At 43.1% G+C, this 60948-nt stretch overlaps 1 protein-coding gene across 1 annotated transcript; it reads right to left on the reverse strand.

Moving 5' to 3' along the window:
• Positions 1–37199: 37199 nt before the first annotated feature.
• Positions 37200–57916, reverse strand: GALR1 (galanin receptor 1). Its single transcript, XM_072818973.1, has 3 exons — positions 56528–57916; positions 52095–52160; positions 37200–45521 (listed from the first exon to the last, which is right to left on the reverse strand). The coding sequence occupies exons 1-3, from the start codon at positions 57197–57199 to the stop codon at positions 45204–45206; spliced, it is 1056 nt and encodes a 351-aa protein (XP_072675074.1). The 5' UTR covers positions 57200–57916; the 3' UTR covers positions 37200–45203.
• Between the last annotated feature and the right edge of the window lie 3032 nt (positions 57917–60948).

Below are 60948 nucleotides of genomic sequence, written 5' to 3' on the forward strand. Positions count from 1 at the left end.
ATATCTTCAAAATCTCTCACTCATCAGATAACCAGTAACTAAGTTGACCCTGGTTTAGTAAAGCGATCACTGTCTCAGCAACAGGCTGTAATCTCCAGAAATCTGATGTGAAGAAATCACATGGAAAGAACACACTTGCATTGTTCCCTGAGAAATTGAAGTAAAACACAGCAGCTGCTATTGGAGTGGAAGATAGCTGCCCCTCGATCCTTTCTGCCACTGTAACTTCACTGGGAAGTACCCTACAAAGGGCAGAGTCTATATAGGCCAGAGTGTTGTCTCCTCCACAGGGAGAGCTATGGGGCTCAGTGGCTCCTGTCAGGCAGACTTTCCAGTGATGCACTTCATCAACAGTTCCGTGTGCTGTGTCTGCTGACACACTCTTTGCCTTCAAAAACCTGGAAAAACCAATGAACTCAACCAATAACATTCAGGTTCCGCGTGAGATTCATGGCCACCTTTAAAGATGAGGTACATGGTGTTCTCTCTCTCTTGAATGAATGAGAAATGGAGCCTCTGAACGCTTGGTGGTCCCATTGTCTGAACCAAATAATAACTCATATTTCCAACTCCAAATTCAAAATTCCTTCCACTATCACCTCATAAAGAAAATGATATATGGGTATGTAATAAAATTTAAGCCAGTTGAATTGCTATTGACCTATGGAAATGGGAATATAGCCTGGACCCAAGTAAAACATAAATCACTGGTAGATGTGAGCTTCAACACAGAATAATTACTGCTTAGAATCCAGGAGTGTCATGATTTAGCAAATGTTACAGCTTCTTTATTTAGAAATGAATGATACCCTCAAACTAGTGTTTCCCTAGAGTTTCTCAGAGCTTGCAATGGTCAGCTGAAAGTCTGCTTTCTAAAGGTCAGCATTCTAGAGCCACCTTCAACAAGAAAATTTCCCGAGGACATGATTCTAAAAAAAAAAAAATTAATAAATGTTACATAAGAAAAGAAATTCCTGCAAATATGTTTGAAAAATGCCAAATTACTCCCCTTGAAATGAGGTTCTTAATGATGCAATCGTTCAAGGTTGTTAATATTCTAATTTGTTAAGCAGGAAATATAATCAGCACTCCTTTCAAAATCTATTGAACACAGAGCACTTTTTTGTTAAGCATGTGAGGGTTTAGGCCCACAGAATCCACTTGAGAAGCAAGCATCCAGATGACAGGTGAAATTTATATCCCGGAGAGGAGGGGCCGAGATGGATGTTTCCTTTCTGCAGACCAGACTAGAATTTCCAGGGTGAAGAATAAGCTCTAAATCACCACGTGGACTGTTGGTTCTGTGGGTGTCTGAGGTGGGAATGGGCATGGGGGTGTTCTGCTGGGTCATCCTGGAAATGCATATGGAAAAGAGTGGATGGGGTAGGACTGAGCCGCTGCAGCCAGGCACTCGGCAGGTCCCCTGGCAGCTCCAGAGCAAGGTACCTGCAGAGTCACTGTGTGTCCAGGCAAAGATGTATAACCAGGGGTGAGACAGGATCCCTTCTCTTTAAGGACATAGGGGGTGCCGTGAGTGGGGAATGTGGGCACCACACCCTACAACCCACCTCAGCAGGCCTTCTCCCCCACTCTGCTGACAAACACCCGTCCAAGTGGAGAAGAACCCAAAACCAAAGAAGATGTGCCCCTCTGCCAACATTTGCACACACACACACAGCAAAACATATGGGTGACAGGAAAGCCTCTTAAACATGCCAAGAAGAGGCCACCTGTTTGCCAGCTCATTATCCACACCTCCTCACACTTTACTTAAGCAAATAACTATTTCAAGTAGAGCCATGCTATTTAAAAGGGAAAAACCAATAGAAAAGTTGCTCATGGAACACACATATAGTATCAGCAACAGCTACCATGACACACACACACACACACACACACACACACACACACAAATTCCACAAAATGCACTTACACAATGTCCACAGAATTAATTCATTAATTCATTAGTTATTAATCAGCTTTTTAAAAGTTCATCATTTGATTGATGAAATAGACCATGTCCCAATTAGGGTATAACTAAGGATATGAGTCTTGAATTACTCTCTCTCTCTGACTAAATCAAAAAAAATGAAAAGACCTCCCATAGCAGTAAAACACTCGAGCCCATCCCTCCATCAAGCAACCGAAATGAGGATTTTCACTAGGGGTCAGCACACCTCGGCCCACGGGCCTGCCTGCCATTGACATGAGTGCAGAGCAGAGGCACGCTGTCCTCTCTGTGCTGCCTTCATGTGGCAACAGCAAAGCTGCCTGGTTGACACAGATACTTACAGTCTGGCCCTATCTGTAAACCATTTACCAACTTCAGTTTATGTTTATTGTCAGATTTAATACATGTACAGACAGCGTTTGACTTGCTTTCCTAGAAACCATTCATCAGGCCATGGCAGAAAATCTCAACAAATTCCAAAAAAGAGATTGTACAGGCCATTTTTCTAGCCACAGTCACAAGTCTAAAATTTTGTAACACACACACCAAGGGAAAAATCTCAACAATTGGAATTTCTTTAGGATGTTATATATCTATTTATAAGAGAAACAGAGAGAGAGGCAGAGACATAGGTAGAGGGAGAAGCAGGCTTTCCACAGGGAGCCCGATGCTGTACTCAATCCCAGGACTCTAGGATCAGGACTTGAGCCGAAGGCAGGCACTCAACAGACACTCAACCACTGAGCCACCTAGGTGCCCCAACAATTGGAATTTCTAAAAACTTTTCTTAAAACATCAGTCAAAAATACAGATTGCTGCTTTGATGTTACCATAGTTAATATCAACAAAGAAGGAAATGTAAAAAAAGAAAATAAGAAAAAATATATTAAAATTAAAATGTGCATAAATGTGTATAAGCAGGCACATTACTTCTATCTTTATCCTAAGATAAAAGGTAAAATGGGATCGGAAATGTCATTGTCCTGCAGTTCACTATAGTTTTGTTTACAAAAGAAAAGAAATCTAGATATAAAACAATTGGTTGCATGAATTATGGTAAGACGGCATAAAGAAACGCTATTGCATGCATCCATTAATGGTACAATATGATCACAATTTTCTGTCAACTAGAAAAGCAGGCTGTAAGAAAATGATAATGTAATTAGGGATAGTTTCTCATTGTCCTGTGTGTTTCTACCTATACTTGTCTTACCTCTATAATTATGTGAAAATGTGAAAGCCATCCATATATTTTATCAAGGCAGCAGAAATAGTCACAGGAGACAATATTATGATTTAATTCTCCACAAATGAAATAGAATGAACTCTATTTGAATAGCATATTGTCAACAGGTGAAATCTTTGACGTGACTCACTGCCATGGAATGCTGTTTCGATGTACTACAATGTCCATTTCCCAATATAGTCTGGATGTTAAAAATGTTCCCAGCCATAGGGAAAGCAACGCTGCAGCTAATATGAATGTGACGATCTTCTTTAGACCTCAGAGAAATCCGACCCTCAACAGGAATAGGCTGAGCTCAGTGAAAAGTGTCAGATGCCCATGGCCTTGCTGGGAGCCAGTTCCCCAAAATGGTGAGACCTGCATGTGTCGGGCTGGGAGGGGGTTCTTTGGTCGGATCATTGGAGAGGCTGAGTGCCACGGCGTCTCTGAATCATCACAGAGAACAGATGTGATGTGTCCCAGAGATGCTATAGATTCAAAGTGTATGGAAAGCTTTCAGATTTTGCTTGGTTTTGGTTTTTGCTTTTACTTCTGATCTTGGACGGTGACTCACGATTGGTACGCTGGCAGACACGCTTCGGCAAACCCAGCACTAAACAAACAATTTAGGCTTCTGGAAATGGAAAAGGATTCCCTGCAAATCGACACCAATAATAAATGCCTTTCTGGGTTGGATGAGCCCAGAGAGCCCAGCCTCTGATAGTTCCATGGACCATTCCAGACACTAAGGACAGGAAAGAACTCAGAGCAAACAGCAAACAGAACTACGACAGGTTCCGTCCCAGGGACCAGAGGCTGGCAAGCTTTGAGAGGAAGCCAGGTGATGCCTGACCGTGACCCAGAGACCTGGCTTTGACTCGGACACACCCAATTCCTGCCCCCCCCCCCCCCCCCCCCCCCGCAAGGTACTGCCCTGCTGGGGGAGCCAGGGCCCAGCCCGCAGGCACATCTGTACCAAGGCCTTTCCTCAGGGATAACCTGGTGCTTCCGCTTTTATGGAGACCGGTGGACACCAGAGTCAGCAAACTTTTTCCGTAAAGAGCCAGATATTAAACATTTTAGGCATTGTGGCTCGAGGGGCTCTGTCAGGCTGGTCTGCTCTGCCTTGCAGCGCCAGAGCACCAACAGAAGTTGCTCAAGGCCGTGCTCTGCTGACATTTAGGCGCACTAGAGATTTGAATTTCATATCATCTTTATGCATCACAAAATATTCTTCTTTTTTATTTTTTTTTCAACCACTTGAAAATGCAAAAACCCTACGGGTTACACAAACCAGGCAGAGGGCTACATGGCCCATGGGCCATGGTTTACCAATCTCCCGTGTGTACGTCTGATGCTGCTCGAAGGCGTCACCTGTGGCACATTCTGGTCTCTGATAATAACTTTCCTGCTATCGGCTGTGTGTCACTAAGGATACAACTTGAAGTATTATTAGTTACTTCTGAGATATTATTCACTGCACCTTCTTTGTATCTTTAATTGCTAGTCTGACCCACGAATAACTGTTTTCATGCAAATTGTTCTGCATCCCCTGCCTGTTTAAAACTCAGTGTTTATTAAGGAAAAGTGTAATTTTCATCCATCCATCTTATAGTCTCTACAGACAGCCTGAAGAAACTCTGACGGGACATTTGTACGTAAAGAGATAGGAGAACTGTGAGTGAAAAAAACTATAAAACAAACAAGGGATAGTGGAAGGGGAGGTGGGCACGGGGATGGGGTGACTGGATGACAGGCACTGAGGGGGGCACTTGATGGGATGAGCACTGGGTGTTATACTATATGTCGGCAAATTTAACTCCAATAAAAAATATACAAAAAAAAGAAAAAATATAAAACAAGAAACAAAATGAAATAAGTTTTCTGGCAGTGGTGCTGCTTTCTTGTCTTTTGTTGGCTTTAATGGCTAAGTGTTCAGGGCAGGAGATTAGAAAACAGTTCTCCTGGGTGCTGTTGGACTTAGCAAAATGCCTTCTGAGATCACACAGTTCACATTAATATACTTTAACTAGGGACATGAGATCATTACCTGCTGGATGCAATTAGCGAACTCCCAACCCATAGAGTGTTTCCTGACTACCCGAACCTTTTCAAAGGACAATTTGCTTGTTATAATAAGCAATTTTCTAAATAAGCCCTGCTTTCCTATGTTCATAAAATGCTCCCTCGGGACAGACATACACCTTTATGCACTTTTGTTTCTGCTGTCAGTCACACGTGAGTATCCACCTGTCTGTGAGTGCTGGGGCTGGGCACACATCATCAGGACACAGCTTTGCTGAAGCGTGCCCTTTGCTGGATATTTGGGGAGGTTTCCACCATGAATATATCTGCTGCTTGAGATTTATTATCTAAACTCAAACTTCAAGTGAAGAAGTCTCAGTGGTGTTGTTTCGTCTGTATAACCACATAGTGTTAAACGGACCCAGTGGATCACTCATGTGGCCGTGCTAAGGGCTTCACACAAGCCTCAGCAACCGTCCTGTACTCTCGCTGCATGAATGGCATGAACAGCAACATTTTCTGACTCCGTATCTTCTAATTTAGCACAACTTCTTTTCAGGCACTGACTTTCTGTTTATTTACTCATATCATCTCTGATTTCATCAAAGTTCCCAGCAATTGGTGGGACGGCAGAAAATATACACAAATACTTCTGAGTTTTTCTTTCGAAAATATATCTTCCAGGGCTTGGGATTTGGGAATGGTCACTCTCTCTTCCTGCAGCTAGCGAGAATTCCATGTATTTCCATGTAAATCCCCATTCCTCCCACCCCCCCACAACCTGCCCAGTGAGCTGACCATCAGAGCTACCCACACCCATGGGGTAGCAGCCCAACTCCCTGGGTGGCCCACAAGCTGTGAGACTCAGCCCTCTGGCTCCATCCAGCCCAGACGGCGCCATTCTCAACTGCAGGGTTTGCCCTTAGCTGTCCTCTGCCCATCACCCAGAGAGATGCTACAGACTGGCTCCATGAGGAGCCCGTCCCACCCTCCGGCCCTTTCCTGGACTTGTCTAAATGTTCGTCCTCCGCTCTCTCATATGTAGTGAATGCGGCTGTCCTCTCCCAGTGGGGGCTGTGTTCCTAGTCCTCAATAGCCCTTCTGCAGAGTACATTTGGCCTCAGAGTGGAATACACAGCTACTCTTGAAAGCACTGGAGTGATGAAAGGCAGGTAAAAACTGGGGGGAGCTTCCCCTTGAAAAACAGAGTTCAGAGTAGGTTTACCTTTGCGTGGCTTTCACCTGCAGGTGCTCCTCAGAGCCACTGTGAAAGTCAGCCAGGACTAGAGTGCAGACCTCCAGCCCAGGGGGGCCAGAACTTGGGGGCAGACTTGGGCTGCTAGAAAGTGGGGAGCAGCTCAGAAAGAATGGAACCACAGCATGCACGGGGAGCTAAAAAATCTATGCGTGTGCATACACACTCATATATATACACAACACACATATATGAGTTTGTGCATATGTATTATCCATATATTCTAAGTGTGCATAGAAATACACATGTATATACACATTAAAATATGTTCAATATATGTATCATTAAATATTAATAAATGTATATCAATACTTAATATATTAAAAATTCATGCACTAAATGTACTTAATATATTACACCAATATGTAATAAACTGATGTGCTAAATATTTGTATTTAATATATGTGTTATCATAATGTGTATTTGATATGCAGTGCATACTTACTATACTAAATATATACTTAAACTTGTATTAAATATAAATATATTGTTTTTTAATGTTTAAAGATTGGGCAAATAGATTTTCATAAGGTTCCCTTGAAATGACTCCAAAGAGCTTTCTACAGGACTTCAAAATCTTACAGCTGAAATTATGTCACACTGTTCTGGTTTTTTCAAGTTTCCCTCAGCACCTCCTTGGTCACAGATTCTAGCTCCTACGAGAGCTTTCTAGCGCAGATTTAACAGCAGTGGAAACATAAGTGTGTGTCTCGGGGACTTGTAGAAACGAGACAGCCAGAGTGGAAAAGGGTTTCACACCTGGGGCTCCTAACACCGAGTGCTGGGGGAACAGGTACCTACCAGTTGCTTCAGTTACCTAAGAATCCCAGGTCTGTGCCATCCCAAGGCATCTCCAAATGCTTGTTTTCTTGCTAATGTCTGCATTCTTTCAAGTCAGGCTGGTGCACTTATTAATCTCACAAGGACCAGAATATCTGTAGTGCAGTGCATGGGAGGCAGATCCATTCCAGGTTCTGGAATAGGTTCCATGTTTTGCTTTGTGCTAGCTGTTTGTGGAGCTGGCCAGAAAGAATGTTCACAACCTCCATGGTCTATAAAGGTTTTAATTCTCTTTTTCATTCAACATGCATAGCTCCACGTATTCTCTATCTCATACCAAGAAATAAAATTCTTTAGGTAATTAAGTGACAGAAACAGTTTTAAAATTTTTTTAATCTTTTTTTTTTTAATCTTTAAATCTCCATACCCAACATGGGGCTCAAATGCACAACCCTGAGATCAGGAGTTACATGCTCCACTGATGAGCCAGCTGGTCACCCCGAGGGACACACATTTAAGGAAACACAATTCTGGTTAAAGTTTTCTGCAAGAATACAGGGGAGGAGGAGGTGATATGGGAAAAAGAGAAAGCGATGAATAAACGTGAATCCTAACCCTTTGTTGTGCTTCTTCATCCCCTGTGGAGGACCACACATCTGTGTGGCCTGAGGAGCTGGTCCTGCCTCTGCTGGGAGAGCTGAAACCTGAGTGTGTCCTACAGACAGAGATGTGGAGGGAAAAGACTCCCGGTAAAACACACATGGTTCAAAACCATCCAGAGAAAATTAAAACCCTCTAAAAATCTACCAGGGACAAACTGACACTTCATAAAGGTATTTGTATCACCTGAGTTATCGTATTATTGTGCACAAAATAGAGCTAATATATTACAATATGCAAAATTCTGAGAAATCTCAGACACAGAAAAGTAATGTTCACCCAAAGCAACAGCAAAACCTAACATATAAAAATATTGGTAAAATATATTAGAATTTTACAATTATGCAAACTAACATATCCAAGGGGATCTGGCCATGGTTTATTTGCATTTTAATTTTGTTTTTATTCATAAAGTAATCAGATAGGTATATGCCTTATGGGTATAAGAAAAAAGTTCTTAAATGAATAAGGATATAATAAAAATACAGATAACAGGGACTGCTATCAAATTTTTAAAAATCTAATAATGCTGAGTGCTATGGGGAGGCAATTTAGGAGCCCAGTTATGGCTTGTTCCTTCGGGAGAAACCAGGTCTCTCTCGGTGTCTTGGACCTTCAAATAATGATTACATGTTAACAGAGCAAATTTAATGTTAAAGTACAATTGTCAGAAAATGAATAATATAATAAAGCAATATTTAGGGAACTCTTCTGAGAATTTTACTCATATTTCAGAAAAAATAAATAAATAAAACTTTCCAATGTTAAGCTGGAGAGAATATAGGAATAGCCTCCTTAGTTTTCAACTGAGGTGAAGCCCAAAAGATGTGGTGGGACTGACCCACGTCACATGTGGTGTCACTCTCCATTCAGACACTTCTGACTTTTCCTGTAGCTCCCCAGGAAGCACAGGAGGAGAGTTGCCTACAGAGGGTATGACTTTCCTAGGTCCTCTCTGACAAGGGGAGAACCTCTGGTCTCAGCCTGGTCAAATGTCCCCCAGGAACTCCATCACAGAGCAGCTTTCCTATTGTACATCATGAGGCTGCAACCTCAGAAGCTCTTATGAATGGTCCTTCCGTCCACGTCAGAGCAGGACACTTGGTGAAGGAATAGAATTCCATGCAATGCAACCTAGACAATGAACTTCCAGGACAAGCTGCTTTGTTAAATTAGTGGAATTAAAAGTAGATTGTAAAGAATGACCCTGCAGTAATTCTAAGCTTCTCGACACTCTATGTTCCCACTCTTCACCATGCAGGCTAACTGTGAATCCACATGACATACATGTACCTGCTGCCCAAAGTGAGCTAGGAAACCGGGGAGTGGGAACCTGTCTAAGGTCCAAGTCCCAGCAGATCTTGTACTCTACCTTGGATCATTCCAAGAATTCAATACAAAGTCAAAAAAGTTTCAAAATACAAGTGCTGTGAAAAGTTGTCAAAAGCAGGTAAGGGAGTGCCTTGGAGCTCAGCCACCTTGAAAAGACAATCATGCTTTTAGAGACTTGGAAGGTTTCCCAACTGTCACTCCAACCTCAGTGTGTTTTTCCAAACCTATCAAACTTCCTGGTTTCTGGACATTCAAATATTTTAAGAAAATGAATCATTTATCTTCCAAGGAAAAGTACCTGCATTAGTTAATTAATTAATTATTAATTAATATTAAGGGGTAGCAAATCCTATCTGCATTTGAGAAAGAACCTCTGTAAGGAAAAAGGTCTCATACCTCCTTGACAAAGGGATTGAGCCCCCCACATTGGGCTCCATGTTGGGCATGGAATCTGCATGAGAGGGAAGCCCTGGTGGCGCAGCGGTTTAGTGCTGCCTGCAGCCTGGGGTGCGATCCTGGAGACCTGGGATTGGGTCCCACATTGGGCTCCCTGCATGGAGCCTGCTTCTCCCTCTGCCTGTGTCTCTGCCTCTGTGTGTGTGTGTGTGTGTGTGTGTGTGTGTGTGTGTGTGTCTCATGAATAAATAAATAAAATCTTTTAAAAAAAGGAATCTGCATGAGATTCTCTCTCCCTCTCCCTCTGCCCCTCCCCCTTGAGTTCATGTGTACTCTCTCTTTCTCTCAAAGTAAACAGATAAAATCTTTAAAACACTGAAATAAAGTATCTTAAGCACTAGAATGGAAACATGTTTGGGAGCCAAATAGAGAGCACCGAAGGCAGGCAGCCAGACAGCGATGCTGAAAATCTCCTTTAAGATGTTGGTATTGGCCTGTCCCACCCAACCTACTTTAAATTAAAAATGTCCCCACAAAATCACAGTGAAGTCACCCATCACTTACCAGCTGTGCAACTGAGACATATTACTTCACCATTTCTGAAGCCTTCTGGGCACCTTCTCTGGGCATCTACCCTCTATGGCTGCTGTGAGGCTTACATAAGAGAAGGCATATAAATTCACCTGCATAGTCCCAGCACAGTCATGGGGAGCCATACATCCTCACCCCAGAAAAATCTGGGCAAAACCAGTGACTGGTTATGGAGACACACAGAGGAGGGACAAGGCACAGAGAGAAGAGCCTCGAGAACCTCCCCTTCCCTCCTGGTCTGTAGCCAGATGACCAGCAGCAGAAGGATGGACTTGGATGGCTTATGTCACATTACTGTCCAAGACTTGGCACTCTGCCAGGGACCAAACCCCAATACTGTGTTGAAAACCTCAATGGCTAAAGTTGGAGGAGAGCAATTTACACCAGCAACCGATGCTTCAGATTTTCTAGTTGTGGGGGCTCCACACAGCCCTTACTGACAACTCATTCCTTTACATAGGGTGGAGTATTTTGATGGCTCCTTTAGCAATACAGGGTAAACAAAGAGTGTATCTTGGCACAAAGAGGTTAAAGTCATGAGGAGTAACAACAACGAAATGCCCCCAGATACCTACTAGAGCAACCCAAATCAGGAACACTGACAATGCCCAGTGCTGGCAAGGATGTGGAGTTGCTCAGTGCTGCTGGGAATGCAGATGGTGCCACCAATGTGGAACACAGTTCGGTGGTTTCTTACAAAAATAAGCATATTCCTACTGTACGATCCAGCAATCCCACTTCTTAGCATTTACCCAAATGCACTAAAAACATGTCCACACAAAAACCTGTATGTGAGTGCTTATAGCAGCTTTATTCATAATCACCAAAACTTGGAAACAAATAAGATGTCCTTCAGTAGGTGATGGATAAATAAACTGTGGTCCATCCAGACCATGGAATATTATTCAGCACTAAAAAGAAATGAGCTGTGAAGCCATGGAAAGATATAAAAGAACCTTAATTGAATATCTCTAATTGAAAGAAGCAATTCTGGGAAGACTACATATTTTATTATTCCAAGTCTATGACATTCTAGAAAAAGCAAAACCAGAGACAGTAAAAGGATGAGTGGTGGTCAGGATTTAGGGAGAGGGAGGGATGAATAGGCATATGATAGAGGACTTTTAGCATGGAAAACTACTCGGCATGATGCTGTAATTGTTGACACGTGGCATTGTACATTTGTCTAAACCCATCGAAGGTTCACCAGCAAGAGGGACCCCTGACATCAAGTACGGACTGTGGGTAATAATGATGTGTCCATGGAGGTCCCTCATAGTCATGGGCACAACCCGGTGGGAGGTTGATGATGGGGGAGGGTGTGCGTGTGTGTTTAGGGGCATGTTGGAAATCTCTACCTTCCACTCAATTTTGTTGTGAACCTGAAACCACTCTAAGAATGAAGTAGATTTTGAAAAGGTCATAAGGTGCTGAACTGTGTAGACAACTAGATAGATGGCCATCTGCATTGCAAGGGACATTACATCACTATGGATTAGCTTCCACTAGAGGAGGTATTACTTGGTTTCCTCTTAGTGCATCTTAACTCCAAGTACTGGGTACTGTGAGCAGTGCTAGAGCTCATGGTCAAGGAACAGGATCACATGGTCCCCCAGTTCTACATACCCTCTGGTGTATGCTCTTCACATCCTGCCCTGCACTCTTTCCACATACCCGGTCTTTAGTCAAACTCCACTAAGTGGTACAGGCTGGGAGTGATGTGCTCCAACATCAGGAGAACAGGAGTCTCTGTGCCTTCTCTGGGTGAGACTCTGGACTAGATGGAGGGCAGGAGGAGAGGGACCAGGTGGGCAGGCGGAGTCTGGTCAAAGACAGACGCATCCATGTCAGCTGCCTGAGCTGATACCCTGTAACAAAGGCAGATTTGTGGGAGCATTTAAGACTCTTGATGGATGCCTGGGTGACTCAGTGGTTCAGCATCTGCCTTTGGATCAGGGGGTGATCCAGCAGTCCCAGGATCCAGTCCTGCATCGGGCTTCCTGCAGGGAACCTGCTTCTCCTTCTGCCTATGTCTCTGCCTCTCTCTCTGGGTCTCTCATGAATAAATAAATAATTTTTTTTAAAAACACAAAGACTCTTTTGAGAAAATTCCCAGAATTACTTCATGAAAGAAATATAGTTAGGACAGAAAAGGAGGGAAGGGGGGAAGAGAAGAAGGCAGGCAGGGAGGGATCTGGACATCCCAGGATCCAGCGGGAAAGGTTTCAGTGTATTATAATTTGCCCACTAAAGGGACATATGGTATCTTTATGCTAAAGAAGCTTGAAGCATCTGGGTTACACAGCAATATACATCAATATATATTCCTTTTTCATGTTTTAAAAGTTAAGATGTAGGCAAAGTATTTATAGAAATATAAATAAGAATGTGAACAAACCCCATGCAACAGTGTGAAAGACTGCTTCCAGATCAGCTTTCTGTTTTTAAAGAGGAACAAATATGATGCTTTTCTTATTGGAAAATCATTACTTATTAACTTAATTAATTTGTAAAGTATATTAAAGTACAAAGAAAGACATGAGAATGATCCATAATTCTTGCCAGTTGGTCTTAAATATATGTCTATAAGAAACGTGCATAATAAAGGTGTTCGTGTGCACACACAGCAGAGATGTACTTTTTTTTAACTTTCTACTTTGTGCAAATAGCTATTATTGTCTGTGCAAACCGCTTACAAGGTGGGCTCCATGAAGGCTTTGTGCCCTGTCTGCCTCTGTCACAAGCCTGTCCATGCCTGACAACAGGAAATAAATACTAACATTGTTGCCAGAAATTTTCTGTTATTGAATATTCTTTCCCAGAATACTTGAAAAGCATCTCATCATATAGACAGATCATAACTAGTGTTCCTATTCCATGATGTTGGACATTTAGGTAGTTTCTAAGTTTTGCTGTAAATAGTTACACAATAGTTACATGGATATGGATACTAGTCCATATCCATTATTATATCTTCAGGATAAAGGATGAGTCAACAGGGAACAAGAAAATGAGCCTCCTGATACAGATACTGATTTCTAGAAAGGTTACCTCTGTTAGCACAGCTCTCTCTAAGGTAATGTACATTTCACTCAACAAACTAAACATCTCCATTTATAGTGTTTTAAATTTGATAGATGAAAAAATCTTATTTTAATTCTGTTTGAAATTCTGAGACTGGGCAGCCCTGGTGGCTCAGTGGTTTAGCGTCACCTTTAGCCGAGGGTGTGATCCTGGAGACCCGGGATCGAGTCCCAGGTCAGGCTCCCTCCATGGAGCCTGCTTCTCCCTCTGCCTCTCTCTTTCTCTCTCTCTCTCTCTCTCTCTCTCTCTGTCTCTCATGAATAAGTAAATAAAATCTTAAAAAAAGGAATTCTGAGATTAAGATTTTTCTATATTTATTGATCATTTCTATACCCTCTTCTCTATATTCATCTTGCTCCAAAATCTGTGTCACTTTACTCTTGCTGACTGACATAGCACACGCAGGTAAAGACACAGACACATTGTCAGATGCTGGGCAGTTGATTTTTCAAGGTCAACACCTGACTTTCTATGTGTGGTTTTATGGTGTCAGGTGTCTTTGGTTTTAAATTTTCACGTGATCAAATCCATTATTCTTTTTCCTTATATATTCCCATGATTTAAGGTCAAATCTTGCCTATATTCTCATTCTACAACCTCATTTAAGCTTATCCACCCCAAATTAATTTCATTTTATGATGTGAATGAAGGATCTACCTTTGATGTCTCAAATGTTATGCCAGTTTTACCAATAACAATTATTGAGAAATCAATCATTTTTCTAAATAATTTGACATTTTCCTTTACCTAATACTAGACTGTTAACAAAATCACATAGCTTTTTTGAGGTATTCTCATTTCACCATTTCCTTTTTTTTTTTTTTTTTTTTTACCATTTTCTTAATTGGCTTTTATTTATTCATGGAGTGGGGAGTTTATTTATAACCAAGGTTTATGTAGAACTTTTTATGAATTTTTGAAAATTATATATCTTAGATTTAAAACAAAAGGATGAATAATTTAAATGTGAGTAAGGGACTTAAATAGACCTTTTTCCAAAGAATATATACAGATGGTTAGTAAGCACATGAAAAGAGGTTGAACATCACTAGTCATTAGTGAGATATAGACCAAAACCACAGTGAGATATCACTTCACATCTAACAGGTGGCTAAAATAGATGATAGTTGGATAGGTAGATGATAGATAGATGATAGATGATACATGATTGGTAGGGAGATGATAGATGATAGGTAGATAGATGAGAGATGATAGATAGATAGATAGATAGATAGATAGATAGATAGATAGATGATAGAAGACATCAAGTGTTGGTGAGAATGTAGAGAACCTTCATGCATTATAAGTGGGAATGTAAAACAGGTCAGCTGCTATGAATATAATAGTTTGATGATTCCTCCCAAAGTTAAACATCGAATTATCATGTCACCTAGATTCCTTTCCTAAGTGTATGCCCCCAAAGGGCTGAAACAGGGACTTAAACAGGTATTTACACACACAAATATTCTTAGAAATATATTCATGCTAGCCAAAAGGTGGAAACAACCCCAATGTCCATCAACTGACAGGTGGACAAACGTGCAATAGAATACTATTCAGCCATAAAAAAGAAGAGGGTACTGATATCTGCTATCACAGGGCTGAACATAGAAAATATGATGCTAGATGAAAGAAGCTGGGTCCAAGGGTCACATGTTGTATGATTCCATCTATATGAAATATCCACAGCAGGTAAGTCTATAGACAGCAGATGGTGGAGGTTAGGGGGAAGGAAGCCTGGGGTGGCCATTTGATGAGTAATAGATACAAGGTTTGCTTGCTGAGAGGTGAGCATAACTTGGAGTCGGGTAGGGGTGATGGCTGTATAACATTGTCAACTTACTAAATCCCACCAAATTGTCCACTCCTGAATGATTAATGGTTAATTTTATGTTATGTGAATTTTACTGCAATCAAAATACAATAATCTTCAATCTCTGCTCCTTACAGCAATTACTTAAACTTGCCAAGGGACAGGCTCAGTTACCAGTCTATTTCTGTTACAACTTTGTCATTCTGATCTTCATCTTTTTATGATTGGCTGAAGTAAATTTCCAGCAATGTTTTTCAGGAAGAGTGCATGTGTGCAGTGTTTTCTAGCTTGTTCACATTTCAAAAATGCCTTTGTGGAGGCTCCATGGGCATACGAGCTTAAGTGGGAAAAATGCCATGGCTTTGGCTGCTTGTCTCTCACTCAGGAAGGCAGGTTGGTGGGCAGGACTGCACCACTGGTGCCCACGTCAGTGTTCAACAGGGAGTTGGCTGAAGCTGGATGATCTATGTTCCTTGGCAAGTCACCTGTTTTCTGCCTGGAAGTTTGCATAAAATTTCCTTATTTCATCATTCAAAAAAATTACAGTTTGTCTAGATGTCAGTTTCTTACTTTTGATATTTCCTAGTGTGGGCCAAACCCACCCTGTTCTCGGGTTTTCTTTGGATCAGAATTTTTTTCTTCTATTATGTCTTGGATAATTGTCTCCATTTTATGTCCTTTGGCTTCTCCTGGAGGAGCTGGAGATTTCTACACTTTGTGCTCCACTTGTATTTACTTGCTATCATAGTTTTTAATTCTTGACTGTTTTGTGGGAGTTTCTCAAACTTTTTTCCCACCTCTGATGTGCAAAGCATTACACGTGCCCAATAATATTTTAATTCTCATAACAGTATTTTCACTTTCTTCCAGCTTTGTCATATCTACTTTCCTCTGTCATATGTGGTAGCACCTTTTTGACTCAGTCTCTATTTCTAATGCTTTTCTACTTTGATGAGGTCATCTTCCATTCTGCTAGAATCCAGATTTCCAAAATTCAACACAAGGACTTGAGATTTCTTCCTTTTGTCCTATCCGATTGGTTTTGTTGAATTTTCTATCTCTGAAAGGGTACAGTTTAGGTTGGGGACTGAAGAATCTCCTACAAAATGACTCATCCCGGCTGATGAGCCCTGGGTCTCCATAGAGACCATAGCAGAGGTGTGAAATGTCCTCGTTCCTTTTATCAGACAGTCTGTGCTTATGATGCAAAACCAGGACAATGCAATGAATAAAAGCCCATGTGCATTTCTTACCAATCTTGCTGTTTTTAGGCAGTAAATTTTCTCCCAGACATGGACATTAGGATGTCTGTTAGCTTTTGGGAGCATTGCAAATTTCCAGCTTTTTCTTTGAAGCAATACTATTTCACAGAGAAAATGAAAGAAATCACAATCAGAATTGACTCTCAAACTAGTAATTCTACTTTAGTATTTAGTGTATTTAGTGCAATATGTTATCCTTCAGATAATTTAAAATATTTAAATAATTAATCTCAAAACTAAGGATACTGAGTCAAAGAAGGATTCACTGACCCTCTAATTTTACTAAGGGTTTCTGTTACATTCATAGAGAGGAAAGTCGTTTTTCCTTCCATTAGTAGACTTTGGTAAGCTGATTTTCACGCAAAAAAAATCCTGTGGAAAAACAGTGTGGGACAGAGCAAGCCTAGCTCTATCAATGAGCTGTGAGTCTATATGGCCCTAGGCAACTTTCTTAACCTTGGAGCCCTATCCTATCTTAAAACACAAAGGCCTTTAACTGCATGATCTCCAAAGTCTAATTTGGCTAACCTCCCATGATTCTTCCCCATATTTTTTATCATCTTATTTCTTCAAACAAATCAAATATCTATAATGAGCAACATCTGCTGTAAAAATAGAAAATCTCATTTCTATTCCGTTTTAATTCAAAGCCTCACAAGAGAACATTTTTATTTTTCAGGAAAACAGTTTGGGATCAAAATGTTGTGATGGCAGCTTTCAGGTTCATGAAAAGCAATGCTGTTTGGATGTGGCTGGAGCAAATTCAAAGGAAACTAGTTCCTGGCAACAGCCATTGCTCAATGTCTCTTCCCCTGGTCAGTGATCTGGCGGGCTTCTCCTCGGGGTCCTGGCAGGTGTTGGGGCTGGATCCAGCTCACCACACCACAGAGGCTGGACCAGATGGCTTACCACATAAGACAGATGATTAAGGTAGAGTGGTAGAAATTTTTCCTTGTTTTTGTTTTTTTTTTTTTTTTTTTTTGGAATATATCTAATACTCAGCCTTCCTCACATTGCATAATTAATGAGATTATATTAGTAGCATTGCACATGGCATTGAATGAGCTCTACAACATTTTGCAGTTTTCAAAAACTTTCCCCCCCAGTTAACTATAAAAGAGAGAAATTCACATGAGAAATAGCAAAAACTTGCCAATGTAATGAGAATATTTTCAAACATTCCACTTGGAATTATAAAACTTAATTCAAACCTCATGAAAAGCAGCCCTTGAGAACCAAAGTAGATTATACAAGAAGCAAATGACCTCATTTCAATCAATTCTTAATAATGTACAGGGAACATCATAAGATTCTACTAATGCTTCAGGTCCTGGAGCTCCAATTATCTATTTCTCAGATAGTGCTGTATGTTTGTTTGTTTACATATCTGTCTCCATCATGAGTGCATAAACCCTGGAGTCCTACTTATCTTCATCTCTTCAGTGAGCATTGCTGCTTCAGGCACATATAAGTGTCCCCAGAAATTGTTGAATAGATAAAGGAATGCAAAGTAGGGAAGAGGCTACATGGGGGAATACCTGGGAGCTTGCACCAGGACTATTTTTCATGTTTGCAGAACAGGATTACAGCGGTGGTGTTTTCTTGAGTGAACAAGTACACAGAGGAATCCCACAGGCATGGCAGCGAAAGAGACATTAGCCAATTTAAGAGGTCCACCCTTGGCTGGAAGATTCCAATTATGTCAGAGTTACAGCATGTTGACAAAGTCAGTTGTGTGTGTTCTTGATGTTTCCTTCTCTAAAACTCTTTAACTACAGGGAGGGATACAAAGGATTACATACTTGTAAAATATGGTGAAATAAGACAATGCATATGAAAAGTTAGCTGGAAATTCAAACCGATTTATTTGGTTTTTTGATTTATTTACATTCAATTAATCAACATATATTGTATTATTAGTTTCAGAGGTGGAGCTCAGTGACTCATCAGTTGTATATAACACCCAGTGCTCATCACATGACATGCCCTCCTTAATGCCCATCACCCAGTGACCCTGTCCCCACCTCCCCTCCAGCGACCCTCAGTTTGTTTCCTAGAGTTAGGAGTCTCTTATTTGTCTCCCTCTGACAACTTCCCATTTTTTCCCTCCCTTCCACTATGATCTTCTGATTTGTTTCTTAAATTCCACAATTGAGTGAAACTGTATGATACTTGTCTTTCTCTGACTGACTTAGTTCAATAACATAATACCCTTTAGTTCTATACACCTCCTTGCAAATGGTAAGATTTCATTCTTTTCGATGGCTGAGTAGTATCACATCTTCTTTATCCATTCATCTGTCAATGGACATCTGGGCCCTTTCCACACAGTTTCACTATCAGGGACATGGCTGCTAAAAATATTGTAGTGCAGGTGTCCCTTTAGATCACTACATTTGGATCTTTGGGGTAAATACTCAATAGTGTAGTGGCTGGGTCATAGAGTAGCTCTATTTTTAATTTTTTGAGGAGCCTCCACACTGTTTCCAGAGTGGCTGCACCAGTTTCCATTCCCACCAACAGTGTAAGAGGGTTTCCCTTTCTCTAGATCCTTACCAACATCTGTCATTTACTGACTTGTTAATTTTAGCCATTCTTACTGGTGTGAGGTGGTATCTCATGGTAGTTTTGATTTGTATTTCCCTGATGCTGAATAATACTGAGCACTTTTTCATGCATCTGTTGGCCATTTGTAGGACTTTAGAGAAATGTCTGTTCATGTCTTCTGCCCATTTCTTGATTGGATTATTTGTTTTCTGGGTGTTGAGTTTGGTAAGTTATTTTTTTATTTTGGATACTAACCCTTTATCAGATAGATCACTTGCAAATATCTTATCTCATTGAAGTTTGTCTTTTGTTTTGTTTCCTTTGGTTCGCAAAAGCTTTTAATCTTGATGAAATTCCAATAGTTCATTTTTCCTGTTGTTTCCCTTGTATGTAGAGATGTGTCTAGCAGGAAGTTACTGCAGCCAAATTCAAAAAGATTGCTGCCTGTGTTCTCCTCTAGGATTTTGATGGCTTCCTTTCTCACATTAAGGTGATTCATTCATTTGAATTTATTTTTGTGTATAATGTAAGGAAATGGTCTCACTTCATTCTTCTGCATGTGGCTGTCCAATTATCCCAGAACCATTTGTTGAAGAGACTGTCTTTTCTCCATTGGATGTTCTTTCCTACTTTGTCAAAGGTTAGTTCACCATTGAGTTGAGGGTCCATTTCTGGGTTCTCTCTTCTGTTCCATTGACCTGTGCATCTGTTTTTGTGCCAGTGCCATACTGTCTTGATGATCACAGCTTTGTAATACAGCTTGAAGTCTGTAATTGTGATGCCACCAGTGTTAGTTTTCTTTTTTAATAATCCTCTGGCTATTCAGGGTTTTTCTGGTTCCATACAAATTTCAGGATTATTTGTTCCAACTCTGTGAAAAATGGAAATAGTATTCTGATAGGAAGTGCATTGGAGTGCATTGCTCTGGATAGCACAGATATTTTAGCAATGTTTGTTCTTCTTATCCATGAATATGGAATATTTTCCATTTATTTGTGTCTTCCTCAATTTATTTCATAAGTGTTCTATAGTTTTCAGAGTACAGATCTTACTCAAACTGATTTATAAATGCAAACATGGGACGCAGATGTGGGATAAAGTTCCAACAAGGGAGCTGGGAGAGGAGTGTGGAAGTTTGATGTAGAGGAAGGGGATGGAGTCACTTCACTTATAACACTCCCTGACTGCATGGGACTATGTGACATTCTCCATTTGGTTTAAAACTCTCATCCAAACCTCCATTCTCACCAGATGGATTACACAGATATACACAGAACCTTGCATCTGAATGCATCTGAATACACATTCTTCTCAAGTGCCCTTGGAACTTTCTCCAGAATAGACCACATACTGGGTCACAAATCAGGTCTCAACTGATACCAAAAGATTGGGATTGTCCCCTGCATATTTTCAGCCCATAATACTTTGAAACTAGAACTCAATCACATGAAGAAATTTGGAAGAGACTCAAACACGTGGATGTTAAAGAGCATCCTACTAAAAGATGAAAGGATCAACCAGGAAATCAGAGAAGAATTAAAAAGACTCATGGAAACTAATGAAAATGAAGATACAACTGTTCAAAATCTTTGGGATACAGCAAAAAACAGTCCTGAGAGGGAAATACATCGCAATACAAGGATCCCTCAAAAAATTGGAAAAAACTCAAATACACAAGTTAACCTCCCACCTAAAGGACCTGGAAAAAGCACAGCAAATAAAATATATATCAAGCAGAAGAAGAGAGATAATAAGGATTCAATCAGAACTCAATGAAATAGAGACCAGAAGAACTGTAGAACAGATCAACAAAACCAGTTGGAGTTGGTTCTTTGAAAGAATTCATAAGATAGATAAATAGCCAGTCTTATTAAAAAGAAAAGAGAAAAGACTCAAATTAATAAAATCATGAATGAAAGAAGAGAGATCACAACCAATACCAAGGAAATACAAATGATTTTAAAAATGTATTATGAGCAGCTGTACTCCAATAAATTAGGCACTCTAGGAGAGATGGATACATTTCTGGAAAATCACAAACTACCAATACTGGAGCAGGAAGAAATAGAAAACCTGGACAGGCCAATAACCAGGGAGGACATTGAAGCAGTCATCAAAAATCTCCCAAGACACAAAAGTCCAGGGCCAGATGGCTTCCAAGGGGAATTCTATCAAACATTTAAAGAAGAAAGAAACAATACCTATTCTACTAAAGCTGTTCTGAAAGATAGAAAGGGACAGAATACTTCCAAACTTATTTCATGAGGCATCACCTTATTTCCAAAATCAGACAAAGACCTCCCCAAAAGGAGAACTATGGATCAATATCCCTGATGGACACAGATGCAAAATTTCTCGCCAAGATACTAGCCAATAGGATCCAACAGTACATTAAGAAGATTATTCACCATGATCAAGTGGGATTTATCCCCGGGATGCAAGGTTGGTTCAACAGGTAAAACAATCAACGTGATAGATCACATCAACAAGAGAAAAAAACAAGAACCATATGATCCTCTCAATAGATGCAAAGAAAGCATTTGACAAAATACAGCATCCATTCCTGATCAAAACTCTTCAGAGTGTAGGGATAGAGGGGACATTCCTTAGCATATTAAAAGCCATCTATGAAAAGAATGAGAAAGTATCATTCTTAATGGGAAAAACTGAGAGCCTTTCCCCTAACATCAGGAACATGACAGGGATGTCCACTCTCACCACTGCTATTCAACATAGTACTAGAATTCCTAGCCTCAGCAATCAGACAACAAAAAGAAATAAAAGGCATTCAAATTGGCAAAGAAGAAGTCAAACTCACCCTTTTTGCAGATGACATGATACTGTACCTAGAAAACCCAAAAGACTCCACCCCAAGATTGCTGGAACTCATACAGCAATTTGGCAGTGTGGCAGGATACAAAATCAATGCCCAGAAATCAGTGGCATTTCTCTATACTAACAATGAGACTGAAGAAAGAGAAATTAAGGAATCAATCCCATTTACAGTTGCACCCAAAAACATAAGAGACCTAGGAATAAAACTAACCAAAGAGGTAAAGGATCTAAACCCTAAAAACTACAGAACGCTTCTGAAAGAAATTAAGGAAAACACAAAGAGATGGGAAAATATGCCATGCTCATGAATTGGAAGAATTAATATTGTGAGAATGTCTATGCTACCCAGGGCAATTTACACGTTCAATGCAATCCCTATCAAAATATCATGGACTTTCTTCAGAGAGTTGGAACAAATCTTCTTAAGATTTGTGGGGAATCAGAAAAGATCCCGAATAACCAGAGGAATATTGAAAAAGAAATCCAGAGCCAGGGATATCGCAATGCCAGATTTCAAGTTGTACTACAAAGCTATGATCATCAAGACAGTGTGGTACTGGCACAAAAACAGACACAGAGATCAATGGAACAGAATAGAGAGCCTAGAAATGGCCTCTCAACTCTATGGTCAACTAATATTTGACAAAGCAGAAAGACTATCCACTGGAAAAAGGACAGTCTCTTCAATAAATGGTGCTGGGAAAATTGGACAGTCACATGCAGAGGAATTAAACTAGACCATTCTCTTACACCAGACACAAAGATAGACTCAAAATGGATGAAAGATCTACATGTGAGACAAGAATCCATCAAAATCCTAAAAGAAAACACAGGCAATACCCTTTTTGATCTTGGCCACAGCAACTTCTTGCAACATGCATCTATGAAGGCAAGGGAAACAAAAGCAAAAATGAGCTACTGGGACCTAATCAAGATAAAGAGCTTCTGCACAGCAAAAGAAACACTCAACAAAACTCAAAGACAACCTACAGAATGGGAGAGGACATTTGCAAATGACCTATCAGATAAAGGGCTAGTATCCAAGATCTATAAGGAACTTATGAAACTCAACAGCAAAGAAACAAACAATCCAATCATGAAATGAGCCAAAGACATGAACAGAAATTTCATCAAAGAAGACATAGACATGGCCAACAAGCACATGAGAAAATGCTCCATATCACTTGTCATCAGGGAAATGCAAATCAAAACCACAATGAGATACCACCTCACACCAGTGAGAATGGGGAAAATTAACAAGACAGAAAACAACAAATAATGGACAGGATGTGGAGAAAGGGGAACCCTCTTGCACTGTTGGTGGGAATGTGAACTGGTGCAGCCACTCTGGAAAACTGTGTGGAGGTTCCTCAAAGAGTTAAAAATGGAGCTACCCTACGACCCAGCAATTGCACTGTTTGGGGATTTACCCCAAAGATACAGATGCAGTGAAACACCGGGACACCTGCACCCCAATGTTTCTAGCAGCAATGTCCACAATAGCCAAACTGTGGAAGGAGCCTCAGTGCCCATCGAAAAATGAATGGATAAAGAAGATATGGTGTGTGTGTGTGTGTGTGTGTGTGTGTGTGTGTCTGTGTGTGTATGTATATAATGGGATATTACTCAGCCATTAGAAAGGATGAATTGAATACCTACCATTTGCTTCAATGTGGGTAGAACTGGAGGGTATGATGCTTAGTGAAGTAAGTCAATCAGAGAAGGACAAACATTATATAGTTTCACTCATATGGGGAATATAAAAATAGTGAAAGAGATTATAGGGGAAAGGAGAGAAAATGAGTGGGAAATATCAGAGAGGGTGACAGGGCTTGAGAGACTCCTAACTCTGTGAATGAACAAGGGGGTAGAAAGGGAGGTGGATAGGGGTTTGGGGTGACGAGGTGACGGGCACTTAGGGGGGCACTTGATGGGATGAGCACTGGGTGTTATGCTATATGTTGGCAAATCGATCTCCAATAAAAAAATACAAAAAAGTATTACAAACACAATAAATAAATAATAAATAAATAAATAAATAAATAAATAAATAAATAAACATAAGAACCAGCTATACGTTTTCTACAAGAGACTCCCTTTATCACAATACAAAGAAGTTAAAAATAAAGAGACAGAAAAAGGTAAGCCACCATGGTAACACAAATCAAACATAACCCAGAGTAGCCACATGCATTTCACACAAAGCTGAGTTCAGAACCAGGAAAATGATCAGGTGTAAAGAGAGGCATTACCTAAAGAGGTAGGAGTCTATTCTCCAAGAAGACATAACAAGTCCTTCATGTAAACGTATCTGACTACACAACATCAAGTATGTGATTCAAAAAGTATTGAAGATTGGAAAGAAAAATGGACAAATCCATTTGTTGGATAGCCATTCAAACTCCCAATCTGTTATCCAGCATGAAACCCTGGTTTTTCAGTAACTGATACATGCATCAGGCATAAAGGTATTAAGGATGAACTGAACAGTCATTTTGATCAATGCTAAATGACATTTAGGAAATATTTTATCTAGAAACAGCAGAACACACAGTCTTCCCAAACTCAGGTGGAGCATTGACTACCATAACCACGTTCAGAGGGAAAGAAACTCCCACACCTCATAAAATTTAAAACAAGAGAATTCATAGAAATTTGCTGTCAGAGCCAAAAGGAAAACATGAACATAGAAAGCTAAAACAGATAACTAGAAAATTCCAAAATATATGGAGAATAAGCAACACATGGATTAAAATAATTTCTGCAGAGATTGATAAAATGGAAAATTGAAATCAATAAAATCAATAAAACCAAAACTAGTTCTTGAAAAAGAGTTTTTTAAATGAAGAAACATTTAGAATTGTCAGATTTTCTTGAAGTATGCGAGTCCTTAATTATGATATAATGACCATCTTTATCTCTTGCTACATACTTTGTATAAAATCTAGTCTGACATAAAAAAAGAAACAAAACCTCCATTCTCCAAATAGTATGATGTGGTTACCTATGGCAGACAGGCCATCTTAAGTCAGCACCTTAAATTGCAGAAAACCAGGAAATGTTTATGAAGTGAATGTTTCATTATAAACCCTGGTGGTAGATTGGTTAGCTTATTTGTTAGGGCAATAATTTTAGAAATTCTTAAATTACATTACTATGTGTCATTATTAAAATAAATTCAAGAATACTGAAATTCTGTAGTTAATAATACTGTATTGTATATTTGAAACTTGTTAAGAGTGTAGGTCTTAAAAGTTGTCATCATAAGGTGCGCCTGGGTAGCTCAGTCAGTTTAGCAACAGATTCTTGATTTCGGCTCAGGTTGTGATTGCAGGGTTATGAGATTGAGCCCCATGTAGGGCTCTGCACTAGTGATAATCCTACTTGGAATTCCCTCTCTGCCTCTCCCTCTGCTTCTCCCCCTACTTGAGCTCTCCCTCTCTCTTTCTCTAAAAAAATAAATAAAGTCATCATCAGGAGAAAAAACCTTGTAACTCTGTGGTGATGGATGTTAACTAAACTTAGCACAGTGATTATACTCCCATATACACAAATATCCAGTCATGTCATCACATGAAACAAATGTAATGTCACATTTCCATTGTATCTCAATAAAAATAGCTAAAGAAGAATAATAAAATTATGAACAAAATGTTATAATTAATAATAAAATTATAAATTAAAAATGTAAAAGTACCAGCGAGCAGGATACAGATGCACTTTGACTATGCATCCCCAGGGAAAGGGCTTTGGAGGCCTCACAGCATGAAATCTCAGCACCCAGCAGGGACGAAGCATGTTCTAGAAGACCCAAGCCCACTCCAGCCATTCATTCATGTCCACACCACACCGTGTGCTCTCTCACCTCTCAAGGAGCAGTGTTTCCCTGAGACTCCATCAGACCCACGTCTTCACGATGCACAGAGCAAATCTCTCTCTCTTGCCCAGAAAGGTGCAGACCAGGCAACTCTTCCTGCAGTGCAGCCAAACGGCCTCACAACACTCATACGGGAATGCTCCCTTTTCATCACCTTAGTGCTAATTTTATGTAGGAGACTCGCGCATGCCCACACATACATGCATGTGCATAGACACACAAACACACACATGCACACACATGCCCCCACCCCCACACATCCACATGCCCACACATACCTGCACAGACACACATGCACACACAAGCACATGCCCTCCCCACATGCACCCACACACATACATGTGCACACACACACACATACAGAGCTGGGGAGGAAAGAGATTTAACACAGGTTTTCCATTGTTCTCTTTGCTATCACTCATAAATGGCTTATTAAAAAGAAACAGTTTAAATGATTGTCACCACTTTTTACCGAAGTTAGTTCAGACATGTCAATTCCAGCACACACCAGTGTTCCCTTTGGAGTCCTCTCGTGGCTTCAGGAGGGCAAGGGAACGTTGTCCGGTTGGTGGTGTGCCCAGAGCTGGTCTGAGTGTGCCTCTTATTCATAATCCACGTGCACAGGGAACCCATATCTTAAAAGATTATATAACTGGTGATAATTTTAATGATTTAATGTGTGGAGATCTGTTACCAAAGAAACTGGAGAAATATACTCCCCTTCAGATTTTTTGAAAAAGGCTTATTTCCAATTTTATTTCTCAAAGCCTCTTTACATCAAAAATTTAATGGTGATTATGATCATTACCTTGGAGTTTTTTCAACTCCAAGGTTCATATTCACCCAGTTAGACTTTTGAGGAGTTGTTTTTCTTTCTTAAGTAGGCTCCTCATCTGGCTCCCACTTGAACTTATGACTCTGAGATCATAACCTGAGCTGAGATCAAAAGTTGGACCAATGCTCATCTGACTGAGCCACCCAGGCACCCCTAGGAGTGTTTTTTAATGCATTATAATGAAAAATAATACCAAGTGCCTATTGCAATAGCACAAGGAAGTGACTTAGGTCAGAAAGATAATGCAAACAGGTAGGATATACTGTTTGACTACATTATTCCAGCACCTAGCCAATGCCCCACACACAGGGATCACTCACTGTTGGGACAAAGACAAACAGACACTTATACTTCTGAGCAAAAGAAATTTTATAGCTAATGATAGTTCATTTTGTTTTTTAGGAAATGCAAGCTTTCTAGTTAAGATTTGAATAAGATTTGAATAGGTATGCCTGGGTCGCTCAGTGGTTGAACATGCCATCTGCTCAGGGCATGATCCCAGGGTCTTGGGGTCAAGCCCTGCATTGGGCCCCCCACAGGAAGCCTGATCCTCCCTCTGCCTGTATCTCTGCCTCTTTCTGTGTGTCTCTCATGAATAAATAAATAAAATATAAAAAAAATTCTCAAGGTTTTTTCAGCCACTTTCTTCAGTTTAGCAAAGCAGGAGGGTGTCTGCTAACCACCCACCAGATTGGGGCTATTTAGGCTCCATATCTGCTTTAAAGATTTTGAGAGCATATCCTAGTAGGGTGTTGAAAAAGATGTGCTATTGCTTGCTAGGTCCATTTATTCAGAAAGCACAGGGGGAAGCACCCTAACAAGGTGCCTTAAACCATATTCTTCTTAGCCATCTTCTGATAATCATGCCCAATGTGCCATGGGTGGTGCTCCTCCCCCAGTTCCTGTGTTTCCATTGGGAAACCCATCACAGTGTCCCTGGGCAACAGGGGCTCAGAGTACCCACCCCTCTGAACATGTGCCCCAAAACCTAACCACTGTGTGTGTGTCCCCTCTAGATGTATCTGCCTGGCTGTTGATTGAATTTGGGAAGTGCACATCTAAGACCAATGGCAATCCTCATGCTCATCACAGAGACAGGAACCCGCAAGGAGGAAGCAAAGCAGAGAAGCAAAGTGAAGAGAATAAGGAAGGATGGACCAGGCAATATCAGCTGTGTGCGCAGCCACTTCATGCCTGGAACTGCCCTGATGCCTGAGGGTAAAATGTCTGTATTTCAGTATCTTATCTCATTGCCATCATCATCACTGTCCTCTGCTTAAGGAAGACAATCCTCTAAATAATATTGTGGGGTTAGCTGCACGCAATTTCCTTTTACTTCTCCCATTTGCTCTCACTTCCCCTAGCTGCATGGTCGCCTCCTTGAACTAACGTGCACGCAGCAGTCAGCACTGCCTATTAACAACTGTTCTAGTACAAGAATCGGAGGGCCTGGGACACAGCTCTGGGCCTGTCACTGTCTTCATTGACCTTGATAGAGTCATTGACATGTTTTTTCTCTGAAATAAAAGGGGTGCCCAACAGTGGGCACCGGCAGTGAACACCCCATGCCATCTTCTCACACAGACTTGCTCAACCTGACATTGATTGAATAGGTTTTCTGAGCCTCATTGGTTTGTCATGCATTCCCTGTGACCTCCATGTAATGTAGGTACTGACCTCTTCACATCACATACAAGGAAACCTAAGCTCACAGAGTCCACCGGGCTCTGAAAGAAAAACTGAGGGTCAGAGTCTACAGTGAGCTATGGTTCTCACTCATGAACCAACCACAATACCAACTCCTCAGAGTAAGAATGTAATATCATTTTGAGAACTACAAACACCATTGATGAGCCACATATTTGCAATGCCAAATAAGATATAGCTCTGATGCAGTGTGAGCTGTCTGCCATGGGTCAAAGTACAACCCACAAGAGTGTCCTAACCTTGAAGTATGACACACTAGTGTCCTAACCTCCCAGCACAACCCACAAAATTGTCCTAACCTAAAAGTATGACCCACAAGTATCCTAACCTCTGAGAATGACCCACAAGTGTCCTAACCTCCACACATGACTCACGAGAGTGTCTAACTTCCCACAGCAGCTATCTGCCAGGATTGTAAAGAGAAGCTTCAGAAAGGCAAGGATCAATTGTCCTTCACATCTCCCAACATCAGACACAGTCAAAGTCAAGTCTGTGGCCAGAATAAACTGTGTGCAACACAGGTTAGTAAGAGAACCATTTATTTTTTAAGCTCCTGGAGCCTGGAGAGGCATCCAGTTGTGATTGCTCACAGTGGATGAAAATGCATGGATTTTTCCATTTAAAAAATAACCAAAACATGGTATTGAAAGTGTCATCAAAATGCAAGTCACAAAATCTTTGAAGAACTTAGAGTATCAAGAAAATATATGATATGCAGTTAGCTGAATACAAGTTTGGAATGAAAGTCTGACTCAACACAGAAATGAGGGCATTACTCTTCCCCCCCAAATAATAGGTCATTGATTGTGGCACCACTGGGTGACAGCAACGTGTGCCCTTTGACTTCCCAGATGTGTGTTTCTCTTGTGTACCTTCATGGTTTTAGATTTAAAATCAATGACTGTTTTGGGAAGAAGTCATAGAAGAACTATTTATTATAATCAATAAAAATGTCTTCAGTAAATTAACAAATGTATGTAGTATCCATGTATATATACACACATTCCTACAGCCTGGTCAATATGATTAAAATAAAGACGTTCTACAATTTAAGGGCATAAACCAGAAAACTGCCACCATGACCACAGTAGCCTTTGCTAATGTGAATCACAACTGAAATGTAGAGTATTTATGCTACCACTGTCACTCCCCCACTTTAGAGACATGAAGCTGAGCCACACCGAGACGGAGGGGTGATCAAAGATCCCCTGGAACAGAGACCTACGCTGTTGAACACCGTACTGTTCCACCTGTCCTTGGTGAGGATTTGAATTTACTTGTGCCCTCAGGGGTTTTAAATAAGGTTCTTCACAGGTGCAGCAAATGTTCATCAAGTGCCTGCCAGGTGTGTCACCCCATCCTGTCTCCAGGGACACAGGTAAGAAGCCACTGCACAGAGCAGCAGGTGGGGCTCACAGTACAGTGGGCAATGCACACCATGTGGTAGAGTGGGAATAGATGAGTGGGGGCCCCGGGAGACAGGGGACATGGCAGTCACACAGAGAGCACTGACACGTGACACTCTGGGTCCCAGGCTTCCTGGAAGCTGATGGATACCTAGGGACCCGAAAAATGTGCCTGAGTTCTCATCCACCTGCAGGTATTAGAGGAGAAAACTCAGGGTTAAAGAGGACAGAGGGGACCTGGGGGCAAAGAGCCCAAGGCACTGGACCCACCACAGGCCTAGAGACATCCTTGTAATCAGGCTGAGGAGCCAGGGAGGAGGACAGAGGCCAGCCAGGTGGCCCCACGAGGCCAGGCTCCCTGCCGCCTGCGTGGGTAGGAGCTGGGCTGCTGTGAGTGGAGAAGGGCTGCAGGGGAAGGTTTGCAACTCTCTCTGACTCATGCCAACCCTGCAAAAGGCATTCCCCAGGAAGATCCCAGGATAAGGAGGATAGGGCTGTGTCCTAACAGGATTCAGAGTGGGACTGCAGAATTGAAGCCCTGCTTCCAGCGCCAGGGCATATAAACACCACGATGGTGATGGCAGTGACCAGTAGCCTGGAGGAGGGTGGTTAACTCTTGACAAGGCTCCTCCGACCATCTGTGATGCTAGCAGCCATCCCAACAGAGATGTGTTTTGCTGCATTTGCATGTAATGCTCTGCGTGCAGCAAACACAAGGAGAACCTCCACTGTACACATGCAGTGAGTCCATACAAACCAGCCAGGAGGGAGGCCTTGCCTGGGGTTAGTGTCCAAACGAAACAAGAGGGGACCCAGACACCAATTGTGTGCTGAGCGAATTGGAATTCTGTGTTAGGAACCGAATGTATAGTCTTCTGACTTGTTTTGAAATCATTTTTTTCAAAAACAGCTAAAAATATCTGACAGTGATCAGGGAAAGAACAAATCAAAAAAACTAAACAAACAAACAAAAAATCCATAAATTCTAAGGCCTTTCCTGGTAGAGACTTTCTTCATAGAAAATTGCATTTTAGGTGCTAACAGCCTTCTCAGAAAGAAAGACACCTTCACAGAAGCAGGGCTTCTTCTGGGTGGGAGCAAGGGCTAATCTAAGGACAAGGGTCTGCCACCGGCCAGGCTGCCACTGGGGTTCACCTGCTCACTAATGGGAGGCCAGCTGCCCCGGAGGCCTTGAACACATGGAACATGCCTTCCTCAACCAACGTGGCACCTCCATGCCAGCTCCCCACACCATGAGGGAGGTGGGGATGAGGATTCCATGGGGCAATGTGAGCAGAGATCTGATAAAGGGGCAGGTGCCCATGGGCAGGTGAGCTCCAGTAGAGACCCCTGCCCTTCCTCTGGCAGTCTGTCCCTCTGTCACTCCATCTTCTCATCTGCTTTCCCACCCCACGTTCTCTTCTGACTCAAGCCTCTGATCCCTGCAACTCTCCAGGCACACCAGCCCTACCAGCTTGTCTTCCCCACAGAAATGTGTCCAGTCTACCATTCCTATGTTCAAGGACCCTGGATGGCTTGGCCACCTGTATTCATCCTCAGGCACCCTGCTCCATGCCAGGCTTGGTCAGCTGCCATGGAAATACAAACACAGGCTGGGCCATAACAGGTCAGTACCAGGTGAGAAGGAGCTACACGCTGACCCCAGGCATCCTGGGAAATTATGTCATCACATAGACTGAGATTAAGACCTAATCCTGTGGGATCCCTGGGTGGCGCAGCGGTTTGGCGCCTGCCTTTGGCCCAGGGCGCAATCCCGGAGACCCGTGATCGAATCCCACATCGGACTCCCGGTGCATGGAGCCTGCTTCTCCTTCTGCCTGTGTCTCTGCCTCTCTCTCTCTCTCTGTGACTATCATAAATAAATAAAAATTTAAAAAAAAAAAAAAAAAGACCTAATCCTGCCACTCATTTCTGCTCTATGAATGAGCACACCAATTTATATCTGTGAACATCCATTTCCTTAACTGTAACATGTGAACAGTGGTACTTATTTCATAGATTTATTATGCTGTAAAATAATCAATGCAAAGAATCTTGAGCAATAATTATCTTGGGCATTTGTGATGCTTAATTTTATGTGTCGACTTGACTGGATGCCCGGATATTTGGTTAAACATTATCTGGGCATGTCTGGATAAGATTAATCCTCAAATCGGTAGACTGAGTAAAGCAGATGGCCTTCCTGTGTGGTTGTGCCTCATCCAATCCACAGAGAGCCTGGAGAGAACAAGAAGGCTAAGTAAGAGAATTCTCTCTCTTCCTGAATGTCTTCAAGCTTGGACAAAGGACTCAGTCTGGATCCAACACCATTCTCTCCTGCATCTCAGGCCTTTGGACTCAGACTGGAATTGCCGCTGGCTCTCCCTGAGTTGGCCCTTCTCAGCCTCCATGATCATGTGGGCCAACTCCTGACAATAAATCTCTTCATGCACACATATAGTTTTGTTTCTCATGTGAACTTTGGTTAATACTGTGTTATCAATAATATAGTGTTCAGTAGATACTGGTTCTGTGGGCCACAGAGGAATGACCTACATTGTAGAAATTTGACTTCTTTAGATTGTCTGTGGGGGAGTAGAGGAAATACTTTGGATAAAGGAACTTTAAAATGAGAAAATTCCAATCATATCACAGAGCACTGCCACCTGGAACCACTCTGTCCTTTCCTGAAGACACAAACACTTCAAAGACTTTTAGATCTCACCTACCCACAGGGGATGCCCAGAATGCATCCGGATCCATTACTGTTTAGTGTCCTCCCCATTTCAGTCTGAAGGACTCCCTTTACTATTTCTTGCAGGACAGTTCTGTTGGCAACAAACGATCTCAGTTTTTTTTTTTTTTTTAATCTGGGAATGTCTTAATTTCCCATTCATTTTTAAAGTATAGCTTTGACAGATATAGACCTCTTGGTTGATACGATTTTTATTTTATTTTTATTTTTTTAATATTATATTTATTCATGAGAGACAGAGAGAGAGTGAGAGAGAGGCAGAGACACAGGCAGAGGGAGAAGCAGGCTCCACGCAGGGAGCCCAATGCGGGACTCGATCCTGGGACTCCAGGACCACGCCCTGGGCCGAAGGCAGGCACTAAACCACTGAGCCACCCAGGTATCCCCTTGACAGGACTTTTAAAATGTCAACACTTTGAATATAGTACCCCACTGCCTCCTGACTTTGATGGTTTTGATGAGAAACTAGCTCCAAATCATGTTTGGTGTCTGATAAGTTACACTCTCTTGCTGCTTTAAAGAGTTATCTCCTTGTTTTGACTTTCAATGGTTTGATTCTGAAAAACTTGATTCTGACCATTTTTGCCAGGTTTTTCATTGCTTGGACAGAGGGGTGGATCTTGAGAGGTCCTGACTGCCATTTTCAGTGACGTCACAACATCTCAATGACATACTGTGATACAAACCCTCTAAGTTTGGAGGATGAAGAGGCATGTGTGTGTAGTAGTGATACTTATTGCAAGTGTCAACAAGCATTTTCTCTTCTCACAGTTCTCAAACACATTCAAATCATATTTTATCTAACAGTGTAAAAAATGAGAAGTTTAAGCTTACTATTGTAAGTTTATACAATGAGAACTTTAAAACTTAATAATGTACTCCTCAGGGGGAGATGTAGCCATAGAAAAAGCAACTGCCTACATAATATTATCTGTAGATATATCTCTGGCCTGGACTTCAAAAAGTAGAATTATAATCTTAGAACTGGAAGTTAATTTAGTGGGCATGGGCTATAGCATCTCTGTAGGAACAATGTCCTGGACTTATGGGTTCCCAGATGAGAGAACTTGCCTCCCCTTCACTGCCCCAGAGAAACCCTGGTGTCATAGTTACTAATGGGTTAGGAGCAAAGAAAATAGTGTTAGCCACCTGCATCCATCCAATTTACATAAAAAGGTCGTAGATATCAAGGGTGGGAGGAGGTATAGGCAGAGATCCCCTTCCGATATCATCAACACATCCAAGAGGGTCTTGGATGAGGTAGGGATGGTTCCGAATTCACCCAGATGTTGTGCTGTGCTGCAAGCATGGGGTTGCAGGGCAGATGAGCAGGGCAACTGCAAGGTGGGGAATGCAGAACCACGGTAGGTCAGGCCCTGACTATCAAGGAGGATGTTACCAACTAAATGTGTGTGCCCCTCTGCAAATTAATTTGTGATCGTGTTAGGAGGTGGGGCATTTGGGAGGTGATTAGGTCATACATGGGATTAGCATCCTTACACAAGAGGCTCCAGAAAGGTCCTTTGCCCCTTCTGCCATGTGAGGACACAGTAAGAAGATGGGTCCTCACTAGACACCAAATTTACCTGTGATTTGATCTTGGACTTTCATCTTCCAGAACTATGAGAAATGAATTTATGTTGTTTATCAGCCAGTGGTATTTTATCACTGCAGCCTGAAGAGTCTAAGACAGAAAATAACTGACCCAAACAACCTAAGTTCTGGGAGACACAGTTGATACTGTTGAGTGTGGTAAAAAGTTGTGATCCAAAAAAAAAAAAAAAAAAAAAAAAGGAACAGAGAGGATGCTATGCTGTGACACAACCTCACTGATAGATGTGCCTGTCTACACTATTGCAACTCTATGTCTAATGGGTAAGTATTTACAGGATACCATTAGCAATGGAATCTTTCCCACTTTTAACTGATATTTTACTGTGTCATTAGGTAGTACCTGTACTCAAGGAAAATGATAATTGGAATATCCATTTTAAAATGGTTTTTATTGGGGCAATTTTCTCTTAATTCCCAAGACTATTAACTTTTACAATATTTTTCACTTAAAGGAAGCATAAATGACCCACTAATGTTATTGATACCATGTATCATAATTATAGTAATCTTTGTATTTGTTTTTAAAATTATCTTGACAGCAGACAAAATTCCTAAGAATCAAGATCTTTCTCTTGTATTGTAGGGAAAATTATATCAAATTTGTGTATGTAACCCAAAGGAAAATGTGGAGCATCCTCTTACTAAATAAGATAATAACATTTGTCAAGACACAATTAAGGCACTATGCAACCCTCCATCACACCGCAGATTTGGCCAGAAGAATTTACTATAGAGCAAACAATATTAAAAGGCATTATTGGACTCAGGATAGATTTCACTTCACTGTCCCTCAAAATTATAATCGTAACAAGAAAGTGAAAAGGAAGCATGACAGAAAAGGGAGACTAAATTTGATGAATCTTGAGACCAAGCTTGGACATTCAAAAGCCCCTGACCATGGCCAAGACCCCCATTTAGGGGTACAATCAAGCTCCATAATTTGATGTAGAGAGCTCTGAAGTTTCTCCAATGATCAAGTTAAATCTGAAAGAGTTTTGTCAGCAGACGGGTCTACTATTTCTCACTCTGTGGATTGCTAATTTCCATGGAATGCATGTAAATTATGCTGGGATTAATAAAGTATAAATCATTTAAATATGTAACTGATTTGCTGTAGCATTCTTTCATTTTGTATTTTGTGTTCTTATCTTGTATCTAGTACGTATCTTGTATCTTGTGACCTTGCTAAAATCACTCATAGTTCAAATGGTTTCTGGTAGATTCTTTAGGATTTTCTGCATAGACAATCATACCAACTGCAAATACAGTTTAATCCTTCCTTTCTGATCTTATGCCTTTTATTATTTTTCCTTACTTTATTGCAGTGGCTAGAATTTCCATGCTATGTTGAATAAGAACAGATATTCTTGTCTTTTTCCTGATATAAGGGGGAAAGCATTCAGTCTTTCATATTAGGTATGATGTAAGCTGTAAGGTTTAATGTAAATAATATTTATGAAGTTGAGGAAGTTCCCCTCTGTTCCTTGTTTGCTCAAAATTTTCAAGTATAAATAGGTGTTAGATTTTGTCAAATGCATCTTCTACATCAGTTATGACCCTATGATTTTTTTACTAGCCTGCTAATATTAGATTACACTGATTAATTTTTTAAAAGATTTTATTTATTACCCATTTGACAGAGAGAGATGGTGAGAAAGAGAGAAAGAGAGAGAGAGGAAATGAGTAAGGGGGAGAGGGAGAAGCAGCTCCCCGCTGAACAGGGAGCCTGATTGGTGGCCTCGTTCCTAAGACCCTGGGATCATGGCTTGAGCCAAAGGCAGACACTTAACCTACTGAGCCACCCAGGTGCCCCATACTGATTAATTTTTGAATGATGATCTAGCCTTGCATTTCTAGAATAAATCCTCCTTGGTCACAGTGTATAATTCTTTTTAAACATTGCTGGATATTATTTGCCAATATCTTATTGAGGATTTCATGTCTATATTCACAAGAGATATTAGTCTGTAGTTTGCGCTCCTTTTTTCATTTTGCTCTTTCTCTATCAATATATTTTAAAAGCACAATTACTCTCATAATAAAAGCCTGGTAATTGTTTATGTTTCAAAAAAAAAATCCTTACATTCCAAAAGGTTGTAAATTACCTGGCTAAGAAGATATGAATATTCCTTTCACTTGTGTGGAATCATAATTCAATCTGTAAAGAATACTCAGGCATTAGAGAGTGATGAAAATACCCATCCTAGTGAAAATACCAGGCATCAATAATTCTAAAAAGCAAGTGGGCATCCAGAGGAGGGGGGAAAGCTAGTTATCTGAAATAGGGAAAATCAGTTTACCTCCCAACTTCTTCCCAGTAATATCAAAATTATGAGCTGGGTCTAAAGATACATTTGAAAATACAGTACAATGAAATAAATTTATATTTGATTTTTCTCCATATATGAAGGCAACAAATAAATCTTCTACAACATGTAATAACTCAAGAATACAGCATCTTTGAGGAACAAAATACTACTTGACAAGATGAATCCAAATAAAGAGCTCATATGAGAATTTTTTTTAAAAAACTACTGGTAAACAATATGTCAACTGAAATAAGAATTAAGATTTTTGAAAAATAATTTTCTATGAGAAAGAAAATTAGATACTGTCTAAACCTAAATGTATTAGTAGTTACCAACTTGGCTCTGATTCCCATTAACTTTACATAATCTTTGGTTTTAGTTTACAGTGATCAACTATTTAAAATTTAACAATTCTTCTTATTTCACTTCATTTTGTATTTTGCCAATTAAAATCAAGTAGTTTTAAAGTCAATAATATTATTTATAATAGAATGCATATTATGATCTAATTTTTCTGAACTTCCTTCTCCCTCCCTCCCTCCCTTCCTTTCATCCTTTGTTAGTATGTATATTCATTGAAGCGATGTCTAAAAGATGTTAATGATGGCTCTTTCTTCTTTATAATTTCTTATAGTAATCCTGTGTCATTTTCGCAAAACAATAGACATGTATTTAGAAAGAAAACAGAGAAGGGGAAAGAGAATAAGAGGAGGAAGAAGGAGAGGCAAAAGGAAGAGGAAGGGAAGGGGGGGGAAACTTTTATCAACATAGTCATCAGTTTTCCACCAACATGATTCCTCTGTATTTTCCACAGTGGTTCCCCTAAGAGTGAAACTAATATAATTCAACAACTTTGTATTGCATTCCTATCTTTAGGGAAATATGCCTTATAAAATGGGGCAATTACTCTGTTCGAAAATAGCATACTCATAAGTAAGAATACTTCGAGGAACAAATTTTATTTTCAATTCAAGAAATTGGTTCAAATCACAAATTCCACCTAGACTTCATGCAGAACACAAAGTGATTGGGGATGACCACATCTGGTACTAAGTGGATTAATATAAACTCAATTTTTGGTGTTTGGCTTTGCAAGTTTACTGGTATTCATGCTAAACTTATATATGATAGTCATACTAAATTTATAGATGGTAAGATAAATTTTAGAGAAAGAAACCTCAGAGAGTAGTTGTAACAGCATCTGGTATAAGAAGTTCCATGCTCATCATTATTTATACAGCAGTGTTTAAGCAATCACATTAGTAAAATAAAAAATCAATATAAACAGATTTTCTTCTTTATCCATACTACTATATTATCATGAGATAATTAATTGAAAACTTTAAAGACAGAGAAGTTACATTTATCTCTTAGAGATAATAATGTAGTTAAAAATCAGCAGTCGCATAGAAAGACATGCATATATTTAAGTTAAACATTGAGTTCAAAAATTCACATGTAACATTAGAATGCTATAGTCTATATATTGGAGGGGAGGGGACAAAATTAATGTACAAGTGTCCTTTCCCACCAAGCTATTTTTTTGAAGGGAAAAATATGATAATTTCTGAAATCCTTACATGTATGTTATCAAACTCCTTCACACTTTGAAAATTTGTAAATTTCTGCAGATAGGCTAATATAATAGTTGAACAGATATTTTATGACTCTGATCAATGTAAACAATAAAATCTGAATGCTTTAGATTCCGTATAAGCAATTTCTTTTTCATAGAACCACAGAAGTTTGGATGTGCAGAGGGCCATCTACTTAACTTGAGTGGTTCTTAACTCTGGCAGTGTGCCTGAGGCCTTACAAAGATGCCTGGGCTCCATCTCCAACCCACTCAAATTGGGAAGGAGGTCCAAAAATGTGATCCCTGCACTTGCAGAATGAATATTACCAAAAAGCTTGTTAGAAATGCAAATCTTGGGACTCTACCCCAAATGCACCAAATCAGAAATTCTGGAGGTGAGGCCCAGTAATCTGTTTAAACAAGCTCTTCAAGAGATTCGGATACTTGGTCAAGATTGAGAACCATGGCTCTAAGGTGAGGCCAGAGCATCATTGGTACCTTCTTGTAGAAGTCTCAGTTCATTCAAATGGGTTTCTGAGACTTGTTCATCTCTTTCAAGTCTTCTTTTATATGTGAGAATGCCAAAGACGGTGTTTCCAACAGCAACTGACCAACAGGATTAAACCAAATCTCCCTAAGTACCCTAACATCCATGACCTTTGGTACAATGCACAGCTCTCCTCACTCAGGCAGGTATAACCTGAGAAATTAAAAGATATACCAACAATGTTTAAGGAAACTTTGCATTTCTATCCCTTGGTGTCAAATCTTCAATCTTTATGAAATATATGACAATAAAGTATGACTCGTAGAAAATCAGTGAATGGAAAGTGATACTTCTGTATCCATTTCAGTTTGTAAATATTCCTAACTGATAATCTGATTTAATATTAAAAGGATTATTAAATTTAATTCTTTATCAATGCCAGCCTTGTTTTGAAAATATCACACACAAGGCATCTGCTCACTCACTATCTTTCCTGTGAGGTTCCCCATGGGACCCTGAGGTGACAAGGATAAATAGGACACACATGCCTGAAGATCCTCCCTGTATCACTGGGCCCTGCTCAACCCTGAGCTGCATCATTGCAATCCATTTCATTAGCTACATCTACACACCAGCAACAGTCTCTTTAATGGGAAATGATGTGCTTTCCATCCGTAGTTTCTCTTAGTCAAAGCTGGAAAAAATGTGCCATAACTGCATGTTTACAATGATTTTTCTTTCTAACAAGATGGGAAGGTTTCCATTGAAAATCAATGTGACCCCCCCATGCACTGCTGCTTTCTTGGATATGGTCATTTCTAAAAAGAGACTGTTTAACTAGTGGTACCCACAGTAGCAGGTTAAATGGCAAGACACCCACTTATAATTGGATTCTGGTGCTTTCCCCTTGGCTGTTCTGTTCCCCAAAGTGCTCCACTAAATTTCATTTTCAGTCATGGCAGATCGGAAAGAGCTCTAGCTAGCCCAAGGCATCACGGAAAGGCCATTCACCTGCTCGAATCTCTTAGCAAAGTGGATGCAGGGAGGGGCGGAGTCGGTTGGGAAGACTCATCCAGCACAACCAGGCAGGGCCTCAGGGAGGGCACAGGGGAGCTCTTGAAGGTGTGGCATCACCAGAGCCAGCACTCAAAAGGGGGCCCTCTGGACAGATGTGCCCATGGACCTGCTCTACGGACTCCCCATTCTCTGAAAAAAAGTGGTCATCTGTGATCCTTACAAAAGTGATTTTCTCTAAACCATGTGTTTCTGACCTTTCACTGTTATTTTTTTTTAATTTATTTATTTATGATAGTCACAGAGAGAGAGAGAGAGGCAGAGACACAGGCAGAGGGAGAAGCAGGCTCCATGCACCGGGAGCCCGACGTGGGACTCGATCCCGGGTCTCCAGGATCGCGCCCTGGGCCAAAGGCAGGCGCCAAACTGCTGCGCCACCCAGGGATCCCCTGACCTTTCACTGTTAAAGGGAGAAATACGGTACAATGTAACCAGGGAAAAGTCATCAGTCCAGCCAAAGCAAGAAGATGTAAAAAGTGTAAGTCATTCGGAGACCCCACAACGATGACAAATTTGGAAGACGGCGAGTGTGAAACATGATTGATCTGAAGAAAGAAGCCGGGGAGAAGGGAAGAGGCCAGGTGTGTAAGGAATGCAAATGTGAGTGGGGCAGGACCAGGAAAACCCACACAGACAGTGGGCAGCGTGCGCCTCGGATGAGCCGTCTCTAACCAGCTTCCAGGGGAATGTGACGCGGAGGTCCGGGGCGACAGAAGCAGAAGCGCTGGGGCGGGCGGAACCGCAGAGGAGGAGCCCGGCGTCTGCTCCCCAGCCCAGTGCCTGGCCCGAAGGTCTGCGACGTCCAAGGGCCCTGAGGAGCAGGCTCTGCCACCGACACAGAGGCGGCACTCGGTGATTCCTTGTTCCTTTGGCGACCCTTTAGGCACTAGCCACGGCCCCTTACATCCCGAAGGCCTCCGGTCTCACCCCTGGTGCCCCGCTTCATAAGCGGGGGTTTCACCTATTTTCTCCTAGGGGCTGATACACATCCCATCACAACAAAACCTCTATGTCACCTGCCACATTGGCGGTGCAGGCACCAGGTGCACCCTGTCACGCGGACGTAAGCTGTCCCGTGTGAGATTTGCCTCCACTACCTTTCTGGTCCTGGAGGAGTGCCTCACACGTGCTCTGGTGCTTACCACACTGTAAAGCGCAGCCAGACACTTCTGTTCTTCTCCAGCTCCAGCGCCAGGGCCATCCCACTTTTACCCGCCGGATGGCATGTTACCTCGACTCCCCAAAATAAGCTCACTGAAAGGGGAAAAAGAGCTCAATGGAGCCACAGTGGGCTTCAGAAAGACACGTAAATGTTTCAGTTTTAATAGTCACTGTTCAATCTTTTGAAATAAGGTGCTGTAGTGCATGGTGTCCCCTAGGAAACCCACAGTGGACCCTAAGATTCATCCCAGTTGATAGGTTACCTTATTGATCACCACTGCCTGAGAGTAAGGAATTCGAATGGCCGATCCCACTTGCCATCTATTCCAGCAGCTGCTGACCTCTACTTTGACTTCTCTCATGCTGAAAATTTGGATGCACACAACATACCCAGAGATACCAGAGATATCCAGACATCTGATCACCAGCAGAAAGGATGAGGCTTTCCACCCCAAAAATCACATCAAAATCTTTAACTATAGGACCAGTTCTCCAAACGATTGTTTAAACATGGGTAACTTAGCCAGCATCAGAACAGATAGAGAGAGAAAGTCCAGCTGAGGCTGTTTCCACAATGTACACAAACACTAATAGCTTACTCCCCACCCACCAGAATGGCCCCTCCCAGTGCACCTGCACCCAGGATAGAGCCTGAGTTCCCAGATGCACGTGAGCAAGGGCTGGTGAGGGGTGCACTGAGCATGCACTCAGGAACCAGCAGTGAGTAGCGCCCAGCATAGTAGAGAAGCAAATGCCCAGGGCCTGTTAATGTTTCTAAAGATCTTGCCAAACAAGTAGATGTGCCCACCTCAGAATCCCAGGCAGACAGCCAGAGTTAAAAAGGTAGGTGTAAGTGAACCTGCCCTGGTAAGAAGAGTAAACAAACACAACATCCTAACCAATGCATTACAATATCCGCACCCTATCCTTAGACGTGCTTGTCATGTAGACACAGCCTGCATCAGAGGTTCTCCGTGTGTTAACTTGTCCAGCAGGTTCAAGTTTTCCACTTCTAAAAGGGAAAAATCAAAATACTTTATAGATTAAAATCAGATATAATTGCATTCTGTAATTTTTTTCTTTCCAAAGCAATAGGCAACCATCAGCGTTTTAAGCCACCTACTTTTGCTATATATGGCTTTTCTACGTAAACAAGCCATTAACATCCACTAGACAAATAGCCTAATATGCAACAGTTTTTAATGGCCAAGAAGAACAAGATTACCTTACATAGAAAGCCACTTACAAATCTAAAACCTGGGAGAAATCTGCAGTCAGTGTAGATCAAATTTACAAATTTTAGATGACGAATTTCCAGAGGAAGTAGCCACATTGATATATTTACCCAAATTATGACTGTGTAGTCTATATACATGCATTTAGTAGATCCCTTGAAGCAAGAACATGGCGAAGCTATCCATTATTTTATTTAATGCAATCTGCTTCAACAGGAGCAGTTTGGGGCTCACAAGTGTCTGGCATCTGTGGGAAGGGAATGGATGCCCAGCCAGGTTCCTCTCTCCTGCTCGGGAGAAGTCTGATCTTGGCTTTCAGCTAACATGTAGAAACTATTAACTGCACGGTCTCAGGGTGTCCAAGGTGTTGGGTAAACACAGTCGTCTGCAAGACCCCAAGTGACTCAAGAGCAGCTTCTAGTGAAACGCATGAAGCTTCTAGCTGCATGAGTGGTTCATGCAGCTCAGCAGCCACGTCCCCTCTTCACTGTCACTCAGTACGTCTGAGTCGAAGGAGAGATTTCACTATGGTAAACATCACAGTGAGAAACTCAGATGGAAGCAAGAGTTGAGAGAAACACAAGGGGGAGTGATGGAGGAAGAGGTCGAAATGACTATTCTACTCCCAACGTGGATATAGAACAATTGCATTAATAAAAAATATGTACCTAAAACACTCAGAGAATGGCCTCTGAGCACGCACATGGTTGGAAGAGCAGAGAGCATCTATTGAACAGATCTCCTGGGAATGCAGGATGAGAAAGTCTTTCCAACCACGTCTCTACACTCATCAGTAGGAGACTGAAGCCAGGGCACCCACGTATGCAGCTGCCAGGAATTTGGCTATTTAATATTGCAGAGCCAGTCCACAAATGTGAAAGCAAATGTCCAGAAAAATAACAGCCACTTTGGGACACTGAGGCAGCCAAATCTAAGGGGAAAACATCAATTTTCTTTGAAGGTCAATGAAAAACATGGTTCTCAAGCAGCTCAACTTCAAAGGCAAATACAGTGCTGTATTTGCCTTTGCTTTGTATTTCTCCTTTACTCTGGCTGCTGCGAGTAAAAGCGTGTCCTTGGGAGGTCTTCTTTATTTAGTGAAGGATGCAAAGGTGCTTCTGGATTGGTGGCATCGATGATATATTAGAAAAACAGCCCCCTAGGAAGCAGATGCTCCAACACTTGTCTGGGCGATGAAGTCTGTTACTGTCCCTCAGAACTCCTCATGCAGACAGCTTCACAGGGTCTGATCTTTGCAGGATGTAAGTGACCCTCCACATCGAAATTGGTTATACAAGGGACCACCTACACTCTGAATATGAGGAATGATGTTGGGCAGGAGAAACACTGGCTCTACATACGAAATGAAGTGATTTGCATCTACACGCAGCACATTTGAGGTTTTGCAGGTACCAGCTAGGGACTATGCCAATAGCGTCTGTCGTGCCAAAAACAAATAGGAAAGACCAGAGGAGTCAATGTGGGTAAGTACGTCCATCGTGTTCAAGGACATCTTCCGCATGCTTCTTACAAAATAGCAGCATTAGGTACTGTATTTTTTTTTGAATACTTCCATGTATGTGTAGAGGAATCAGCAGGGGAGAACATGAACAGCTGTGGTGCAGGAGGCCTTTGCCAACTGTGCAAGTCCAAAGGCAGCCAGGGCACTTCTCTGTGTGAGTTGACACACACAACTTGTGGCATTTGCAATTGCAACTTCAAATTCCACAAAGCACATGAGGTATCATCATCAAGACACAATGTTTCCGCTGCTCTACTTGAATAAAGTGCAAAAAATTTTCCATGCAAAGGACTTAAACTATTCTTCAAAATACTCACATATGCATACACACAAGTTGTTTCTCTAGGCACCCAACATGAGAGCTCATGATTTCCCATCCTTTCAAAGACTTTCTCCTCTTCTGGCGGCAGAATCAGACCATTGCAAATGTCAATATTGTTTGTGGGAGGAACATAATTAGTGACAATAAATACATAACATGCAAAGACTTATATCAAGTTTGTTTTTATCTAAAATTTGCTATTTCATATGGAATTTTGATTTGACACAGGTGTACATTATGCTAATCCTGTTTTAAAAAAAGTCTTGTTTTTGTATTCTAAAATATATCAAAGTCCTGTAGTCTGAAAACTACTGTCCTAAGATAGGATAAGTTAATCTTTTCATCCCTTTTTTTTATTGTAAACATGAATAAATATGAAATTGTTGTGAAACCCACATCTGAAATTCAGCTTGTGATCATTTTAACCTCAAAGTGACATTTCCAGAGGAAGTAATATTTTGGGTAAATGTGCGTTTTAACATTACTACAAACTTAATGAAAAAAGCATTTGTTTGTACAACATATATCCCTGGGTATACCTGTTCAGAAGATTCCTTTTCTTCAAACGTTTTCTGGATCAGACGTTGAGTATGGTTTCTGCACGTGACACACCCATTGCCACACATGGCTCACTGAATTCTGACTTCTCTCTGGCCCCATAGAAATCGTTATTTACACAGTGTCTTCACTGATTTATTTTTTAACTATCTTTTGGCTCAGTTCTGTTCGAGGCACAGCTAATACCCCAGGCAAGTAGATTTGTAAAACTGTAATGACCAGTTTCCTTCTCGAATCTCACTTGAAGCTTCTACTATCAGAATAGTTGTATTTGGCATTTTTTTCCCTGATTTTTTTTTTCAGTTAATTCTACAAAGCCTACGTCACAGGATAGTTGTAAGGACGGCACCCACGGCTGCCACGCCGAATCACTGCTACACAGCAGCTGATGTCTGAAGATACTTAAGGGACCTCAAGACCACAGGTGGGAGCAGCTCATCCCCAGAAACCCTGCTCCCTATTTACAGTTGGCAGCAAATGCAGCCTGTGCAAATAAGCTTGGCAAGTCTTACTTCCACTTAATAGATGTGTCTCTCTACAAACAGCCACAAAAATTAAATTCAGGTAAAACTTTCATCATGTGTCCGTGATCACATTCTAAAACACACAGCTTACAATATCACCTCTTTTCTTAAAATTGAAGAATCAACATGTAGCTGTATTTTCTAAATAAAGTTGCTTCAAAATGTAGATTGCCAATATTCCCAACAATATTTAGGTCCTTAGTCCTCATTCTATGAAGAACTGATCACATCTAGGGAACTCTACTAAACTTTCATTTCTGTAGAAGTATGAAACTACATAGCATCTCCTTTTGTTTTTGAAATAAAATTTAGAAATAATCTTTACTAGACCTAGAGATTTCCCAAACGGATCAAAGCACTTTTTTAAAAACCAAGTGTAATGTAATGGGAATGACATGAATGGTGGTGAGCATAAGAAGTTGCAGCCTTGCTCAACCCCTCCCCTACAGCTTTGTGTCTGGTGCACAAGAGCGCTATTGCTGTTCTCACACGTGAGTGCAGTTGGTGGATGGCGGGGTGTCTACTCGACTTCTGTTCTCTTTAGTATCATTAAGAGGCGATTCACTGTGAGTGCGGCACTTGAACACTTGCTTATAAGCCTTCCTAAAATTCTCGGAGAGAAAAGCATATATGATGGGATTCACCGAGGAATTACTGTACGCCAGGCAGTGGGCAGCGATTCTGAAGAGGAAGGAGGCGGGGGTCAGCGGAAAAACCCCAAACTCAGCCCAGAGATTGATGACGTGGTGCGGCAGCCAGGATATCCCAAAAACCACAACCACCACCAGAACTGTCTGTGCAGTCTAGGAGAGGAAGAGGAAAACACACATATCAATTATCACAGGAAAAGCATCCAGAGCCTTAAAACACGCTCTAAGCTCATTTTATGCCTATTGCCATGAAATAAGACTATCAAACTTTGCTTTAAGTGTTAACCGGGACTTCATATACATGGTTTTGTTCAACACTTGTTTGGGACCTGCACTGGAATAAGTCCACCACGTATGTGAAATGCCTGAGGATCACGGGAAGCAAACACTGGATCATGGGAATAGAAATGCACAGAGACGAAACACTATTTAATCTTTAAATTCCAAAACCTACAAAGCTCTGAGCAGGGTGCATGCTGAAACAGTTCCAGGTGAGAGGCAGCTCAGTGAGCACTCACACCCTCTCCCCCGGTGGCCCCGACAGATGGTGTATTTTTTTTGTTTCTCCTTGTTAAGCTCTGGCAAGTGGAAGACCTCAACACATTGACACATTCCCATGAGACACCTCCATTTCTTTCCGGGAGCCAGTCAGCTCCATTTCCTGGCTTGCACATGACCCTTCCCTTGCCACCCCTAAATCAGAAAACACCTAGAGGCAGAGGCAGAGGCAGAGGCAGGACTCGCATGTTTCCTTTGAGCTCTGGGCCAAGCAGGGGATGTAAGAAAGCAGAAGCTGATTAAGGACCTCTGGACCTCAACCCAAGAGGAGCCTTCCCTCTGGCTTCCAGTTAGTGCCTGTTACCTCCTCGGTGGGTGGGATTGAGCCTGAGGACCACCTTTTCCATGTTTCATGGCAGCTGGTTGGTACACATTTGAAAGGCGATGACTAGATACTAATGCTGTGATCAGTTGGAAACTCGATCTGTGGCTTCAAACAAAAGACAGTGGCCTCTTCATATTCTTTAAACTGCCATACAACATGATCAGCTGGCTCCTTCCTTAAGAGGTTGCCCAGCCTGCCAACATGTGGTGGCTCAGGAAGCAAGTAGGGTCCTGACCCCCCGATGGCCACAGCGGTACCGGGGTGGTGGTGGGGGACTGGGCATCTCACTGTGTGACTGCTGGCCATGAGCAGGAAGCAGACCTGGTCAGGATCATGGGTCCAAGATGAGAAAGCTGATGTTTGGACTGGTCGAGACAGGTGCCTTAATGCTCCAGAGGCAAATGCCACGTTAGAGCCAGAAGCCAGGTCATGTGACCCCCATGACTAAGTAGACTTTAGTAGACTAAAGCCCGTCTACTGCTTTGCTTCACTGCCTGGGCTGCTGGCAGGTTAAGCAGAGCATCAGGGCACCTAGGTGGGCAACCAAAGTTGCCTGGCCCGCAGACGGAACAACGGTCCCAGCCCCCTGTACACCGCTGTCCGGCTCCCAGTTCACCACCAGTAGGCCCACTCCTCGCAGAGCAAGGGGATCTATAGGACAGGAGCGATGCAGGCTGGAAGCCCCTTGGTGTCCTCTCTCAGACTGAGCCCAGGTTGCGTGAATCTGTGCAGTGGAAACATGGAAGTCTGATGTCCCGGTCACCAGCACCCGACCCACACAGGAAAGGGTAAGGCCACACTTTTCCTGGTCCCCGCCAGGGCTTTCCCTTCCACCGAAAAGCGAATCCTGACCAGAATTGATGGATAAGGGGGGAGAAGGGTTGGCAGGATGGATGCAGACAGAAGGAAGAGGGTTTAATTAAGAGCACAGGGATGCTCACTCTCATGTCCTCGCATCCTGAGCGAGGGCAGGATGCAGTATGTAGGTCCACGGTGAGGACCCCTCTGTCATGCCAGGCAGTGAACCACACACCGCACACATCTCTCCAAGACATGGGCTGGAAGCCAAGCATTCTGTAACCAGGTGGGGGCAGAAAGGCTGGAGGGAGTGGGATTCCAGGGCAAGGTCAGAGCAACCCCATCGGGAGCGGCAGGGGTGACAGGACAGCTCACCATCACAAGGCGCCCAGAACTGTGCAAATGCCAGCTATAACCTGGCTGTGCAGCCTTAGGAAGAGGAGGTAACCTCCCTGGGCCTTGGCAAAACGACTCTGACCACGCCTCATGCATTCAGACGCTCACAGCTCAGGTAAAATCTGACAACAGGTTTTTTATAGGGTGACAGGATTACATATTAAAGCCAATTACTCCATGATACACAAAGCAAACATGAAATTTGCTCACATGTATTAGCAGATTGTCTGCTATCAATCCACTATCCATTAGTGGACGAGAGATTCCCTTCCCAGATGATTTCATCAAAAACAATCTAGACATAATTATACCTACAAATAGAACAGAGCACATCGTCTTTTCCTTCTAAGACAATGAGGACATGTTTCTACTTCCCCAAATGAATACCCTCTGGAGATCCCGTTTCAAGCATCTCTCAGGAAGTTTCTACTAAGTGCCAAGCCTAGGACAGAAATAGGCCCCAGCAGCTTATTGATATGATCATAATGTATCAAAATCTGTGGGGCACAGGTAAATTGCATGAGTGTGGGATATTTTGTGTACGTGTGCGTTGCAATGCATTCAAAATTTACCTTTTTATTTTTAGTGATGGCCTGGGTCTTCTCAGAACCCGGAACAAGGCTTTGTTCTGGGTCTATCCATGGTGTTGAATGCGACAGGGTTGCATTTACAATAGACAATAGTCTCTGATATGCAGTCAGCCTCTGCGGCGTCCAGGTGCGTGGCCGGAGACATCAGGTGTCTGTCGTCTTCTGTCCCCCTGGCGCAGACTCCTGCAGGTCCTCTGCACAGCCGCGCTCAGGAAGGGAGGTCGCACGGGCAGACGGCATCCTCTGTCACCACCCGCGGCTTCCAGCTCTGCCCTCAGGCCGCCGGCACCGATGACACCAGCTCTGACTTACAGAGCTGCTCAGAATAATGCACTGGACCAACCCCAGACCTGGGCCGTCATCTCTGGGCGCCCGTCATCACCCAGGATGCCGCCTGTGAAAACACAGAGCTCTGGGCCTCCCCTCGCTGCCACGGCTTGGTGCAGTAGGTAAGGATGTTAGGTACTTGCCTTTCTGAAAAGCTTGGTGGTGTTCGAAGAACCTCTGGGGAATTACATAAAAGCTGCCATGAAAGCCCTTATCCACCTCGAATGAAAGGCGATGCTGTCGCCAGCTTGACAGCCATGGACGCCAAACCATGTCTTTGCCTCGGAGAGACTGTGGGGGAAGCTCCTTGCTCTCTTTCTATTCGAAAGGTCAGATTGTAACGAGAGGATGCCTCTCTGTGGAGAATGAGGCTGACTGTTCTTAATTTCTTACACGTTTTTTTTTTTTCATTCCATCACTGACATCATCAGAGAGGAAGTCATACCCAGGGTATGTGTGATGTCCCTTGTTTGTACAGTGGATCGAATCCCAACACTGATTCTTGATACAGAAAGAAAGCATCCTTTAAAGTCATGTATAAAAATCTCTAACTCATTATCCTTGAGATTGAGTCCTTTATAACCTTGTTGGGTATTCCTTTTTTTCTCTTTATACTGATAGTATCTGAAAAATATTCATCTCTCTTCCTCCTGTGAGATGTTCTCCTTCAAAGTCATCTGAGACATCTGTTCTTCCTTCAAAGAATCCTACTCACAATACATCTAATGGAGCTTAGCCGAGAGAAGAGAATGATGAAAACATTTCCTAAGCTAGTAAATGCCCAACAGGAAGCTTGCAGACTTACTTCAAGCCCAGGGTATGTGGGTAGTGGTGGTGGGAGGCGGGGGGGCAGCTGCTAAAGGAACCCAGGCGACAGGTGTCAAGGGAGCCTTTAATCCGGTTTCCCCGTAGAGATGCCCATCCCATACATGTATGTCCCATTCTGGAGGCTTCCAGAAATGACCACAGAGTCCCGGGCCCGTGTCTGATCAGTCTCATGCCAGGAAACATCTCTCGTGTATAGGAGAGTGTCCAATCAACCCCAGCACTCTGCACTATCATTACTATTATTTCTACATTGGAGATCACGTTCTTCCTTGTTCCTCCAAACACGCAGAATAACTGCTCAGCATGAAGTCCTAACTCTCCGCCCCACGAGCATTGTGCACCTGAACACAGAGCCCCTGCATGGATGGAGGCAGCGCGGAGGAAGGGTGCTCTACACCGCGGAGGAGCTGTGCTGCAAACCTGTGCAGCTGAGATGAGTGAACAAGGGCATCTGTACCAAGCAGAGCCCTGTCCCCCAGGGACTGAGCATTCACATGTCACACACTTGCCTGGGCGGAGACCCGCGGGGAAAACCACCAGGAGCCGGTCTGTCTCTGCCACCAGTGAGGTGCGGCCCACCCGGGCTTCTCTACCAGACCAGGCCTCCTCCCCTTCCCCGCCCTTTGCCCTCTTCCTACCTGTCCCTGCACCTCCCTGCTGCCTCTTGCTCAGACGTGGGCATGCACACCACCACCAGCACCACACCTTGTTTGTTCTATGCAAACAAGGAGGCAATTAAATGTATCAAAAGAGATCTGACATCTGTTCAGGGCTGTTAAGGGTCAGAAGATTTGCCAATGGAAGAGAAAACCTTCCCACCTCCAAATGCTAAATCCTCTCCTATGATAAGAACTATATTTACACACATGTGCATATGATATGCACACATGTTCTGATATGTTCGCATGTGTGCATACATGCACACATATTGCAAGTGTGCATTTATAATATATACGTGTGCATGTACACATGCATGTGCTCACACATGTATATATACATATTTCTTCTGTGTGACACACATAATATATGTGCATATATGTTGTATACGTGCACATATACACATATACATGCACACACGGTAAATGCACACCTGTACACACACATACACTCTCACATATAAAACACATATAATATACACACACAGATGCATATAGACACGTGTACACACACACCATACACATACGTATCTGTAAAACCAAATGCAGAAACTGTTAAACTGATCTGTAGAGATTTTCACCGTAAAGCAGAAGAAGCTTTTCCAATTATTTTTTACAAGATCTATTTTCATTCTTCTCATTGCTTTGTTCTTCACTGCCAACTTCCCCAGCCTCTCTGAAACACTTGGTGACCACAAGCGCCTGATGGGACCCACAGCCCGACTGGTTCCAGCCTGGGTGGTAAGCACACGGCGTGGACCGGGGCATCCCCACGGCGGAAGTGGGCAGGCCAGGTCCTCCCATGGGCACACGCTGGGCCTCCCCCCGGCAAGCTCCACATGGGAAGAGTCCTCGTCTGTCCCACAGGGTCAGCTCTGGCCCAGAGGGCAGGCGAGTGCTCCACACAGAACTACCCCGGGGAACAACAAACAATCCTTAATTGTTTGTAATGAATCATTTTCTTGGAGACAGTGGCTCAGAGGACAAGCTAAAAGGCAGACTAAAGAAATGGGAAGAGTCCAGCATAACAACATCCCTGAAAACGGAGGAGAGAAAGAGCAGCTTCAGGGATGACTCCACCCATACGCTCTGCCAGCTGTTTAAAGGAATCCAGAAACTTAGAAGGAAGCCCACAAAAGGGCTGGGATGGAAGGACGGACCAATGAATGGAAGAGGCGAGACATGCTTGTTATCTCTGCTGCACCTTTCATCCTTCGGTGGCTACCATAAACACCACATGACCGTATTCGGAACGCAGGTTACACGGCAGGCTTCTTCACCAGTTCCTACCACTTCTTTCCATCCAGTCTGAGAACAGACATGGTTTCAGCTGTGTTATAAGCAGGGAAGGTCAGGAAGGGCTTTATTTAAGTAGAATTTTTTAAAATAAATGTGATCAAACTATAATTTCTGCCAATTATGTGTCCTTGATCATAATAAATGTTTAGAAGGACAAACAAGCTACTTTGGGATGTTATGACTGACATTTGGGGATAACGGTGTCTGGCTATGATCCCCTCCTTAAACATCTTGTCCAATACTCTTAGTCCACTTTCTAAAGCCAGAGGTTACACAGCTATTGTGTTAAGAGTGAGATTAATTCTGATTTGTGACATAGTCTTGTCTCAGAATGTGAACTATAATAAATACCAGGATGTTAGATGCTTTAATACGATTCAGGAGAACTTTGTTTAAATCAGGATTCATTGGATGAGAAAGACAATCAAAAATGAATAGAAGTCCCCTTAAGGCCCCTCCCCTGCCTCCCTAGGAGGACTAGGGTCCACACAGGTCCAGAAGGAAGACAGAAGGACAATGCCTCTGATCTTGGGGCTTAGGGGAGAGATTAAAGTAACATTCTCTGAAAAGGCAGTCAAGCCAGAGCCTTCTAGAATCACATCAGTGATGGCAAACATACAATAAAATGGTTGTGTGCAGATCATGGATGTCAGCAACTCTACAATGATCAACCTAGAACACACCTCCTAAAGAGGCTTAGAATCCAAAAAACTACCCCTTCCCTCACCTCTCCAAACCTCCGTCTAAGTTTTAATGCAGCATCTGGTCACCTGGGATGCACTCTGGCACCGACTTTCCATCCCTATCCTGTGCCTCACATTAAGAGGTTTGTCTCAAATGTCTGTACCAAGGAACCTAAATTTCATGACAGTGAATGGACAGAAGGACAATCAGGCTTAAAAATCAACTAAGCAATCTATCTACATAAATATATATTTGTGAATATTACCTTTTTCTTCGATGCTTCAGACTTCTTTGACATGTTCTTCAACTTTTTATGCAAATGGTTAAGCACCTGGAAAACACAGACTAATAAAAGCATCCACCTGGTGCCCACTGTTCATGGTCTGATTCACGCTGACAATCCGCGACCTGACATAGGAATCCTATGACTTAAAATAATCATTCAAATAGAAATGCACATAAGAAGCCAAAGTAACGATGCACATGGACTGCCAACTGCATCTGTTTCTCTACCTTTTGGGACTATCCAGAGGCAGTTTGTGGTCACGGAATCTGTCTGAAGAGAGTTCTGGGGGGGTGGGGGTGGCTCTGAGGTTTTGTCCAGAAAGGACCACACTGCTACCCACATATGCATTCTTACTGGCTTACATTCCACCTCGGTTTCCCCAAGATTCCACATTTTAACAATCAGCAGGTCTTTTCTGTACGGCAGGTGCAAGGCTACATCCTAGGCGTGTGGAACTACTAAAGGTGTCCCTCCAGGGCACCACCCAATGGAGGAAGCAAGCAAGGGAGCCAATCCAGATGATGTGCGCAGACCGATGTCCAGTGCTGCCAATGTTTGCCTCCTCTCATTCCTTCTGTTTTCTGTTGTGGGGTCCTTACACCAAATACTCACCCACCTGGTTTCCCTTAGCTCTTTATTCTAATCCTGCCCACTGTGCTGTGCTTTTAGACAACTCACATGTGGGAGATTCAGCTTCTTGGGGGATTTAGAGACCATTTAGGTTTTACAATGAACATTCCTGTCAGGGGATCTCCTGATAGACACTGGCTTCATTCATTAGAGAAACTATTTTTGCCTCCTCTTGCCAGTGTAATACTCAGGAGAAACGACATGAAACATTTGGGTTACATGTAGGGATTTACAACAGAGGTTCGGTCTTGCCAACAGGGCCAAGCTTGCAGACCCATGCTGGTGTTCATTTTTATAGACCATCTGAGTGAACATCTAAGGAAAAATTAGCCTCTGGGTGACTAAGGGCTTTGGGTTGTCCGTAGTTTGCCAAATGAGGCTCTGAGAGAACTAGAAACCACATTCCAGACACTGTCTTGTTTCCCTCCAGCACTTCAGCGTGGGAATAATGCAATCAGTTTGGACTTACTGCAAAAGTCTGCTGCCCTCAGCTAGATGCAGGATTTCTGCAGTGATCAGTTATACCCTAATTAAGAAACTACAGGATTTATTTACCAACTCCATGAGCTCTAAGTGAGTTAAGCAGACATCACGGGGGTGTGAATTCCTGACTCCAGATTCTCGGCCATACTAAACTGCTTCTCACTTCCTACAGTGGCTCAGCATCATCTCCAACAAGACAAGTCTATCACTTGGTACAGTAACATTTGGGATCACTTTCCGTAGATTGACAGTGGATTAGTTAACTGTTCTGCCAACAGAAATTGGGGGATATAGAGACCATTTTGCGAGGTTTTACAATGAGCATTCCTGTCAGAGGATCTCCTGAGAGATGCTGGCTTCATTCATGAGAAACTATTTTTGCCTTCTCTTGCCAGTGTAATACTCAGGAGAAATGACATGAAACATTTGGGTTATATGTAGGGATTTACAACTGAACTGAAGGTAAGAGAAAAACAGAGGAGCTTTTGCAGGATCTTGTCTGGAGAGGACGGGCCTAGTGAGTTTCCCTGCTGGCAGCCTTCCCCCAAGAGACCACAGGAGGACACTGGTCATTGAGGACAAAGGACAGGAAGAGAGATCAGAGGACAGGCAACAAAACAAATTCAGAAAGGGCCAATTAGAGAGGAGGCCAAACAGAAAAGTCAAATGTTATCTGCTTCATAACACTGCCCGAGATCTATTCATCCCTTCAGCAAACTCAGTTGCATCACAACTCAGTGACCTGAGGCCACCTGTGGAATGTTGTTGAGTGGTCAACAGAAAAATACCCAAGTATAGTTTTCTTCACTGTGTTTTCCTTCAACAGCCCATAGTATGAGCACACACTGATGTGTTACAATGCATATATTGATGTGTATTCAATGAGGTCTTGTCATCAAAGGTATCATGATGGGTTATAACTACATTCCTTTAAAGGATGATGATGGCATCATGGTATCACTCCCGGGTTCTATGCACTTAGGAGTGTGTGTAGGAGGCATACGTTCAAACCCGAGCCAACGTCATCTTGGGTATCAGATGTGGGAGAACTTGGCATGTGGGCATGTGAAGAGTTTACACTCAGATCAGATGGTGGAGGGTCCCAAACAAGAATTCCCTCCAAGAAAGGAGAGGACAGTCCCATGCAAGTACACACCAGCCCAGGCATTCTCCATGTTTCTCAGGGACTGGCAGACACAAACTGTTGTACACAAAGTCGTAAGGTTTGGGGAATAGAAGGTAACACTTGAATGCAATTCCTTTCTTGGGGAAAAAAAAGGGGAAAATGTAATTTCAGGTGACTTTGGGACTATTTGTGATTTTTCATTGTGGCCATCAGTCTTGGGCGTTGGAGAAACGGCCAGTTCTGAACCTCACATTCAAGAAGAAGAATCATTACCTCAACAACGTTCTTTAATGATGGAACCAAAGAAAAGCAGCTAGAAAAAAACACCTAAGCTCTTATCCAAGCCCTGTAGCGAATGTGCCAATATGAGCTTGGATTTAAAAGAAATTTCCAGTTATGCTTAAAAACAAGCTATTTCCATATAAAAAGTATCCTGATGTTCATGTGTTTGTTGAATTTTTTAGAATTATGATGAAACTTTGCCCTATGTGTGATTTTCATAAATTTTCAAATGATAGAAATTTTTAGGCTAATTTTTCTTAAAAAGTTTGCCTTGTCATTTCCATCGAGAAGACTCATAGAGTTCTGGGAGGTGAAAGCAGAGCATGCTTCAGCTCTACTTCAGGTGAGTGAGTCACACCAAATCTCCTAAGAACACTTCTAGTCCTGAGCTTCATGCCCCTAGGGCCCTTCCCCGGTGACTGGAAACTGCCCTAGGACCCTTTCTGAACCATTTACCAGTGTCATCATCTGGGCCCTTGCTTTACATCCCCCAAGCCCTTCCCTGATGCTCCCACTCACAGGCTTGCTCCAGTGAGACAGCTGCTTACGGGATTACCACAGTGGTAGAACCACATTATTTTTTATTTTTATTTTTATTTTTTTGCATTTGAAGAAGGCTAAGTGAATAAACCAGCAGTTTATCAAAGAGCTAGCTTCCAAATGCCCTCTCCTGCCCCATCTCCTCTGTGTTTCCTTATATATAACCCTTCGATGCAGGCCACTCTTGCAGATAATATCCAATACTATCACCATTCAAACAGATATAACTCTACACAGATGACATGGGGCAGGGTACAAAGAAAGCAGGGGGCTTGTGGTAAACACTTTTGCTGGGGAAACCACTTTATGAATTGAATGTGGGTAATTATTGCTCTCTGTGATCTGGTTATCCGTGGCTCTATAGTCATGGCCTCATCAGGAACAGAATGAGAGTCAGAGAAAGATGAAAATAAAATGCTGGGAACTTCAAACTTTGGCTACAGAGATGTTCTCCTTATGGCGATGACATTCTGAGAGTGTGCTGGGGACCTGGGGTTCACATGATAGAGCATTGTTCTTACTCAAACACAAACAAGTGTCTCCAAAAAGTTGAAGACTGATCAGGATGCCATCTGCAAAACCCTGTGTTATTAATGAGAGACGCTGTGAGTGTGCTGAGCTCTGCAGAGCTTTGGGAAGGGAGGGTAGGAGCAATTTTCTGGGTAAGGAGGGAGGGGGTAGCTGGGCCAGACTGTCAATGATGCCCGTCTCCAGGAGAGTCAGGGATTTGGGCCTGAATCACTTTATATTGTCTACACAACCCTTCTTAACAGAATTGAAACCCATGCATCCAAAGTCCTCTGGAGCCTCAGGTCAAGATTCTGTGAAGAAATATTCTTTTAGCACTTGGGTTTATAAAGCTAAAGCTTGGGGTAAAATCCAGTTCAAAGTGCTGTTGCTGTCACCAGGAGCAGGGGTTTCACAGAGGAGCAGGTGCCCTGGGGGACCACCGGGGAGGGGAGCATGAGAGAGGGGCATGGCCTGCTCAGGCTGACTGAGCTCCCCCTGGGGCTCTGCAGGTGGCCCACAGATCCCCAGGCTATGCCGGGTGTGAGTGCCCCAAACCCAGCACCACCCCTCCTCTGATAGGGGGTTCTCTAGCATTTGGAGGCCCGGGGACAAAGTCAGGGAGGCCGAGGGGAAGCGGGACCTCCTGGAAGTGACCTGCAAACTTTCCCAGCCGCTCCCAGCCTCCAAGTCACTTTCTGGCGCACCGTCTCCCACACCATCCACCCCGCCGGCAAGGGCAGCAGGGCTCCTAAAGGGGCCAGAGGGGTGGCGACCCTGGAATCACAGGAGCCTGGGCCAGAACCCCTGCCCGCGCCCCTGCCCGAGCCCTGCACGCACCCACCTTGGCGTAGCAGAAGCATATGAGCAGAAGCGGCAACAGGTAGCCGAAGACAAAGGTGCACACCACGTAGGCCTTCTTGTGGCCCTGGTTGGGCCACTCTTCCCAGCAGAAGGTCTGGTTTCGGACTTCCCAGTGGAAGAGGCGGCGGTGGTAGGCCACCGGGGAGGCCATGGCGATGGACAGCGCCCAGATGAAGCCCACGCCCAGTAGCGCGTTGCGGGACACCCGCAGGGAGGAGGAGCGCCGGGAGTGCACGATGGCCACGTAGCGGTCCACCGACATCGCGGCCAGGGTGAAGATGCTGACCAGCATGGAGACAGTGAAGAAGTAGTGGATGAACCTGCAGATGAAGGCGCCCAGCACCCAGGTGGGCAGCGCGTACACCGTGGCCTGGAAGGGGATGCAGAAGAGCAGGTAGGCCAGGTCGGCGATGCTCAGGTTGAGGATGAACAGGTTGGTGGTGCTGCGCGGCTTGCCCGGCTTGCTGCGCGCCAGCACCGTGATCACCAGACTGTTGCCCAGCACCCCGAACGCGAAGATCAGGCCAAACAGCACCAGAGTGATGAAGTTCTCGACGCCGATGCCTATGCCGAAGAGCGGCCTGGGCTCCGGGGCTGGGGGCTCGGGCCCGCTCGCATTCCCCTCGCTGAGGTTGCCGGCGGCCAGCTCCATGCCCCAAGCGGCCCGGGCGCGCTGGCGACGGTGCCCGCCGTGGAAGAAGGCTCCGAGGACGCGGGGTCCTGGCCCCAGCACGGAGAGCGCGAGTCTCTGATCCTAAGGCTCCGCGATGGGCACGCACCCTGCACCCTGCACCCTGCACCCTGCACCCTGCGGCTGAGCCTACTCGCACCAGGTTTGTGCCAGGCCGCCCGCGAGGAGCCGCGATCTGGACCTTCCGGGGCGAGGGTGGGTCCCGAGAGCGCGGGGTTCCCTCTGCCCTCCGCGCGGCCGCCGAGAGGCAGAGACCCCCGGCGCCTTACCGGTTCGGGTCCCTGCCGGCCGTTCCCTCGTTCCGGGAGTGGCTTCGGGCCGCACCTGTTGCTCTGATGCAGAGCCGCTTCCCGGGGCACAGGCGGCGCGCTGCACCGCGCGGCGCAGTTCGTGGAGAGGGCTGCCCGCGCCTCCACGCCCGGGGCGCCTTGGCCCCCTTCCCAGTTTCTGTAGGGATCCCGGCGCTTTCCCGAGGGCTGAGGGCCGGCAGAGGGGGTGCTCCGGGGCCTCTCCGGAGCAAGAGACGTGGAAGACACAGCCCGCTGAAACCCGCGCCCCTGGGGGCCTCCCGCGTCCCCCCGGAAGTCGCGGCGCGCGCAGAGAGTGTCCGCGTCCTAACGGGCTGAGTCGCCGCCCACCTCCTGGCTGGGATCAGACGCGCGCTCGCTCCGCAAGGTGCGGACCTGCTGGGGGCCAGAGACGGCGGCAGCGGCCGGGCGGCGCAGCGGGGCCCGCGGCGGGGGGAGCGGAGCGCGCTCCGGCGCGCGCGGGGCGGGGAGGCCAGGTGCGCAGCCTCCCACCCGCCGGCGAGCGCCGCTCCTCTTGCCTCGGGGTGGCGGTCCCGGAGAGCGCCCCGCGCCCGGGAATACAGCCCCGGAAATCAGGGACTGGCGCTGCAACCCGGAGTTTTGTGAAATTGCTAACCCCAACCCCACCCTTCCACCGCCAGAGAGGAAATAAGCAGGAAAAAACCCCATGAATGGCCTGCTTGAGCTTTCATCCTAAACATACGATATTAAGGATGTGTTCACATCATCCAACTTTAGATCGGTTTTACCTTGTGTTTCTCATCTGAGTGACATGAGCAGAAGTACTGACAGATTTGTGAGGTGGAAAGAACTTGCCTAGTATTTTATCCCTGTTGTAAAACGTGAATACGCCAAGAAACTGAGCTGAGGGAGGAGAGCGGGTGAGCATTATCCTGGTGGATAGTCTTGCTAGGTCCCAACTAGACAGCTGAAGCGGATTCATTTATTTGCAGCGCTGATACGATATTTCTAAGTTCACTTTTGAGATCACCGTGTTTTCAGCACTTTCCAAATGATGATTGAGGGCTCATTATGTGCCAGACACAGGTCACTCGAGGACGAGTGGGGTGCAGTGCATCTAGTGCATGTGACACAGAGATTATCTAGAGAACAGGACAAGTGCAGGCACAAAGCTGCCTCGGGGAGCATGGGGAGCAGGTAGCTGGCATCCCACTCTCATTCTGCCTCACCTGTTGTCTCTGCCTCATTTCCAGGAAAATGTTGAGACAGTTCCTTGGACCTCCACCCCCATAGCAAGTACTTCACCTATATTCACTGTTTCTTTAATGTCCACACACATTTCCCATAGAACGAAGTTGAGTTTAAGTAACCTGTTTAGCAGAGCACCTTACTAAATCAAGAAGGCTCTTACCTTCCCGGGAAGATGCCTCCAAATCTTGTCCAGCCTTTACTTTTCTCTCCAAGGGATTCTCTGAGCTACATGTTCATAGGATCCTGTGCTGGGTGGCTCTGTTATATTGGAAGTCATTTGTAATCAGATTTGGGAAAGAGATGTTTTTAATAATTATGAATTATTTTCAACATGGAACAGATATGATGAAATTATATTGAATACCTATGTGCCCCCATCTAGCTTAGAGTTAAAAAAAAAAACTATCAATAGAGTTAGCATATGCATATGTTCTTAAATATTTACATACTTTACAAATCACAGTCTCCACCCACCTGTCTCCAGATAACCTAAATTTCTTGTCTGTTAGCCATGTCTTTATATATTTATGGCATATGCATATGTTCTTAAATAATATACTATGAATTTTGAGGTTATTTTAATGTTGTATCGTTGGTATGATAATACTTATTTTTCCCTGAAGATGTAAATTGTCTTGTATTGCTCTGGGTATGCCAACAGTCTTTGCTATTTATTGGTCTGCTGTATTTTTTTGCAATCTTCTCATACCCTGTGATTTAGGGGGTATCTCTTAGAAACAGCATGAAGCTGGATTATTTTAAACTCCAATTTGGCAATCTCTATTTTTTAACTAGTGAGTTTAGTCTGTTTACATTTATTGTTATTACAGATCTATGTGAACTTATTTTTAATATTTTGTTTTATACTTTCCATTTGTTTCTGTTTCCACGCTTCTGCTTCTCCCCCATATCTTGACATCCTTTGGATTACATTTTAACCTAGTATTTTCACATCTTAAAAAGGGGGGAACATAATCCATTTTTATTCTTTTAATGGTTACCCTTGAGTGCCTGCTACATGCCAGGAGCTGTTTTATGTTCTGGAGATAGAGCAATGAACAAAGACAAGCCCCTTCTTTCATGGATTTTTATGTTTTATTATGGAGATAAGGCATTAAAAAAAAAGAAACAAAACCATAATATACCCTATGGTAAGTACTGTGAAGGAGAAGAAAACAGGATAAGGGAAAGAGAACAATTGGAAGGTGAAATCATAGAGAATAATCAGGAGATGGTCTTCGAAAAGATGATGTTTCAGCAGGAAGCAGGAGGAAGTGAAGCCGACAGCCTTTTGTCTCAGGGAGTGCAGGATGCTATAACAAAATGCTATAGAACAGGAAACTTAAAACAACAGACATCTATTCCTTAGCTGTGGAAGCTGCAACCTGAGAGCAAGTCACCTGCAGATTTGGTGTCTGGTGAGGACCTGTTTTCTGGTTCATAGCCAGCACCCTCTCACTGTGTCCTCAGGGCAGAAGGAGTGAGGGTGCTCTGTGGGGCCTCTTATAAGGGCACTGATCCCATTCATGGGCTTCACCCTCATGATCTGATCACCTCCCAAAGGGCCTACCCCTAACACCATCCCATTGGGGGGTTATTTCAAGATTGTGAGTTGGTGGGGGGGACACCAACATTCAGTCCATAGCACCTTTTGTGAAAAAGATCAGGCTTCCGACAGCAACACATTTGTCATGTTAGAGGAGCAAGAAGACCCACATTGCTAGAGTGTCAATAGCTGGGGAGGTATCTGAGCTGTAAGTTCAGAAGAGATGGGATGGGGTGTGTGGGCTGGGTGATGCTGGGCCTAGGAGGGTAAGGACAGGACTTTGGTTTTATCTGAGTCAGAGAGAAACCACTAGCGCATTTCGACATGTGTTTCAAAAAGATCACTCTGTTTTTTAGAACTGGCCATATGAAGAGCAAAGAAAAGAGATGGAAGACCAGCAAGAAAGCTTGCAGGAGTCTAGATGGCAGAGTGTACTAGGGTAGCATGAAGACAGGAGAGAAAGAGAGAGATGGCTCCCAGGGGTTTAGCCAGATGGCCTGTGTGGGGGCCACCATTTACAAAGAGTGGACACAGTGGGTTTGGGGTGGGGGGAACTCTTTTTAAATCTTAGGTACTTATTAGACATAGGATTAGTTAGTCTTGAGTTAATGGGAAGCGTAAGGCCTGGCTCATGGATTTAGAAA

This window comes from Canis lupus, chromosome 1 (genome assembly GCF_048164855.1).
Source record: "Canis lupus baileyi chromosome 1, mCanLup2.hap1, whole genome shotgun sequence".
NCBI lineage: Eukaryota > Metazoa > Chordata > Mammalia > Carnivora > Canidae > Canis > Canis lupus.

Bases quoted from the DNA above. Each gene is read 5' to 3' on its own strand.
- GALR1 (XM_072818973.1), bottom strand. From the start codon at position 57,199: ATGGAGCTGGCCGCCGGCAACCTCAGCGAGGGGAATGCGAGCGGGCCC. The intron at 52,161-56,527 runs GTGGGTGCGTGC...TGTGTTTTCCAG, and splicing joins TATGCTTCTGCTACGCCAAG to GTGCTTAACCATTTGCATAA. The intron at 45,522-52,094 runs GTAATATTCACA...TTCCTCTCCTAG, and splicing joins CTGAAGCATCGAAGAAAAAG to ACTGCACAGACAGTTCTGGT.